The sequence below is a fragment of the Engystomops pustulosus genome, chromosome 10 (assembly GCF_040894005.1).
Source record: "Engystomops pustulosus chromosome 10, aEngPut4.maternal, whole genome shotgun sequence".
Classification (NCBI taxonomy): domain Eukaryota; kingdom Metazoa; phylum Chordata; class Amphibia; order Anura; family Leptodactylidae; genus Engystomops; species Engystomops pustulosus.
The window spans coordinates 70,524,562-70,585,509 of record NC_092420.1 but is presented as its reverse complement, the minus strand read 5'-3'; the positions used below and the strand labels follow the sequence as shown (position 1 = coordinate 70,585,509).

The window sequence follows — 60,948 nt, the reverse complement described above, 5'->3', positions numbered from 1 at the left end:
GCTCGGCACGCGCTTACCTTCATCCAGGATGGCTCGGTGAACTTCAGTGCGTTCCGATGCTCTTCAGTGCAGCAGCGACACCTGGTGGACGTTGGAGGAACTGCCTTAGTGAATCCTGGCTGGACCCGAATCCACCACAGAGAACGCGCCGCTGGATCGCGAATGAACCGGGTAAGTAAATCTGCCCCATTGTGTGAACGCACCCATACACCCTGTGTGCTACTACAAGCTCCCTGTCCCTTCCTGCACCCATCGTTTTTGGTTGTGGCTTCACACTACAGCAATATAAGAAACCATAACGCTCAGTTAAAAGGACGATAAGAGTAAAAGAACATGAAACATAGAACCCGGACAACCAATTTATTCCGAACATTGACTTATTCTTCCAAACCAGCTTTACAACATTTTCTTGTGCGTTCATTTCTATATTACTGTAAAAAAAAATTAAAAAATAAAAGAAATTTTTAAGCAAGACTTAAAACATTGAATTTGCTAAATGTTAAATTGATAGCGATGTAGAGCGACAGCTGAAGCGATTACCTTCCCACACATCACAGTTGACCTCATTAGCTTTTCCCTGGTAAATGAGTCAGAATAACTGGGATGAACAGACCTCCTACATCACATTTCCTAGAAGGCGGGAAACCATCAAGTCACATTTATGTGGAGACGTGAGAGCTGTGTAACCGGCGGGAGGGAAGAGCGAGGATGAGAGTATTAATAAAAGCAAAGAGAAAATAAACTTTCCCGATAATTTTGCATTTCTGTATTATATTTCGGAAATACACAAACGTAAAAAAAAAATAAAAAATTATTATTATTATTTCTTCACCCCTTCTATCAGTTGCAAATGTGAAATGTGTGAAAGCGAATTCATTTCTAAGTGAAATAAATATATTTAATCACAGTCATTGCCCTGTGTCAGTATTAGACCCTTGTCTATCTGGAGACTGGACACTCTGCTAGACTCTACCTTCTAAATTTGGTGGCACACGTGGCGTTTTGAACCCGTTTTTAAGCAGTCCATTAAAAAACGCATTTTGAAAACGCATCTATTTTTTGAGCGTTTTTGTCCGTTTTCCAATTATCTTAATTAAGCTAATTGGAGAAAACGGTCAAAAATGGATGCGTTTTCAAAAATGCACACATTTTAAAAACGGATCGCTTAAAAACGGGTTCAAAACGACACGTATGCCACCACCCTTTTTGGTCCGTTTTTAAGCATGCCTTTTCAGTCCATCTACATTGGCATCCGTTTTTGACCGTTTACCATGCGTTTGGCTGCTTACGACCTGTTTATCTGTTAACAGAACAACACAACAACGATTAACAGTACTCACAGTAACAGAGGTCACTTAAGACCTAATCATAAAGGTAACTCCACTATGCCAGAGTGGTCAGAGGTGGCGCCTCACAATTATTGAATAAATACCAAAAACTAGACAAAAAGAGGGAAATCCATGCCAATAATAATCTTAAAAAATAGAGAAACTTTATTGATAACAAATTAATTCTTTAAAATGTACAAAAAAATTCCAGGAGAGACAATGCATGAACAACCCAGGTAAGGCTACACAGCTGTATATAGAGTAGTGCAAAGGGAGCGCAGCTCCTAATGGCAGTAATGTGTACTGCACCACATGGATTTCCCTCTTTTCGTCTAGTTTTTGGTATTTGTTTATCTATTAAGGTAATTGGGAAAAACGGTCAAAAACCGATGCGTTTTAAAAAGCGGATGTGTTTTAAAAATGCATGCGCTTTTAGACCGAAAACACCATGTGTGGCATCACCCTAAGTGGCTTAAAGGGGTGTTCCCATTTTAGCATATTAATGTTATTGTTTGTATATTGCATTTGAAAAATTATACATTTTTCCAATATACTTTGTTTCAATTCCTCACAGTTTTCTAGATCTCTGCTTGCTGTCAATGTATAGAAAGCTTCTATATTTAGTTCCAGTGGACAGAAATCTGACCATGGTCACACAGGTGCACAGCTCGTTTTAACAGACAGCTCTGATTACTCTCTGTGTTATAACGAGCCGTGCACCTGTGTGACATCACATGACCAGGTATATAATGAACCGTGCATGTGTGTAACCATGGTCAGATTTCTATCCACTGGAAGTAATATAGAAGCTTTCTATAGCAAGCAGAGATCTAGAAAACCTTATGGAATTGATACAGAAAGTACATCGGAAAAATGTATAATTTTTCATCATGCAAACAATAACCTCATCAATTTTAAGAGAGAACTAATATGGCAATATGTGAGCTGTCATGTTTAGTCTGTAAGGGGCAGACCCACGATTTCACTATACGTACAGTAACATGAATGAGAGGAGGAGCAGCAAGATGTAACATGTATCCCCCAGGGGTGCTGAGCCCTATTCTCCCTGTCACGCTGTTTGTCCCAATTTGACACCCAGAGACAACTACTTAAAGGGGTTTTCCCATAAAAAACTGTGGGAAAGGGCCTAACTTGCTGATCAGTGCTTATCTCAGTGATGAGACCCCCACAGATCAGGAGTTCAGGGAGTCCAATGTGCCTACGTCGAACCTCAAGTCTCTCACCAAGATGAGTGGAGCAGCCGGTCGTGTATGGCAGGGTTGCCCGGTCATCTCTGTGGAGCTGATGGAGATTGCCAAGTGTCTGCATAGAGATGAACATGACAGCCCGGCCATGCGTTTCCTGCTGCTCCACTCATTTAGGGAAACGAGGAGGGGTCCGACGGCGGTACATCGTACCCCGTTCTCCTGATCTGTGGAGGCCTCATCACTGAGACCCTTACTGATCAGCAAGTTAGGGCCTATCCACAGGAAAGGGCCTACTTGTTTCCTGGGAAAACCACTTTAGGCTACATTTACATGCGCTGGAGAGGAGGAGGTGACCCCTCCATTGAGAACAGCAGCGCAAGGCCGCACACAAGGGGAAAGATATCCACCCTTAAAGTTGTACTTAATATCTCTGGTTCGACTAAGCATCCATGCCCTATCCATATATCTCATTAAAGGGGGGACTCTCCAGTTTGATATGACACCAGAATTGTGCAAGGGCTCAGGAGATCTAGGCATTTGCAGTAAGCCCCCCTCTAGACTGTCAGAATATAGAAGATGCTGCAGGAGACTTTTACTTTGCAGAAGTACAGTACATGCGCCCCCTGCATCTGTAGCTCAACCTGAGAAAGGGTGACGGAGTAATGCTTTGAATATTTGGTAAAAGTTACTACTTATTAAAAAAAACTTTAATTGAAAAATGACAAAAAGTTAATTTTTTCACATTTGTAGTCAGTTATTGGCAAATTTTATAAAGAAAAACATCTGCCATAAAGATAAATTTCTTCAATTGCTTGTTAGAAAATGTCCTGTGTGAAGATAATTTCCCATAAATGTAGCCATGTTCCCCAGGGGACTGACCTTGGATACGACCACTTCCGCACTTTTCGAACAGTGGCCAGGTATGCACTATTGAGACGCCTGACCACCTGAATTCAGCAATAATTACCACAGGATGGGTGTGGGACATGTAGTAACTCCCGAACATTGAACTCCCTGAATTCAGCAATAATTACCACAGGATGGGTGTGGGACATGTAGTAACTCCCGAATTTGAAAAAACTATTTCTATCTTACAAAATAACGCTAGTAGCTGTGGTCGCATCTAAAGTACATTTGTTTTTACTAACATCCAATTCAGATTAATTAAATCAAAAGTGAGTTTTAAAATCAGGACATTGCTTTCAGGACATTGTCCCTGGACATCTTTGGTTTTTAACTCTCTCACCGCTATACAAGGATATGGTCTTTATTGTGTACAGAGTGCTTGTCCACTTCCTCTTGTGGTAGTTCCAGTGTGGACAGTATATGGCCCAACGGGCACCAGAGAAACTGGTGCGGGACACCAAGGGATCATGCAAGTAAATGGTCAGGGATAGTCTAAAGTCAGGGAAGACTATGTATAAGTAATGTCAGATAATAGACAGAGCCCAGTATTAGAAAGAAGCTGTGATCCTAGAGATTAGCAACATAGTCATAAAACGAGCCAAGGATAAAACAAAAGTAATTAGTATAATCTTTAGTACTGTATAGCAGGACTAGGAACCTTTGCTCAGACACTGGGGAGTGTTGGTCTGTGTAGCCCCAGGTGAGTATTGATAGGCTAGGAACATAAATGCTGTTGCCAAAAAGCAGAAAGAGTCGGCATCCACAACCTACGGGAGCAGGAGAATAAGGAGCCAGGGATCCTCATTGCTGACACAGAGTAGTGTAACTAAGTGTGGAGTAGAAGTGGGCATTGCAGAGTAAGGCAGCTGTAAGTGACCTTGGGGCGGGGTTCGGTTAGGTTACAGGATTAGGGCAGAGGGGACTGATAGTAGATTCCTCATGGTAGGTTTCCTTTAAGTCAAATGTTTCACCAGAACAGGAGGATCACTACAATGACAGTCAAGATATGTCATAGACTGAACTCTACGATGGAAGATAAAAAAGTTGGGGATCATTGTTACAGAATGTGGGTTCAGGGTTAAGCATTTTCTGCTTATCCTTATAACCGAGAGACATCGGATGCCATCCAATCTGGCCATTTATGTTCCTCCCTATTAACAAGAGTTGCCTCCTCTCAGTAGGATACTGTTTGTGACAGATTGGTGGATCCTGCTTGGCAGAGTCTCAAACAGTTTCCTGTAATATGATTCTATCTTTATAGTGGAGATGTTTTATGGAGTATACTCGGAGGAGGTTGTCAGCCAGACAGGCCGGTGAGTTTTCTTTAATCAATTTGTGAGTGTCTGATATCATAGCCGCTTTAATCTCTCATATTTCTTAACTGGTATCCACCTACATTGTTTTTGTAACTGAATGACTGTCAGCTTGTTTAAGAAAAGCCATCTCGACAATTTTTCTGAAATGGGAAAGTTCTGTGCGGGTGACAGCTACAGCTCCAGGACTGACTATAGATTTTCTGCTTAATCTGGCATACTTTAATAACCTTATACTCTGGCAGGTGATGTGAGTACAGCTTGTCGGCTGTTGAAAAAGAACATAAAAGTGAATGTCCTTCTTTTATGCTATCAAAGATAGTGTTTTAACCTTCCAGTCAATCATCTGCGGATGACGGGAATGAAGAAGCAATCTTGTGTGAAGGTGGCAAACGAATATCCTATTATTTTATTAAATGGCACATTGGAATACAGAGACATCCAAAGAGTGAGTGACATCAGGGAATCAGTCATATTCCTTGTCCTGATGCATTTCGGCTTGTATATATACACTTATATCTGACACAGCGATCACAATGCTTTTTACCAATGCAACTAGAGCTCACCTTACACATCAGATGGTTGTCGGCCAAAATGCTTGTTTAGCTGATCTGACTTGTTCCCCAGACCTGGCCAAGCAGAGGTGTACAACATGGAAGATGAAAGAACATCATGCCCAACACCTACATTGTCTTATCTCACTTAGAACAAAAGGATTGTCCAGTCACAGGCTGCCATACTTGTTCTAAGGCATCTGCAAGGTTGGAGAGCTTTGGAGAATACGTACAGATACAGATATTGGGGACCATGATAGAAGACATAATGGAAAGTCCTCCATATACATCAATTGGTGTTCTTTACAATTAATACACCAATTTGAAACACCTTTGTCTCATAAGTTAATAAGTTGCTCAGATTTGAAGCCCGGGATACTAAAGGTGTTAGCACTAAGTCTCACCTGTTTGATGGAGGAACCCTTAACTATTTGCCCAACTCCAACTGGAATATGAGAAGGCCCCTTGTGTGTCCTTACTGGATATTGTAGATCAAGCAGGTGACAGTAAGGCTGCATTCACACACATTCAGAAATACAAGTCAACCAGAACGGTAAGGTATTTCTCCCCATGTACCCAAACAGACTGGTTCCAAATAGAACAGGACTTGTATAGATTTTTTTCGTAATATTAGATTCAAACACTGGTTGTATAATAATTCTGTACAAAGAACCACTAGAGATAGAGCATTAGATTCTAAATGTTTTGGGTTACACAAAAAGAGCAATTTTGTCCCAAACTCAGAGATGATATGACCTTAAAACATGCCAATATGACTACTAGAAATGGCTGCTCTGGGGGGATTAGTCCATGATGGTGATATTACCATCAACCCAGACAAAGCCATAGCAATTGTCATCATGGATGATTTATATTGCAGAGATTTGTCGGCAATGAAATGATTCCACAGTTTATAAATTAATATCAGGTGATCCTAAATTTGACATTGCACGAAAAATTAAATATATTTTAGACATTGCATTATCTGACGGTACAATCACGGAGAGTATACACAAATACCTGACGGTTTTTCACCCTATTACACCAGTTATTTATATTTTCCCTAACATTCATAAATGCCTTCAGAATCCTCCAGGCAGACCCATAGAGGGATATTTATCATACGCTGGCGCTCGTATGATAGCCCCTCCGCTGCGAATTCGCAGCCCGATACATCAAGAGGCTTCTGCCTCTTGATGTATCGGGGCGGGAGGCTGCGAAGCGTCTATCCTACGAGAGGCAGTGCTTGGCGTAGAAAAAAACGCAGCCGGCGACTTTTCACGTATGAAAAGTCGCCGGCAGCAGCAAGTGCGCAGGCGCGGGGACAGTAATGCCCCGTGCCGGCCCACTCCCCTCCGGCCGCACCCCCCTCTGCGCCCCGGTGGCGGATCGGGGAAAATAATCACAAAAGCTAGCAATAAGCTAGCATTTGCGATTATTTCAGGGCCTCTGCGCCACTGGCGGTGCGCAGAGGTCCTGATAAATATCCCCCATAGAGTCTAGCAGTGATTCTGTGTTTTCGCACAATGCTATCTTTCTTTATGTAATTTTGAAAGAATTTGTTCTAAAGAGTAAATCCTATGTCCGTGACATGTCAGATTTCCTGTGTAAATGACAAAATATCAATGTTTCAAATTGTGATCAATTATTATTGGTTTCATTCGACGTGGTCTCTTTATATACTTTTATAGATCATACCAGAGGTCTGAAGGCGGTTAGAAAATGTCTCCAACATTCTGAATATTCTCTGCAGACTATTACATTCATTCTGGATATGCTGCATTTGATTTTGCAAAACAACTATTTCCTATTTGGTAATGAGTTTTACACCCAACTTTGACCCCTTCGTGTCTAAGCCATTTTAGACCTCTAGGACCAGGCCTGATTTTTAAAATTTGCCTTGTGTCATTATAGGAGGTTATAACTTATTTATTTAACATATCCAGGAGATTTTGAGATTATTTTACCGTCACACATTGTACTTCAAAGTAATATTAAAATTTTGATGATATCTTTTGTGTTTAGTTAAGAAAAAAATTTTAATTTGGCAAAAATTTCTAAAAATTCTTCATTTTCATAGCTCAAAATGTTCTGCTTTTCAGGCAGATAGTCATAGCACCCAAGTAACTTTATAACTAGCATTTCCGCAATGTCTGCTTTATATCGGCATAGGGTTTTATGCATCCTCTCTCTTTTCTAGGTTGTTAGGAGGTTCAGAATTTTGGGAGCAATTTTTCTCATTTTTATGAAAAATGCCAAAACCCTTATTTAGAGGCACATGCTCAGGTCTAACTGACTTTGAGAGGCCTAAACAGCAGTAAACCCCCATAAATCACGCCATTTTAGAAACTACACCTCTCAATGTGTAAAAAATCAGCTTTAAGAAGTGTGTTAACCCTTTAGATGCTTCACAGTGGTTAAAACAAAATGGAGGTCTAATTTACAAGCTGTAATTTTTTTTAGGCAATATATTACTTTTGGCCAAAAATTAAACCGTCACAAAGTATTAAATGACAAAAAACTCCACAAAGTTTGATACCCAATGTCTTCCGAGTCAGAGGATGCCCCATATGTGGTGGTGACTGTTGTATGGGCACACGGCCGGGCATAGAATGGAAGCAGCGCCATTCAGAGCAGATCTGCATTGTCACATTGTCATCTTACAGGCTATAAAATGTTTATTTTTTTGTACTTTGGACATATGGGAGATTATTTTTTTGTGGATGAGATCCACTTTTCAGGTACATCATTTACAGGGGGGCTCAATAGCCAATAATCAGATTTTATTAACTCTTTCTTGGTGGTGGTTAAAAAAATCATTAATTCTTGTTTATGGTTTTTAGCATTTTTTTCCTCGGACGTTCACCGTACCATAAAAATAACGTGTTCTCTTTATTCCATGGGTCATCATGATTACGGCGATACCCCATTTATATGGCTTTTTTATGGTTAACTTGTTTTGCAGAATATAGAACTCATTTTGTGAGAAATTTGTTTGTTTTTGTAACAATGGGCAGAACATTTATATTTTTTTGTTTACAGAGCTGGTTTAGAGCTTATTTTTTGCGGGACAAGCTGTATTTTTTCTTGGTATCATGTTGGGGCACATTTTACTTTTTGATCACTTTTTATGCGGTCAGATGTGAAAATTGAATAATTTTTTAAGGTTTTTTTGTGTTTTTTTTTTTTTACGGCGTTCACCATACGGGTTCTGTGACCATTTTATTTTATTGGACGGGTTGTTACGGACATTGTGATACCCAATATGTTGTGTTTTTTTGGTGATTTTCACTTTTTTATGTTTTATATGATTACTGCATCAGAACTCAGGGTTGCCATGGTAACGATCGGCACCTCAGTGCCCTGCACGGAGGGTGCCGATCGTCGCGCCGATGCACCATAGACGCCGCGGTCACTATGACTGCGGCGTCTATAGGGTTAAACAGTCGGGATCGCGATAGTCGCGATTTCGGCTGTTACTGCGGGATCCCAGCTACCGTGTACCGCTGGGATCCCGCAGCGATCGCAAGGGCTCAGCTTCTGAGCCCGGGCGATCGCCATGACGTGATTCTATGTCAAGGTGCGGGAACGACCCGCATCATATGACGTAGAATCACGTCAAGGTGCGGAAAGGGGTTAAATTGTTGCCATGGGGGCAAATATGGACCCTAATTATGGTGACATCAATGGAGGAGGACTTTGTCTATGTATCTCACCACTTCCGGCGTGTCATGGAGTGGTGGAGGTACATAGACGATGTCTTCCTCCTGTGGACAGGTACCATTGATCAACTTACTTTGTTTCATATATTTCTCAAATCAATTGACGATGATATAACATTTACGGTTGATTATTGTAAAAATGTCATTAAATTTTTGGATATTTCCCTACTTTATGATGGTGTTGCACTCTCGACAGACTTGTTTGTCAAGCCCACTGACAGAAACACTCTACTGAAATATGACAGTGCACATCCCCGTACTATGCTGAATTTGGATAGGGGTTACCCAAAAAAATTGTTGATAAAAACTAGCTGAAGGGCATGACTTACTCAGTCCAAAAATGAGAACACTAAGCTCTAACAGAATTCCATTTATTTCCACCTTCTCTGATAAAAGTGATCGCTTATATAATAAAGAAACACTGGAATGCATTCTCAATGGAACCCAAGGGCGTTCCTGAATTCCGGAATCCCCCTTTATGCTAATATAGATGCGCTAGAAACGCCTTGTCAAATCAGATGTGGGACCACTGAGAGCATCTATGCAAAGAGGTATACTAGGTACTACACACACCGGCAGTTTCCCATGCAGATCATGCGTCAACTGTACATTAATGCAAAAGGGAGAAACATTCTCCCATTATGGTCAGAATTATAAAATATACCATTACCTCACTTGCAACAGTGACTGTGTAATTGTGAAGTATTGTTATATGTTTAATGAAAATATTTTTATTTTTCATATGCTTGCTGACTGCTGAAAACTAAGAGGACATTTGACTCTCCATTCTTCTCCACCATGGGAACGCAAGACCCCTTTAGCCAATGTTTACAGATATCCTGAGGGATTTACGATACTATATCCACTTCAGGGAAAGCAGAGCCTTTGTGTCTGCGATGCCCATGTAATAATTTAACAACCAATGGACTATGGACATTACTTCCTTTTCCCTAAGTAACCAAGCCCAGGTCCTGCCCCACTGAAGGTTTCTGTATAATACTTTGTGACACAAATAAAGAATCTCACATCACTTCACAGAGATTGACATACTATACCATTCTTCTGTCTTGGAGTGATTTCTTTGAGCTAACTCTGTGAATTTTATCATTAGAGAACCCGAGGTTGTGTGAACAGGGGCAGAACTTGACATAATTTACATGCTCAGTTGTCCGTGTGGATTAAAATACATTGGTGAAACCACCAACAAATTTAAAATTAGGATCACACATCATAGATACACCATCCGTGAGAAAAAACGAGACCTACCAGTCAGCTGACACTTTTTTTGAAAAGGGACACAATGAATCCCAATTATGTTTCACCCTCTTTGATCACACCCCCCCCTTGAGAAAAGAAGGGGACAGGGCACATTTACTAAGAAAATGTGAACTAAAATGGAAACATCGCCTCCACACTTTGCGACTGCATGGATTGAATATAATGTTATGAGTATCATCTAGAACAGTGGTGGCCAGGGCCGGCGCTATGGGTAGGCAAAGGTGGCAATTGCCCAGGGCCCCCAGGGAGAAAGGGAAGAATCTCTTCTTTCAAATGAATCTTGAATTTTGTTTCTAGGTGCTATGGATCCAGAGATATTCAGGTTTAAAGTGAGAATATCAGGTGCCATTTTTATATATAAATATCACTTCCGACGGCAGTTTAACAGTTAATATCTCCGTTTTTCTACATTTTAGAAACACAAATTTAGATTCATATAAAAGAGGAGACTCTCTTCTTTCATAGGAAAAAAGAAGTGAGGTTCTATGTGTCACAGAGCCAGAGATACAGCCCCCTGAAATTACCCCCCCTCCCCCCCCAATCCAGATTCTTAACCATCAGGCTTCAGGGAGTATTAGCTGCACACAGGAGCTGCTGCACCTCACAGATAATGGAAATATTCACTTTATATGTTACTAGTACTACATTTTGAGAAGGGATAATATCAACTAATATTCATGTTTTTAACCCTTCTCTATGCAAATCTAAGAACACACTTTGGGCCACATGTATCAATCGGTTTTTTCAGTTGTTTTTGCGCCTTTTCATTCAGGCGCATTTTTGCTACTAAATGCGACTAAATGCTAGCTGCGCAGCAAAAAATAAGCAGCTTTCCCTCATTTATCCTAGCAATCCAGATGTTTTGATGCGCCTAATCATATTCATCACTTGCAACTTTTCATTTAGGCGCAAAAACGGGCGCAAGAAAGCACTGAGCCCCTTTGCAGAACAGCTCATTTCTAGCAGAAAAGCTCATCTAGACACTGCAGACACTAGAACAGATCATACAGACATGAGATACTCTGCAGACACTAGAACAGATCATACAGACATGAGATACTCTGCAGACAGGAGCTGCAGACTCTATTTACAGTTCATCACCTTCTATTTACAAAACATTCTGCAGAATCCTGAGCTCAAAGCAAGAGAGAAGAGAACGTAACAGAATGTTGCACATAGTACTGACAAGTGTCCCCCATGTAATTCTGCACAGTATCACCAGTGTGTCTGAGGGGGATACTGTGCAGAATTACAGGGGTGCAGCAGGAGACCAGCACTGGGGGATCCCCTCCAGGAGAAGCCTCTGCTGAGGAGGTAACTGGGTGCAGGGTGTCACACACCTGGGTGCTGCTGTGGGGGTCATCCTCATGCTGGGATGTGGGAGAAGCAGAGAGGAGCTTGTACCAGGATCACATGTAAGTGCCTGAATCTAACATTGCGCCTAAACTGTGCCAAAATTGCGCCTAAACTGTGTTAAAGTAAAGTGATTAATAAGAGGCAGGAAATTACCTTATCACAGATGGTTGTAGCTTGTAATAATTCTGGAAAACAGTGCGCCAGAATTTAGGCGCAGCTACTACACTTAGGCGCACAAAAGTGATAAATGTGGCCCTTTCTCTCTTATTCCCTTTTATTTTATGATAGTTTTTTTTGTTGGGAAAATTGACTGATACGATGAACATTCGATCCTCTTCGCCTAATGTGACTACACCGCGACCAGAACATGTCCATAAAGTTATATGTAACACCAAAAACACTCACATGTTCTGGAATAAAGTTTTTATTTCCCATCATCCTCCATTATTTACACCGATGTTATGACGTTCTCACTCTCATTCTTATGAAGCGCGGAGGGTTCTGCTATTGTGCAGCTAATACACTGGCGCACATCTAAAAGTTACTTTTATTATCTCATTAGAGAGGTTTATGGATACAGGCAGTCCCCGGGTTACGTACAAGATAGGGTCTGGAGGTTTGTTCTTAAGTTGAATTTGTATGCAAGTCGAAACTGTATATTTTATAATTGTACATCCAGAAAAAACAAAATTTGGCCCCAGTGACAATTGGAGATTAAACATTTTTTGCTGTAATGGGACCAAGGATTATCAATGAAGCTTCATTACAGACACCTTACAGCTGATTATTGCAATCTAGTATTATAGTAAAGCATTCAGAAAGCTTCACCAGAGGTCAAAGGGGTCTGTCTGTAACTATGGGTTGTCTGTAAGTCGGGTGTCCTTAAGTAGGGGACCGCCTGTATATAGTTATTTCTTTGGGTGACCATTGTGTAAGGAACAGACAATGATACATCTGTGTGAATTTTCTGCAGTTCCCTTTGCTGCATATTTTGATGAATATATTGGTGTGGGGTATGTATACTCTCCTCACATCTTACTGTTTTAGGAAAGTAGATTTTCTTTATATAAGTATCTGGATTTGTACATATTTTAGAGGAAATTTTGAATGTTAATTGCCAAATGCATCGCCTGGTTGTCTGCTTTCAAAATTCTATAGGTTTTATGGCGCCTTTACTTTTTATTCTGTTTTATTGATATATTTTGCAGGTTGTGACTGTCTAAAAATGTCTAGCTGAAAAGCAGATATCTAGTTATTACAGTTTTAGTGATATTATGTGGATTTATTTATGTGAACATATCAATAGGGCACGTTTGTGAACTCTACACATGTCCATGTATTACATTTAGGAGATGTGAAGGTAAACATTTTCTGTTTGGATCAAATTTTTTGCCATCAAAGTCAAATTTTAAGTATTTTTAATAAAACGTTTCAATTTGAATCAAAATTGCATGAAGGCGCCTATGTCTATAAAATCTTTGATGCAATTTTGAAAATGGGGCAAGTGTCTGCTTTCAGAAAATATCGGTCCCTGTCCCCAATGCGCCTCACAGTCTAATCAACCTACCAGTAATTTTTTGGAGTGTGGGAGGAAACCGGAGGACCCGGAGGAAACCCACGCAGACACAGAGAGAACATACAAAATCTTTGCAGATGTTGACCAGCGCTGCAAGGCTGTAGTGCTAATCACGGAGCCACCATGCTGCCCATAAATCTCCCTATCATCTATCTATCTCCTATAAAATTCTCCCATATTACAGTTTGTTTTACCATACTAAAGGAGCCTCTTGCTGACTGTGACAGGTCATAAAATAGTTTTATTTTGGGGCCCCACTTTTAGTTTTGCCCAGGGCCCCACTTTGTCTAGAACCGGCCCTGGTGGTGGCGAACCTATGGCACGCGTGCCAGACAGGGCATGCAGAGCTCTCTCTGCTGGCACGCACGCCATCATCCTCCACTGTGTGCAGTGGCATAACAATCACGGTCGCAGGGAGAGAGAGAGGGGCCCGCAGGTCCTCAGTTTAGAAGAACAGCATCTGCCCCTTGCACTCAGATACAGAGCAGACAGGTCACACTGCACGGGGTAGATGCAGTTCTTCTAAACTGAGGACCTGCGGGCCCCTCTGACGCAGCACACAGCCGGGTGCAGGATAATGCCTGTGCTCCTGTCTGTGCTCTAAATGTTTATAAGAAGTTCCTAGTGCTGGGGGCAGGAAGCAGCGTGTGGAAGCTTGTACCTCCCCCTCCTACTAGGAGACCTAAAGTGGAGCCGGGACAGAGAGAGAGGGGGAGGGGGATGCTGTGACCCGAACATCCAGAGGCTGCTGTGTGCCTTCCTCATAAATAACTGTAAGTTGTACAGTGTCTAAAATTTGTTTATACAGTCCACATACATATATACCTGTGCAATGCATAATGTGTGTGTATATGTGACATTTACACACATATGCATAACACAGATATATAATATGTCTTTGTTATGCACATGTGTGTGTGTGTTTCTGTCTGTGTTATGTGTTAATAAGTAAATGCGTGTGTCTGTATCTGTGCTGTGCATATTTGTGTGTATATGTGTATATATATGTGCCATGCATACTGTATATATGTGTGAACTGTATATGTCTGTGTTATGCATACTGTGTATATGTGTGCACTGTATGTCTGTGTTATGCATACTGTATATATGTGTGCACTGTATATGTCTGTGTTATGCATACTGTATATATGTGTGCACTGTATATGTCTGTTATTCATACTGTATATATGGGTGTACTATATATGTCTGTGTTATGCATACTGTATATATATGTGCACTGTATATGACTGTGTTATGCATACTGTATATATATGTGCACTGTATATGTCTGTGTTATGCATACTGTATATATATGTGCACTGTATATGTCTGTGTTATGCATACTGTATATATATGTGCACTGTATATGACTGTGTTATGCATACTGTATATGTGTGCACTGTATATGTCTGTGTTATGCATACTGTATATGTGTGCACTGTATATGTCTGTGTTATGCATACTGTATATATGTGTGCACTGTATATGTCTGTTATTCATACTGTATATATGGGTGTACTATATATGTCTGTGTTATGCATACTGTATATATATGTGCACTGTATATGACTGTGTTATGCATACTGTATATATATGTGCACTGTATATGTCTGTGTTATGCATACTGTATATGTGTGCACTGTATATGTCTGTGTTATGCATACTGTATATGTGTGCACTGTATATGTCTGTGTTATGCATACTGTATATATATGTGCACTGTATATGACTGTGTTATGCATACTGTATATGTGTGCACTGTATATGACTGTGTTATGCATACTGTATATATGTGTGCACTGTATATGTCTGTGTCATGCATACTGTATATATGTGTGCACTGTATATGTCTGTGTTATTCATACTGTATATATGTGTGTACTATATATTTCTGTGCCATGCATACTGTATATATATGTGCACTGTATATGACTGTGTTATGCATACTGTGTATATGTGTGTACTGTATATGTCTGTGTTATGCATACTGTATATATGTGTGCACTGTATATGTCTGTGTTATGCATACTGTATATGTGTGCACTGTATATGTCTGTGTTATGCATACTGTATATGTGTGCACTGTATATGTCTGTGTTATGCATACTGTATATATGTGTGCACTGTATATGTCTGTTATTCATACTGTATATATGGGTGCACTATATATGTCTGTGTTATGCATACTGTATATATATGTGCACTGTATATGACTGTGTTATGCATACTGTATATATATGTGCACTGTATATGTCTGTGTTATGCATACTGTATATGTGTGCACTGTATATGTCTGTGTTATGCATACTGTATATGTGTGCACTGTATATGTCTGTGTTATGCATACTGTATATATATGTGCACTGTATATGACTGTGTTATGCATACTGTATATATGTGTGCACTGTATATGTCTGTGTCATGCATACTGTATATATGTGTGCACTGTATATGTCTGTGTTATTCATACTGTATATATGTGTGTACTATATATTTCTGTGCCATGCATACTGTATATATATGTGCACTGTATATGACTGTGTTATGCATACTGTGTATATGTGTGTACTGTATATGTCTGTGTTATGCATACTGTATATATGTGTGCACTGTATATGTCTGTGTTATGTATACTGTATATATGTGTGTACTGTATATGTCTGTGTTATGTATACTGTATATATGTGTGCACTGTATATGTCTGTGTCATGCATACTGTATATATATGTGTACTGTATACGTCTGTGTTATGCATACTGTATATATGTGTGCACTGTATATGTTTGTGTTGTGCATACTGTATATATATGTGTACTGTATATGTCTGTGTATGCATACTGTATATATGTGTGCACTGTATATGTCTGTGTCATGCATAATGTATATATATGTGTACTGTATATGTCTGTGTATGCATACTGTATATATATGTGTACTGTATATGTCTGTGTTATGCATACTGTGTATATGTGTGCACTGTATGTCTGTGTTATGCATACTGTATATATGTGTGCACTGTATATGTCTGTGTTATGCATACTGTATATATGTGTGCACTGTATATGTCTGTGTTATGCATACTGTATATATATGTGCACTGTATATGTCTGTGTTATGCATACTGTATATATATGTGTACTGTATACGTCTGTGTTATGCATACTGTATATATGTGTGCACTGTATATGTCTGTGTCATGCATACTGTATATATGTGTGCACTGTATATGTCTGTGTTATGCATACTGTATATATGTGTGCACTGTATATGTCTGTGTCATGCATACTGTATATATGTGTGCACTGTATATGTCTGTGTCATGCATACTGTATATATATGTGTACTGTATATGTCTGTGTTATGCATACTGTATATATGTGTGTACTGTATATGTCTGTGTTATGCATACTGTATATATGTGTGCACTGTATATGTCTGTGTTATGCATACTGTATATATGTGTGTACTGTATATGTCTGTGTCATGCATACTGTATATATGTGTGCACTGTATATGTCTGTGTTATGCATATTGTATATATGTGCACTGTATATGTCTGTTATGCATACTGTATATATGTGTGCACTGTATATGTCTGTGTTATGCATACTGTATATATATGTGTGCACTGTATATGTCTGTGTCATGCATACTGTATATATGTGTGCACTGTATATGTCTGTGTTATGCATACTGTATATGTGTGCACTGTATATGTCTGTGTCATGCATACTGTATATGTGTGTGCACTGTATATGTCTGTCATGCATACTGTATATATGTGTGCACTGTATATGTCTGTGTCATGCATACTGTATATATGTGTGCACTGTATATGTCTGTGTCATGCATACTGTATATGTGTGCACTGTATATGTCTGTGTCATGCATACTGTATATATATGTGTACTGTATATGTCTGTGTTATGCATACTGTATATATGTGTGCACTGTATATGTCTGTGTTATGCATATTGTATATATGTGTGCACTGTATATGACTGTGTTATGCATACTGTATATATATATGTGTACTGTATATGTCTGTGTTATGCATATTGTATATATGTGCACTGTATATGTCTGTGTTATGCATACTGTATATATGTGTGCACTGTATATGTCTGTGTTATGCATACTGTATATATGTGTGCACTGTATATGTCTGTGTCATGCATACTGTATATGTGTGTGCACTGTATATGTCTGTCATGCATACTGTATATATGTGTGCACTGTATATGTCTGTGTCATGCATACTGTATATATGTGTGCACTGTATATGTCTGTGTCATGCATACTGTATATATATGTGTACTGTATATGTCTGTGTTATGCATACTGTATATGTGTGCACTGTATATGTCTGTGTCATGCATACTGTATATATGTGTGTACTGTATATGTCTGTGTTATGCATACTGTATATATGTGTGCACTGTATATGTCTGTGTTATGCATATTGTATATATGTGTGCACTGTATATGACTGTGTTATGCATACTGTATATATATATGTGCACTGTATATGTCTGTGTTATGCATACTGTATATGTGTGCACTGTATATGTCTGTGTCATGCATACTGTATATATGTGTGCACTGTATATGTCTGTGTTATGCATACTGTATATATGTGTGCACTGTATATGTCTGTGCCATGCATACTGTATATATGTGTGCACTGTATATGTCTGTGTCATGCATACTGTATATATATGTGTACTGTATATGTCTGTGTTATGCATACTGTATATGTGTGCACTGTATATGTCTGTGTTATGCATACTGTATATATATGTGTGTACTGTATATGTCTGTGTTATGCATACTGTATATATGTGTGCACTGTATATGTCTGTGTCATGCATACTGTATATATGTGTGCACTGTATATGTCTGTGTTATGCATACTGTGTATATGTGTGCACTGTATATGTCTGTGTTATGATACTGTATATATATGTGTACTGTATATGTCTGTGTTATGCATACTGTATATATGTCTGCACTGTATATGTCTGTGTTATGCATACTGTATATATGTGTGCACTGTATATGTCTGTGTTATGCATACTGTATATATGTGTGCACTGTATATGTCTGTGTCATGCATACTGTATATATATGTGTACTGTATATGTCTGTGTTATGCATACTGTATATGTGTGCACTGTATATGTCTGTGTCATGCATACTGTATATGTGTGCACTGTATATGTCTGTGTTATGCATACTGTATATATGTGTGCACTGTATATGTCTGTGTCATGCATACTGTATATGTGTGTGCACTGTATATGTCTGTGTTATGATACTGTATATATATGTGTACTGTATATGTCTGTGTTATGCATACTGTATATATGTGTGCACTGTATATGTCTGTGTTATGCATACTGTATATATGTGTGCACTGTATATGTCTGTGTTATGCATACTGTATATATGTGTGCACTGTATATGTCTGTGTCATGCATACTGTATATATATGTGTACTGTATATGTCTGGGTTATGCATACTGTATATGTGTGCACTGTATATGTCTGTGTCATGCATACTGTATATATGTGTGCACTGTATATGTCTGTGTCATGCATACTGTATATGTGTGTGCACTGTATATGTCTGTGTCATGCATACTGTATATATGTGTGCACTGTATATGTCTGTGTTATGTATACTGTATATATATGTGCACTGTATATGTCTGTGTCATGCATACTGTATATATGTGTGCACTGTATATGTCTGTGTCATACATACTAATAGTGGTGGTAAACATGTGGCAGTATTATTTGTCCCTTATGTAGTTAATATTGCTCTAAATTACCATGTTGGCACTTTGCGGTAGATAAGTGTGTTTTGGCTTGCGGTTTGGGCACTCGATCGCTAAAAGGTTCGCCATCACTGATCTAGAATATTAGTGAACATTTGAATGAGACTTCCTGCATTATTCTTCTGGTTTCTCCTTGTACTGTAACTTATATGGAGAATCCCCTTATCCCAGCTAACATCTCATGTCTTCAATTTAACAGATATCAAGACATTTATTGAAACCCCCCCATCGGATGGACCGCATTACATCCACATCTCCTATCCAATAATGCTTCATCTCTAATGCAGCCCTATGCTAATTCTTTGGACCTTAACGGTTACATGTCTGTCATGGACCCTTCGGCTACATGTCTGTCATTTGATGGACTACGTGACGATCGGGAGGTACCTGGCATTAAGTGAGCGACGTGTAGACTCATATCCGGTTACTCCATGCCCTAGTGCCCACTTAAGAAAATTTACATATTAGGGTATTAAAGTTTTAACAAGATAGCGGGGACGTGAGGATTAGCTCTAAAAAGGGCTATCCTCACGTCACATACATCCACCTACCACCCGTTCTACCTTTACAGGTATATTCGTGGTGGTAGGTTCCCTTTAAATGATTAAAAAGCTTTTCATGCTTATTTCACCTGATACCTGGACTGTCTCCTATATCTCCTATCAAATGCTCCTTAAATCTCATGTCACAGAGTACCTCACCATATTACTGTTTGTAAACTGCACAGTGCTATCATTGGTCAGGGTTAAAGGGAAAACTTACTTAATATGACGGTTCATAAAATAGTTTTATTTCTGGATATCACATTTAGTTTTCCCTAGGGCCCCATTCTCTGTATTTTTTTGGGAAAACTACTTTTTCTCTAGCATGCATTACTTTCTCTAACCTGCACCTTCATGTACCTCTTTTTCCAGCCTCCTCCGCCATGAACCACTTTCTCCAGCCTTGGCTGGCTATATACTGTATAAACATACTTTACGGCTCTCACAGAATTATATTTTAACCCCTTCCCAACATTTGACGTAATAGTACTGCATGGTGGAGGTGCGTTCCCGCATTTTGCAGTACTATTATGTCATGCTTCTGGCACCGGCTTCTGAACGGAGCCGGTACCAGAAGCTTCGGGTGCCATCTGTATGTTACAGCTGGCACTGCTCTCTAGCACCCGCGATCAGCGGCGACACCGCCGCATCGTAGTGTGTGCCTGCCGAAGATCGCATGGACGCGATGCTGCCGGCGAGAGAAGAGGAGCCGCCGGGACCCGCGCCGAAGATCGGGAGCCCCGCGTTGAACATCGGGACCCGCACCAACGATCCGGACACCGGAGGGTGAGTATTAAGTTTTTTATTTTTTTTGACAGGGGGCTGCCTGCATACTACATTGGGGGGGGGGGGGGTCTGCCTGGCTGTATACTACATTGGAGTGGGGGGGGTCTGCCTGGCTGTATACTACATTGGGGGGGGGGGGCTGCCTGGCTGTATACTACATTGGGGGGGCTGCCTGGCTGTATACTACATTGGGGGGGCTGGCTGACTGTATACTACATTGGGGGGGCTGGCTGGCTGTATACTACATTGGGGGGGCTGGCTGGCTGTATGCTACATTGGGGGGGCTGGCTGGCTGTATGCTACATGGGGGGGGCTGGCTGGCTGTATGCTACATGGGGGGGCTGGCTGTATGCTACATGGGGGGGCTGGCTGGCTGTATGCTACATGGGGCTGGCTGTATACTACATGGGGGGGCCGGCTGTATACTACACCCTCGGCTTATACTCGAGTCAATAGGTTTTCCCAGTTTTTGGTGGTAAAATTAGGGGTCTCGGCTTATACTCGGGTCGGCTTATACTTGAGTATATATGGTAACTTGAAATCTGAGCAGGTCCTGTAAAAGCATAACTTGTGTTTTTTATGAAAATGTGAGAAATCGCACCTACAGTTCAAAGCCCCATAACATTTTACAAAAATGAGAGAATGCATAAAACAACATGGATACATAAAGCAGACATTTGGTTAATGTTATTCATAAAGTGTTTTTGCTGTTATGACTACGTATGGAAAAAGTAGAACATTTTCAATTTCAAAAATCAAGACTTTTTCCAAATTTTCACCAAATATCTGATTTTTTCATTCATAAAGGCAACATATACCAACAAAATTTTTCAACTAACATAAAGTACAATGTGTCACGAGAAAACTATTTCAAAATCACTTGGCTATGTTAAAGCGTTCCAAAGTTATAACCACTTATAGTGACACAGGGCAGATTTGAAAAAATGGAAGGTGAAAAGTGGCTTCGGCGTTAAGGGATTAAAATATGTGGCACTTATGGCTCTCTCAGCCAAAAAGACCCCTGGTTTAATTCAGTGTGGGGTCACTTTGTGTAATTAATTTAGAGGGGCCGTGTATAGAATATATCTACTTCACTGTCACTGTAATACATACACAACACTGTCATTGTAATACATCCACTTCACTGTCACTGTAAGGGCTCATTCACACGGCCGTTCATGGGGACGCACATGCAGCCGCAAGTTTGCGGCCACATATACGTCCCCATAGACGGCAATGGCGTCCTGGAGGCGGCACGGTGCCACACATGTGTGGCACTGATCTGCGGCGCTCACCGCAAAAAGATAGAGCATGCTCTATCTTTTGGCGAGTGTGCAGCCGTGCGCCGCTGTTTCCTATGGAGGGAGGAGGGGTCACCTCCTCCTCACCTCCAGCACATGGCGGTATGCCTGCACGGCGGGCATGCCGCGTGTGAATGAACCCTAATACATACACTTCACTGTCACTGTAATTCATATATTAATTATTATTATCAATAATTCACCAGGTTTTTTTGCTTTTCAACAACCTATAAAAGTACATGTATTAAATCATGCCACAAGGAAGTGCAATTTTAGCCACAGATAACAAGCCCTCAAGCAGCTTGTTAAAAAATGGAAAACATTAATAATTTGGGCTTTTGGAATATGTAAAGTAAAAAGCAGAAATGCAAAAACTGAAAAGGCTGTGATCCTAAAGGGGTTAAGATGCCTGTGTCCAACTTTTTTATATGTGCATTCAAACAGATGAAACATTCCCCAAACCCTGAAAGATTGTCTTCTGCAGAGAGCTGTGCAAACTTAAATTGTGATTAATGTAGTGTAATTTCCAGAGCCAGGGTCAGCACTAGGCATAGCTGGGCAAGTGCCCGGGCCCAGAGCTGTAGAGGGGCCCACATAGGCTGTACTTAAGGAATCCACGAGGGTGAGGAGCGACTGTATCTAATGAATCCATAGGGGGTTGTATAAAAATAACCCTGAGGGGGCTGTTCAGTATGATAAACTGGGGAACAGACGTTTTAGTTTCAGAATTTTTATTGCCGCCTTTTGAGTTCACTACAAAGGGTCCCACTGAGGCTCTGTCGCCCAGGGGCCTACTGAAACTTCGAACCGACCCTGCTCATATCTCTTTAAAAATGTTTCAGCCATTCTCAGTAACAGCCTTTTCCATAACAGAGAAACTTTAATATTGTTACAGCAATTGTAGCTCACGAGAAGCAAATTTTAATAAGTGCTTTTTTGTTCTGAATGAAAGCACTTAGGGTACGGAAAATAATCTATGACTCTTTGGTTTATTTGATTGTGAATCAAGTTGAAGCATAGCTATAAGTACAGATGCACATCACATTAACTAAATATTTAGCGAATTACGAAAAAAATAATGAAATGCATATATAACTGCAAGCTGAAATGTCCCCTGGAGAGAAAAACTAAAAAATTCAGGAGTCTTAGTTGTCAATTTCTCATATTTTTTTTTTCCAATTTGCGTCTTTCCTTTAGAGATCAGCTCTTAAAGATTTAAGACGGATATCAACAGGGCTTCACTGTGAATTAATGTCTGAATATTTTCTATAAAGATGGTCTTAAATTAAAAAGTTCCCAAGGGAGATTCTACTTTTAATTAAGTTAGGGATTTCAATTTTCTATTAATACTTCAGTCTTATTTGTGGTTTAATACACCTTCACATTTGTAAAATTGATATATCTTCAAATAAAGCCCGTGTTGATTTTAATACTTCGCTTTTTTTCCATGTGAAATGCAATCTTTATGTATTCGCAAGCAATCTCTGCCAACCCGAACATATGTAAAACCAAATATCTGAAGGATGGTATAAAAAGAAAATTTATGCTAAATCTGCTCCGTTTTAGAGGCTCTTACTTGAATTTATTGTCATACCTTCAGTGGAGAATCAGGAGCAGCTCCGGGATTCGTGAAAATGCTGTTTCTGGATAAATACGTTTCTGCTGATCTGCCCTTTGGCCCGTCATAGAAGTTTATGATAAAAAAAACTAGTTATGGAAATAAGTATTATTGTTAAGGGGTTTTCTCATCACTGCCAAACACATGTACTGTGGAGCCATGGAGGCAATCAGCTTATGGGTCTAAACCCCCAAACCCTGGATTTTACTGCTGCATATCAAGAGAGGAATAGAATCTCATGATAAAGACATAGGGGCAGATTTATCAAGCAGTCTGAAAGTCAGAATATTTCCAGTTGCCCATGGCAACCAATCACAGCTCAGCTTTCATTTCACCAGTGCTCATGAATATTTTAGAGGGGAGCTGTGATTGGTTGCCATGGGCAACTGGAAATATTCGGACTTTCAGACTGCTTGATAAATCTGCCCCATAGTTTTACCCTTATACAAATCCCTGGTCAGACCACACATGGAATATTGTGTACAGTTTTGGGCACCAGTGTATAAAAAGGACATAGTAGAGCTGGAACGGGTGCAGAGGAGAGCAACCAAGATTAGAGAATGAGGGGACTAGAATACTAGAAGACCTCATTACAATGTACAAATGCCTGAAAGGACAATACAAGGATCTCTCCAAAGATCCTTTTATACCTAGACCTGTGACCAGGACAAGGGGGCATCCTCTACGTCTAGAGGAGAGGCAATTCTACCATCACCATAGACACGGGTCATCCGCTGCACCTAGAGGAGAGGTGGTTCTACCATCACCATAGACAGGGAGCATCCTCTAAGCCTAGAGTAGAGGCGGTTCTACCTTCTCCATAGACAGGGGAATCCTCTACACCTAGAGTAGAGGCGGTCCATAGACAGGGGAATCCTCTACACCTACAGGAGAGGTGATTCTACCATCACCATAGACAGGGGGCATCCTCTACGCCTAGAGTAGAGGCGGTTCTACCCTCTCCATAGACAGGGGAATCCTCTACACCTAGAGGAGAGGCGATTCTTCCATCACCATAGACGGGGCATCCTCTACGCCTAGAGGAGAGGCGATTCTACCATCACCATAGACAGGGGGCATCCTCTACGCCTAGAGGAGAGGAGGTTCTACCATCACCATAGACAGGGGGCATCCTCTGCACCTAGAGTAGAGGCGGTTCTACCATCTCCATAGACAGGGGAATCCTCTACACCTAGAGGAGAGGCGATTCTACCATCACCATAGACAGGGGGCATCCTCTACGCCTAGAGGAGAGGCGATTCTACCATCACCATAGACAGGGGGCATCCTCTACGCCTAGAGGAGATGTGGTTGTACCATCACCACAGACAGGGGCATCCTCTACACCTAGATGAGAGGCGGTTCTACCATCACCATAGACAGGGGGAAACCTCTGCACTTAGAGGAGAGGAGGTTCTACCATCACCATAGACAGGGAGCATCCTCTACACCTAGAGGAGAGGTGGTTATACCATCACCACAGACAGGGGAATCCTCTACACCTAGAGTAGAGGCGGTTCTACCATCACCATAGACAGGGAACATCCTCTACACCTAGAGGAGAGGTGGTTCTACCATCACCATAGACAGGGGGCATCCTCTACACCTAGAGGAGGTTCTACTATCACCATAGACAGGGGGCATCCTATACACCTAGAGGAGAGGCGGTTCTACCATCACCATAGACAGGGGGCATCCTCTACACCTTGGTCTATTCCCATGACAGTGTGGACTAATCAGATCCTTGAGATCTATAACAGTGTAATGGTGGCACACTGTTACAGATCCAAGGCAAGTTCAACATATACTGTAATACTATAGAATTGCAGTATATGGTAGGAGTGAACAGACCCCCTAGGGCTAAAGTACCATAGGGGGCATAAAGAATAGTAAATAAAAATTTAAAAAAAATCCCTTTCCCAAGAACTGATAAAAAAATTAACAAAGAAATAAAATCCTAAACAATCCTGAGTCTTTCAATATAAAAACAATGATTTTCGGTGGTGAACCTGGTAGCACCCAAATCTCCAAAATGTCCTTTTTTCTCCATTTCACAATCCATAAAAATATAATAAAAAGTGAGCAGAAGGTTGTATAGTTCCCAAATGTCCAATAAAATTTTCAGCTTGTCTTACAAAAATGACACCTTACACAGCTTCGTACAAGTTATTGGCATGAGAGTATGGCAAAACCAAAAAGTGTTTTATTTATACAAAAGGTTTTTAAAAATATTAAAAACCTATTTTAATTCGGTATATACTGTGAACACAACCCAAATAATAATGGGAAGGTGCCATTTGGAGTGCACAGTGAAAACCGTAAAACCTGAGCCCACTAGAAAATATGGCACAAATGTCTTTTTCTTGCCAATTTCACCACATTTGGATATTTTTCCTGCTTTCCAGCCTAACCATAGTCCTTTAAAACCCCTTGCTGCCCTTCAGATCAGACATCCAAACCCATAATGGATCTGGCAGGCTTTCTGCAGCACAGATACAAGTGACCATTACCTTTGTACCTGCTATGACTATACCACTGTATAACTTAAGAATTGACGTTAAAAAAGGCTCTAGATAAATGGTTTAATAAAATCTAAAAAAAAAACCCTGTTTGGCTTTATATAAAATGTGGCACACGATGGGGAAAGAGCTTTCAGTGATAATGTTTTACACTGAACATCTGCAAAATAAAATGGTGAACTAGAACATATACGGCATAAGACAATGGCCAGTAGGCACACACTGCCTAATGTACAACATGAGACAAAAATGTACTTCTACTTTTTTGGATGTTTTCCTCACTATGAAAGGCAACATAGGTATCTTACTTTCAAAAAAAGAAAAAGAAACTCGAAACAGCTCACCCTTACACATCTTGACCATATTTGGCACTTGCTCCTCTAGTGGAAGAAACCAACATCCGTCATGAAATACAGATTCTCTGATAAGTTTCAGGAATCTTAGGGCACTTTTGATTGGCTCCTTTTAAGTAGTTTATTCCTCAATCGGCTTGCACTGTCTTTGCAGGTGTAGTGGATTACATAGCACACTCACTCAAGGTGTTGCAATCATTTTCTAAAAAATTAAATTAAAGGAGTTTTCCAGGTTCACTGGAAAAACCACCATGAGTCAGGGGATGATAAAAATTAATTTTACATACTCTGCTGCAGTGGTCCTTGGTCTCTACATGTGGCCTGAAGGTTTTGATGATCATGGAGCCAATTATTGACTTTGGTGATCATGGGAGTGATATTAGTGATTTCACTGAGGAACTTGGAGACAACGTCTGACTATTGAGGTCACAGATCACCACCCGGCAGTGTATACAGAGAGACAGGCCATATCCTAGGAAGTGGAAGCCAAAGCATCTTTTATTTTTTAGCCTCCTCTTCCCAGGCTGCCCAGGGGTTTTCCAGTGAACCCAGAAAACCTCTTTAAAGCTAGGGTTACACTGAGACACACACGATTACACTTTAATTTTGCTATACTGCAGCACAATCCAAGTGAATGGGGCCACGTTGAGGTTGCTTCTCTACATCAACCACTTTACTACAATGATAGGAAATCCGGAATATCTTATGATTGTAGATTTGTTGTCTTCAAGTTGTAAAGTTACTTAAAGGACATCTACCATAAGAATACCTGCTGGAAGATGCTTATACACACCTCCCCGTCCTGTGCCGATGTGCAGCAATCTTCCTTTACTATGCATAAGAAGTGCAACGTTTCTGAGAAATAAGGGTTTTTAAAATATGTAAATTAGCCTGCGGCACTCTGCTGAGTACCTATTGGCTCCTCTACACAAGGCTCCCGGCCTGACAAGCTCCTCCTATACTGCGCTCAGAGAACCATTGTGACGTCACTGGTTGCCCCTGGTTGTCACTGGTTGCCCCAATTCTCGCGCTATGCGCAATCATAGCGTTACATCTATACACTCTACTATGATCATAATGACGTCACACCGTCTCTCTGTCTGTTGTGGCGGAGCCAAGAGGAGCGTGGCAGAGCGCTTCAGGCTAATTTACATATTTTAAAGCCCTTATTTCTCGGAAACACTGCACTGCACAGACATACTAAAAGCAGATTACTGCACATTGCCACAGGGCAGGGAGTATAAGCATCTAACATCAGGTATTGTCCTTTAAGTGGGATCTCGGGTGTCCAACCCCATACCTCCTTGTAGCCCGAGCCTTTATCTACAGACGATGCAGAAATGAAACATTTTAATCAATGGCACAATGGGACACATTTACTTACCCGGTCCTTTCGCGATCCAACGGCGCGTTCTCCAACGAGGATTCACGTCTTCCGGCGATTCACTAAGGTTGAGCCCCGATATCCACTAGGTGTCGGTGCTGCGCCGAGGTCGGCCGAGGTCCGCCGCAGTTCACCATCCTCTTCCTCGTGCATGTAAGTGTGGGTCAAGCGACACTTTTTTAAAAAAAAAATGCGATTTTTCCAAATCCGTCGGGTTTTCTGACGGCCACGCCCCCTGGTTTTCATCGCATGCAAGCCAGCGCTGATGCGACACAATCCGATCACGTGCGCCAAAAACCCGGAGCAATTTGGCCCCATTGACTCTGTTACATCATTGTGTAATACAGTACATACATTGTGCTTACAGGTCTTTACTCCAAAATTAAAGGGCAAACAAATCGTGTAGTAAAATAACAGTCGCTGTAAACACAATTAACAAGAAGCGACAGCGACATAACTAACATATAATACTAAGGATGTATAGAGGCAAGAATAAATATGTGCCTTAGTACAAAAATAGAAGAAAATCAGTCAGCTACAAGTCCTACAAAGAAAACCGTAAAAACCAAAGATTCCCGGGCTCCCTCCTCAATTTAAGATTTCTAATTATTATAATTTTTTGAAGACTTTATAATATTCAAGACCGGATCATTTATGTTTATGCAAAAATGAAAGTGGCGTTTTCTCCAGAACATTCATTCAATTTGCTTTCAGTATTTTCTTTCAGTGTGACAGCCAAGCCATTAGGAGTCAATTAGCATAACAAAGACATACATTTATACATGGTAGAGGTTGTATTCTTATCTTGACAAACCAGTAGCAGCGGTTTGATGGCACTGCTTGCGTACCCCCATAATTTGTCCCTTTTTTCATCTCAGCGTGAATGTTCAGCCCTTACAATTCTGTTGGCACCAACGTTGCAAAATGGAGAATAAACAACGGGGGTGACCACCGGGTGGCGCTGTTGATCTTTCTATTTTAACCGTGAACAAAAAAAAAAAAAAAAAGAGAGAAATATCGACAAAAATCCCAAACAAATAACATTGTGTATTTGACGTTGAGTAAGTGTCAGTGGTGCCACAAATGAAATACCTCTTAGTACTTATCATATTCCATACATCACCAACATCAAGCAATGCTATACAGAGACAGGTGTCCGGGGATCCTATGAGATCTTTTAATTATTCTTTAAGCATATTGCGTGAAGGTTCGCAGCTTTGCTTCATACTTAGCATTGTCTGTTTGATAATTACTTGCCACCTTTGCTACAGTCATAAATTGAATAGTTCAATTGATGTAGGGACACCACCCTACCATCACTAGGACGGGCTCAGGGGCGCTACAATGGAGCAAATAACCTTATAAACCACCGGAAAGGTAGCGGCGCCTAATAATTAATCGCAGCTCGCTGACCGGATTTTGCATCCTACATGCAAATTAATCACAATTTCATGGAAGAATACAAAGTTTCATAGAAAGGATTTGATGGAAATGGTTTCATGTGTGATCATGAGATCGATGTACCTGACGCTCATAAAAATAAGCAGGATCTATTCATAACCAAATTTCACTTTTTTCTGTTCGTCTTTGTAAATGTTCATGCTTCATGATTGCCATGGTAAAACAAACACACTAAGGCGACATGCACACAATGTAGTATACTGTTGTACGACGGGCATACATCGACGCCGGGGAGAGGAGCAGGGGATGAGCGCTGCTCACCCCCGCCCCGCTCCATAGGAATACACAGCGCACGACGCCGTATTCCATAGAAAGATCGGACATGTCCGATCTTTCTAGGGGCTATGGAACAGTACATAGCGGCATGCTTGCCGCACTGTACCACTCCCGTACGGTGCCGTGAGGCCATAGAAGTGTATGTGGGACATATATACGCTGTATATACGTCCCCCCTACATTCATGTGAATGTAGCCTAAGGCTGAATTCACATGAACGTGTGACCCCTCTCCTCTCCATACAGATGCATGGTAGTGCACACCGGGAAAGATAGGACATGTTCTATATTTTCCCCATGTATGGAGCGGTACGGTGACACATGTGTGAGGCACCATATCGCTCTGTGCGCCTATTGCCGTCTGAGGGGGACGTATTTACATCCCACATACGTTTGCATGAATTCAGCCTAAGCAATACTGTGCACATGAATGGACGTATCAATTCACACTGTGCACCACATTTATGTTGGAAGTCCGACTTAATTGTGCGCATGTTTATACAAGAAAAGTGGTGCACTCAGCGCATGCACTCAGGGTGCGTCACATTCATGAAGACCGTAGTGCACATTGTACAGTTTGCCTCACTTATAATAATTGTGGGCCAAAGTTCACAAATGTGTGATATACTTCCACTGTATATAGGTATACACGCCCAGTTGCATACATTAGTGGTTGATGGTTGACAGTTTTATACTGGATTGATCTTTCTACACAGACGAGCGTCATGAGATCTCAGACTACTGGAGATGAGGAAAGGTCTACTGGACCCATGTGCATGGGGAGAACTTAGAAACTCTACCAATGTTCACCACAAAGAGGAAACAAAAACCAAAATATAGAAAGAATAAAATAACACTTTATTAGATCAATTAACACAACTCCATTAAAAAGACAAAATACACAGAAAAAGTCCCCCAATAGTCAAATAACCAACTGTACATGATAAATAGATCATAGTAGGTCGGTATAGAAGAGGTATAGAAGGTGTAATCCTCAGAACGAGTCAAAGTATTTTCTTACAAACTAGGTATAGGAATGACAGAATAACAGAGGACAAGGGACACATATACAGGGATATACAGACCAAGGGTGGACATCACCCGACACGTGTTTTTCGCCTTGCTTGTGCAAGTTGTTCTTAGAATCAATGCCAATCGCTAAACAACTGTGTTACAAGTTGTGGAAATTACAGTTTTCTGAATTAAAACTACCAAGCAGGTACCATGAGTCCAGGAGATAGAGCTGCTTTTGCACTTGATTTGACATGGTTTGCCTAGTTTCACTACAGATAGAATTTATAATCTTTTAAATTTATAACAAAAATAGGAGGGAGTACACAAAAAAGTGGTGGCCTCCGACTGTCATTGTTTGCTTAGACTTCTACAGCAATAACTGGCCTCAATGGTAATGCTGGCATGCATGTGAGACCAGTGACTGGAAGCAGTGGTAACATACAGTACAGTACATCATCACTGCAAGGCTGGTCTAATATTTATCACTGACCGTTTCACTTCAATGGGTTAATCTGGACAGAGAAAAACGGGTCATGTTTTTCTATTCATGGCTCCCAGACATGGTCATATAACACAGATGTGTGAACGGAGCCTGAGGGGTAGTGTGGGTTACCAAGTTTACAGATTAACCCATTGCTACTCTTTGTAAGTTGAATCATATCATGATGGTTTGTAGCTCCTGAATGAAAACCAAATACTTGTTTCTATTCATTGACAACAAAGATTGAAATAGGGAAGAGTTTATTCACAAAGTGAACTTGAAGAATGAAAAAAATGTATATGCTTTTATCCAAGAGAACCTTTTAGTAAATACATGCATATGCCTTCATTTTCTGTCAAGCTCCCTCATAAATATCATTAAATGAATTGACAACTGGTGGTTACAATTTGCCTTGTCAATGGGGTGTGTCCCTGGTAGATTGACACGGGCGGCACTGCAGGGGTATAATGTTACGTGCAGAAGGAATTTATCCAACTGTATAGGGACACAACTCAACCGGTAACACCAAAAAGTGGAGGAATAAAAGAACTGTGACACTATACAGTCATAGAAAAGCCACCTAGAAAAAACACATATCCACAAATTAGAAGACAGCCAATCCACTTTAGTGGACAACCCCTTTTAGCATCTGACTGCCCAACTAGACTTCTAGAGGATCCTCTGGTAGACCCAAGATCTAACTCAAGAGTTCGAGCCAAAGACAACCCAACTCTGAGGAAAATCCTGACTCTAGATGGAGGTTGGTCTACAAAATTAAAAATATTTTTTGAGCCCAATGAACCCTGCTTCAACACTGACCCCTTGCCATTCTAATTTTCAGTGGAAGAGTATTTTCATGATATCGTAGATAGCACCATGTTATCTGATTAAAGGGAAGTGATGCCCTTTGAGATGACAACGCAAAATTACATTGGAAAGTGGTCTTTGAGGTGGGTAGAAGAAGTCAATCAAGGATAGGACGTGTCTATGTAGGATTGCCATGAAGTACTTTTTATATCTTTATACCCTCATTCCAGGATCGGTAACTCTTAACTAAACTTTTTGCCTAGGATTTCACTTTATTCAGCTTCATTATTGTAGAATATGTTTTCTTCAATAGAAGGAAATCTCTAAGAAGATGATGAAAAGGCTCCATCCATCAGTTTGAGTTTTCATACACCCAGATCAGCCTGCTCTCCTGCCGTGTATTGAGCGGCATCATAGATTCTTTCCTAGATCTATTCTTCTTTTCTAAAGATTTCTCATTGGTTCTTGAAGTCATTGGCTTCTATCTGCTGGGATGAATTTAACTTTATCTCCTTCTGTCTTAACTGGGCACAATCAATGTAGAATAATACTAGGGCTATTACACTGCTAGATGAGCTAACATTACAGATTCATTAGGAACCTTTAACAAATGATGGAGAACCATCACTTCAGGCCGCCGTCATACACATTCATTAAATGACTATTAGCCAGATTAAAATTTGATATATGAACTTTAATTCAAACAAAGGTGAAGTTGATGTGGAAATTTTCTTGCATTAATGAAATGGAAAAGGAGCCGAGTGAAAGCTGCTTGGCCCAATGCAAAATCTACACTACGCATCATTTATTGTGTATGTTCTAAGTTTCTTCAGGCTCATGGGCCAAGATTGAACCTATATGTTACCACACCTTCTTTTACCCTTCAAGTGACTTGGGGTATAGCTGTGGGCAAGGCCGGTGCCAGCACTCGGCATACCCAGGCAAGTCCCGGGACCAAAGCTCCTGGGGGGGGGCCCACATAAGGCTGAACATACAAAAGCCATGGGTTTAGGGGGTGTATATAATGAATCCATAGGATTTTAGGGGATTTATATAAAATAACCACGAGAGGGCTGTTTGGGATGATAAACTGGGTAATATTTTAGGGAACAGGAGACTGTTTTAGTTTCTGAATTTCGAATGCCACCATGTAAGTGTACTGCCAAGATGCCCACTGAGGCTCTGTCGCCCAGGGGCCTACTGAAACCTGGAGCCGGCCCTGGCTGTGGGAGAAGGAGGTCAATTGTGCTTTGTGTACCTGTGGCCTTGAGGTTGGGGCATAAATAATCTATGTTTATGGGTAAAGAGAGAGATTAAAGGCAGTGAGCCTTTCAAGGTTTAATTTTTGTAGCCAGAAAATCTAATTAATAGTTCTTGAAAATGGGACAGTAATTTAATAATTGCAGGAACCTTGAGAGGTACATAGATAGGTAAATCCAATTTTTTTTTGTAAGTAAACATAGTTATTATCATGGTTAGGTCCCCTTAGGTAAATCAATGCGCTCTAATGAGAAGGTTCCCAACGGTAAATCAATGTGTTACCTTGGTTGGATTTCCATAGACAAATCAATGTGTTCCCATGAGTAGGTTCCCCTAAATGAAATGCATTCCCTTGGGAAAGTTCCAATAGGTAAATCAATGTGTTCCAAAGGGAAAAATAAAGCTATTAGATTTATTGTTATACAATAAAGTCTGGGATACTGTCACCACATTTTACCCCATTAAACTACTAGCCCCTCAGGTAGGTCCTTTCTAGTACTCCCTCATTTATGTGGAATCTCCTGCATTTACATATAAAAAAAACCTTCCTCCCTAGTGTAAAAACGAAGAGACATGTATTCCCTGAGATGTGTACATTTTTGGAGGTTAGAGGGGGAATGTGTCACTTCAGATGCTTCAGGCTCTTATATTATATTAAAGAGAAGAATCCAAATGTGGTCTGCTTTCTGCCTTTTCCTGCAATTGACTGTATCTCCAGAACCACAATACTAATGTGATCTGAAAGATGAGATTCTCATCTTTAATATGACAACAGCATGTTTCTAGGGGCTACAGAACCGAAGAACGGTTAAACTTGACTCATCTCAGGCAAATAAAACTCTTTTCTGCTCATTTTTACATGAACTTACATAAAAGAGGAAATTCTAGAAAATATATTTCATAACCTACCTTAGGTGGCTGCTAGTTTAGTGGGGGGGTAAAAGCTGTTGACAGGTTCTCTTTAGGTCTTTTAGCTTTATAAACCTAATAGAAAATATATGAAGTAAGCATTGATTTTAGTTACAGCTGGTGTCCATATAATCCATCCTTTCTGTTCCAGTACCAGAAGCTTGGTTCCAGTTCCTTTTAGTTGAACTAAGGTATTCCCTAAAAACTGGCTTCTCATTTTTTGGGTGTTTCTCTGGATCAACATTGTAGTATTATAGGCTTAACTAGATGGAAATCTGTCTTTTTTGTCTTTTTTCAGACTTACATTGAATGTTACTAATATATAAAGCTCCAGCAGAAGCTTCATTCCCGGATGGCTGCCCTACACATTGTGCATTCAGACACCACAGCTTCTATCTTTTTATCAGACATTCCATATTTACTTTGCCCTTAGAAGCAGAAATTGTGAATTGTATATCAATATGTGAAGATCTCTAGTGAGGTTAGTGGAGGTCAATATGTTCAGATTCGGCAGAAATTACTTGCACTGGTTGAGGTAAAAGGTGTGTTTTGCGGAGGTGTCATGATCCCTTTAAGTCAAACAATACGACGGATGCTCCAGTATCACACAGTAACAAGCCTGCGGGTACAATGGTCTATTGTCTGCAGTATTCAGCACAGTTAAAGTGAGTAATGTTCTGTGGAGGATACAATGAGACTCACTAACAAAATAAAGGTAGATACTTTTGCTTTAAGTATCAAGGAATCTTTTTTTTTTCATCTTGAACACTCTTTGAAGAAACCTTTTAAGCTGCTGGAGTATATTCATATCGTTGAGTATAGTATTCTGTCAAAGCTTCTCTTCTTCTGCCTGTAGAAATAAAGTTTTTACAGTGCATGTAAACGAAGTGGAAAAAGAACCACCTTTCATCATTGTCTGGGCTTATACTCCCTTAGGCACATGATTTTGTGTAAGAAACAAACAGAACTTATACATTTCTGCTGGCAGAGTATTCCAGGTTGAACCGTCTCCTATTGTGTGCTTTAGGACTAAAACTTCCTCTGGATAAAAGTTTTCCACACATTCAACTAATAAAATATAAGTTTTAAAGTTCTATTTTCATACAGGAATGTGGCAGGTTAGGATACAAACTGTGCCGGATGTTCACTCCTAAGATATATATTTATATACATAGCAAAAAGTAGACAGCACAATAAAGTGGTTTATTCATATAATGCAGCTACGGTTCAGCTGCTCCATGCAACCTAGTGTATATATGTATATATATATATATTTATGAAAAAAAGGATTTACTCAGCCACCAATTGTGCATATTCTGCCACTAAACTATGAGACACAAAATGAGAAAGCAAATCCAGAAAATCACATTGTGGCTCATTTACTAAAGGCTCCGTGGCCGCACTTTCATTGGGTTTTTCCGACTTTTTCCGTTTTGCGCTAAATTCCTCCAAGATTTTGGCGCACACAATCAGATTTCGGCGAAAATGCACCGGCTATCACGCAACAGAAATCTGGGGGCGTGGCCGTCGGAAAACCCAACGGATTCGGAAAAACCGCAGAATTTAAATAACGAATTGTGTCAAATCAATCACTCACATGCACCAGGAATAGGTTGTTGAACTCCGGCAGACCTCGGTGGACCTCGGCGTAGCAGCAACACCTGGTGGAAATCGGGCGCACGACCTTAGTGAATCGCTGGAAGACCCGAATCCTCATTGGAGAACGCGCCGCTGGATCGCGACAGGACCAGGTAAGTAAATGTGCCCTATTGTCTGATTCTTAAAGAATTTTTTTTGAAAATTTTGATGGAAAATAAGTATTTGGTCGATAACAAAAGCTCATCTTAATACTTTATTATATATCCTTTTTGGCAATGACCAAGTCTTCACAAGGTTGGCACACCGTTGCTGGTATGTTGGCCCATCCCTCCATGCAGATCTCTTCTACAACAGTGATATTTTGGGGCTTTTGCTGGGCAACACAGACTTTCAACTCCCTCCAAAGGTTTTCTATGGGGTTGGGATCTGGAGACTAGCTACGCCACTCTAGGACCTTGAAATTTTTCTAATGCAGCCACTCCTTAGCTGCCCTGGCGGTGTGCTTGGTATCATTGTCATGCTGAAAGACCCAGCCACATTTCATCTTCAATGTCCTTGCTTATGGAAGGAGGTTTGCGTTCAAAATCTCACAATATATGGCCGCATTCAGTCTTTCATGTACACAGTTCAATTGATCTGGTCCCTTTGAATAGAAACAGCCCCTCGTCATGATGTTGTCACCCCCATAATTCACAGAAGTTATGTGTTCTTAGGGTGCAACTCAGAATTGACTTTCCTCTAAACATTACGAGTTGTGTTTCTAGCAAACAGTTCTACTTTGGTTTCATCTGACCATATGACCATATAACACTTCATTTAACCCAAAATTTTGGTGCTACAAGCAGCTCTATGAAGCAACTAAAGAAATTTGCCTCAGGCAGCAACCCCTACTGGATATCAGGGGGCAGCATTTTGGAGGCAGAGCTGCCCCCCCCCACCAGTATCATAGTGTTTTTACCATGATTTGTGGTAAATGTAAAAATGCTATGAAATATGTGTAGTAAGTATACTGTATTTCCCAACAAGACCTGGAATGACATAATTCAGGTCCTGCAGCCCTGGAAACTCCAGGGTAAAAGGCCTGCAATGATGTCATGATCACATGACCAGCAAGGCAATGCAGTGTACAGGTGACATTCTGTAGAAGATGTGAGGGCTACTGATTGGGGTGAGGGAGGGGAGGGCTATACAGTCAGTTAGAGTGTCACGCTGAATGAAGAGGGGGAGAACATAGGGCTAAATAAATGAGTATGGGGATTTTGGGACTTTAATAAATGTTCTTATGGTCTGTTTCCTGTCTCTGATTTTTTTCAAAAAGTCCCAAAAAAGTCTCAAAATGCATAAAAAGTCTCAGCACATAGACCAGCGGGGTACCGAAGTGAATATGAGATTTTATGAGAATTTTTGCAAAAGTCTATAGACATGAATGTGGCTTTGCACAGTGTTGCATTGCACTAGCAGTAGTTCTATGTAAGCCAGATTAATGAAGAGGTGTATGTAGTCCTGTGAGACTTTTTAGCAGTGAAAAGTCTCAAAAACCCTTAATGTGGCTACTTTGAGACTTTTTTACGCCAAAAAAGCCCAGGAAAACCCCCATTATTTTGATGTTACTTTGTGTTATTATGTTACTTTGCATAAATGCTCTAACACCACATGAATATTAAAATATTTAAATAACTATTCCATTGGTTGAACATCACAGTGGAAAAAAATTGCCTCATTTTCACCATTTTACCAAAAGTGATCAAAAGGTTGTACAGTCAGCTTGTCTTGCAAAAAATGACACCAAATCCGTACATGGAAGTATAAAAAAAGATATGGATGTTAGAATATGGGGTTAAAAAAAATTTTGTCAAAAGATTATTATTTTGTTTTATATAAAAAATTATATAAATTTATGTGACAGAACTAACCCAAAGAATAAAGCAGAGGTGAAGTGAAAGCTGTACAAACAAAATGCATGAGAAAATGGCAGAAATGGAGCGGCAGGGTGGGCTTGCACATGGCTGCCCATTTACTGTCTATGGCCCTCATACACGTCACATACGGCTCACAGCTAGTGTATCCTGTATGCATCCCGTATTTTTTATGTTTCCAAAAACTTCTATGGGGCTGAACAGGTCCAGATCTGGAAAATAATAGGACATGTTTTATATTTTGCAGACTGGGTACACAGACACCATACGGATATATGGGAATTCAGAGAACCATATCTTACATTAAGGTCTATAGGGCAGTGTTCTAGCTGCCATATTTGCATCTAGAACTCGGCCCAAACATGCGGACGTGTGCAAGATGGCTGCTCCAGAAGAAAGGGAGCTGCTATGGCAAACAGAGTGAGTTAGTCCCGAAACCAAGCTTCAGAGAGCCGGCATGGTAGGCAGCCCAGCCCTACAATAAGGAAAAACCACGTAACAGAGAAATCAAGAGGTTGTGACACGGCCATTAGTATAAAATTTGGTGGTTGTTCGTTTCTGGCACACCGACCAATCAGCTGCTTGAATTGGCTTCAGTGATTGGGCAGGATCTCTGAAGCTTTTATTATTAGTGGTCCTATTGGTCCTATTCACATCCCAAGAGAAAGGTCCTCACTGTTATTAATGGTCTATACTTAGGAACCAATTTTATAGAAGCTGCAAAAGTTGCTATGGAAAAACTGACAGCCCCTAGAGCAGTGGTGGCAAAGCTATGGCACGCAGAGACCTCTCTGTGGGCACGTGCAGCATCTCCCCTGCCTTCTCTTTATTGATCAGTGAAGCTTTGGCCAGGCAGGAAAAGCTGCCGCTTGCCGAGAGCTCCAGTGATCTATCTCCCTTTAGCAGGGGCGTCGCTCGTGCCCCGGATCTTTTGGCCTGTGCCCCGGATCAGCGGCACTCTTGTCCCACTGTCCGGGTCCTCACCCCTCTCTCACTTCTATCTGCGTCCCTTCCGGACACAGATAGAGGCGAGCGCTGCAGTGAAGAATGGAGCTATAAGCTCCGTCCTTCACTACACATAGCAGTAGACACGGTCACGTCATTAAACCGCGTCTCCTGCTTCTACCAGCTGACTAAAGCGATGGGAGCCGGAGACACGGTGTGATGACGTCACCGCGACTCATTCCCGCACAGCGAGAAGAGGAAAGAGGCAAGAAGAAGACAGGTGAGCATTAAGTTGTTTTTTTTTAATTCACAGTGTAGGAATTTTCTAGGGGGTGCCCAATTTGCTCGGGGGACAGGGGCTGGGGGACATTAAATGACCGGCGTCATAATTTCTGGAATGCTATAGGGACATTAATTTAATTTATGTGGGTGTATGGGCCATTTCTCAAGGGGGGGTATATTAATTTATGTGGGGGATATTATCCATTGTCGGGGCGAATCCATTACTGGGGAGCTAATGGAAACATTAATTTCTTGTGGGGGGGGAGCTTGTGGGGGATATCAATAGCTGGCTGAGGGGGCCATCAATTGCTGAGAGGGGCTGGTTGGGGAAAATTCCATTGCTGGGGGGGCATCCGTGCTTGGAGGCTGGCATGGAATATTAATTTTGTGAGGCAGGGGAGGCTGTGGATGACATCCATTGCTTGGGAGGTAATGGTAACATTAATTTCTGGGGGGTTTGTGGGACACATCATTTGCTGAGTGGGGGGCGTATCAATTGCTGAGGATCTATGGGGCACATCCATTGCTTGCTGGGGGTGGGGCTGAAGACAACATCAAATGCTGAGAGGGGCTAATGAGGGTACATCCATTGCTGAGGGGATGGGGGGAACATCTGTTTCTCGGGGGTGGGGTGGAATATTAATTTCTGGGGGGGCTATATATGACATACATTGATGGGGAGCTAATGGGAACTTTCATTTCAGGGGGGATTTATGGGAGACATCAATTGCTTGGAGGGGGGAAACGTCAATTGCTGGGTGTCTATGGGGCACATGCATTGCTGAGGGTGGGGACAACCATTTCTGAGGGGCTGGGGGGTATTCATTGTTGGGGTTTTGGGGGGATAGCCCTTTTTGAAGGAGTACATCAATTGCAGGGCGGCTTTGGGGGACACCAATTACTGGGATGTGATGGGATGGCATCAATAAGTGTGAGGGGCAGGAGGGACATCCATTGTTGTGGGGGCTGCAGAGAATATGAATTTCTTTGGGGATTGTTAATTGCCCATTATATATATATAACATTATATACTGGAGGGCTGTGGGGACATCCCTTATTGGTGAGACTTATTTCATGAGGGAGAATTATTCAGTGGGTGGGGGTATTATTTAGTGTGGGGATTTTTCGGCGGCTCCTAATTAGATAATTAGAAAGGGTCACATGGCAGGGGCGTTATCAAGGTGAGAGGTATTAAGTGCATTATTACATGTTAGGCCATGTTGAGGCAACATTATCAGGTAGGTGGCACAATGAGGGTGTAATGTAAAGTATGGGGCCAATGTATTGTGGAGAGTCAGTTATTGTGGGGGCCACAATGGGGACAATGTAGGGGTAGCAGAATGATAACTATGTTAGGGGACCAAGATATAGGAACAATGAAGAAAATAAGATGCCTGTGTGGTAAACTTTACAGGGAGGAGACTTGGTGATGCTGGGGCTAATGGAGAAGGTAGAGAACAACTACAGTCCGAGGACACATCACCTGCAGGCAATGGAATTGGTTTTGGCGGGAAACTCATTTGAGGGGGTCATATACAAAAATGGTCACTACTGTCAATTTAATACAAATGCATTGGGGCCCGTGCCCCAGATCTTTTGCCATCCTAGCAACGCCCTGGCTGCTCTGTACTCACTAGTGCTGCCTTAGAGACACAGCAGCAGGTCTGTATGACAGCTGTCCCTGGCCACAAACGTACATACTGCCGGCATCTTTAGTCACTGTGCTATGCTGCCAGTGACACCGGGGTGCACTACACTGCCCTCACTGACAGCATGGCACAGGTGCCCAGAGCCCCGGACCAAGGGAAGCGGCCACAGACAGCTATAATATAGTGTGTTCCACACCCTACAACACACACTTTTTCCTACACATCCCCTGCCAAATTGGATTCCCCAATCCATCATATTGCCCCTGCTACTAGCAATATTTGATCCATCAACAGCTAATGCATCATAGTCCCCCCACCCCTGCTCAGGACTACTGTCACTGTATTGGTGTAATATTCCTCACTACATGTCGGTAATATTCATAACTGTATGATGGTAATAATCCTCAGTGTATGGAGGTAGTATTACTCACTGTAATTGCTTCTACCTAGTGATATAATTGGTGATGTTGGTCTTTCTATAGTGGTCTATTTATTATCAGTGATATTTATCTTGTTGTACTGTACATCATGCGGCAATATTATATGTACCTTAAAGAGCGGTATTGTTGGTAATATTAGGATAAATGGCCATGTTGGCACTTTGCGATAATTACATGGACTTTGGTTTGCATTTTGGGCACTTGGTCTCTAAAAGGTTCGCCATCACTGCCCTACAACAGTTTGTGACAGATTCTTAATCTTTCCTTAATCGGGCCCCATTGGGTCCATATCAGTCCTATAGTCTACTATGGTATATATATATATAAAACAAGGCTTCTTGATTTTCCCGACCAATAATGAAAACTTTTTCTCTCCAAACTTTTATGGTATTCTTTTTATACATTTCTTTTCTTTAGTGGATTTGATCAAATAGCTTAAACTATTTTGTTTCAGAAGGGGTGTTTTAGGAAAATTGCTTCCATTCAACTGTTTAAAAACAGCAGACAATTTCATATATATTACAGGTTCTGTCAGGGTAAGGGCTCTTATAAGCATTTTTCTAAATGTTAGAAATCCTCACTTGAACGAGAATGTTGGCATTTAAAGTTGCCACTGCCTCTTTACAGTGAAAATCAAGTAGAAAAGTAGAAATAACCTATAAGCAGGATCATGCGGTGTCTCCGTGTATGCTAAATGACTTAATAAGTGCCTTAAATGCAGATGGAGCGCAGTTCATTTTGATGAATGACAGACTCAGGAGGCAAGCATATGGCACGTCATGTGTAATCTTTGGCTATAGGATTGTGCTATGTCATCTTTGAAACATATTGGGGTCAGAAAAGCTGGTGCAGGAGAATTTGATGTTTTCAGTATAAAAAGCCTTGCATAGTGATTTACTACATAAATAATATAGACAATGCAGATAAGAAAACTGTTACAAATCTCTGCTTTTAAAGGAGCAGCAGTCAAGGCCACAAACTGCTCAATCTCTGTCTGCTGAACAACGTGTACTTTTAAAGAGACTCATCAGCTTTTACCCCACTAAACTAACATCCCCATCTGGTAAGGTATGAAATTTCCTTTCTAGCATATCTTCTTTTATATTAAATCTTGCCTGTTTACTTATAAAGAAATCTTCTCCAATGTCATATTCAAACTAGCTGCAAAGAGTCATTTATTGCCTGAGATGAGTCACTTTTAAAGGCTGGGGGTGGAGCATCACTACAGATGCATGTATCTTGAGCTCTTTAGCACCTAGAAACATGGCATGGTGTCATATGAAAAGTAAGAATCTTGTCTTTTAAATCACATAACTCTTTTGGCTCTGTAAGCTACAGACACAATACAGACTGTTATAGACAGATATATGTGTTTTCAGATTGGTTTTGGACATTCGATTTTTGTGTTTCTATTTGGGGTGGGAGTGTTATGAACTTTATCAACTTCCAATGCCCTCTAGATGTAGGTGAAGTATGTCCAGCGAATCCTGCAATCTGTGTAGTTCCATAGGAAGTTGTCTGTAAGAACATGTCCTTTGCCCTCAACATAATGGGGGTCATTTACTAAGGGCCCGAATCGCGTTTTTCTGTCGGGTTACCCAAATTTTACCAATTTGCGGTGATTTCCCCTGAATTGCCCTGGGTTTTTGGCGTACGCGATCGGATTGTGTTGCATCGGGTTGTGTGGCCGTAAGAAAACGAGACGGATTCGGAAAAACCGCCGTATTTTAAAAAAAAAAGTGTCGCTTGACATGCACTTACCTGCACCCAGGATAGCTTGGTGAACTCCAGTAAACTCCGACGGACTTCAGCGCAGCAGCGACACCTAGTGGACATCGGGCACACTACCTTAGTGAATCGCCGGAAGACCCGAATCCTCCACAGAGAACGCGCCGCTGGATTGTGAATGGACCGGGTAAGTAAATCTGCCCCAATATATCCATTCCTTCGTAATGTCTGCCTGGAATGGAAATGTTTACATTCTGACCATTAGGTAATGTTTATTAATTCTAATTCCATATTGTAAGAAGGTCTCCTTCGGGTGTCCCCTCTACTACCTACCTGGGGATTCTCACACATACACTCATCGGGAGTGCCCCAGGGAGAACTGTTTCCATCAATCTGCGGTATCTCCCGCTTTCTTGCAATACACCTGTCAGGCACCTGCCCGACAAGGACAACACCTGTTCCACCTGTACCAAGCAACCATGACCCAGTTGAGTGCTAGGTCACGCTCAACCCAGCCCCTCCTGTACCAGGGGAATTTATCTTGATTGAAATTAGTTTTTATCTTAGTTTTTATGGTTTGAGTTTTTTGTGCACAATTTGGCCACATAGTTGTTTGGGAAAGGAAAGTGTTTTGGGTGATGAGCCCAATAAAGTTAATAGGCTGAATGAATTGTTGGTAAACATGGTGTGACAGTATCTGGAGGTGGCGCAACTCTCCTGCTTAGAGCACGTCTCAAAGCTCTTCACTAACTAAGGTGCAACTCTCTTGCTAACGGTGGCCATCTTACCTGCAATAATGAAGGCATTCAGTTAGCTTCCACCCACATTAACTTTATTGCGGACCTGCATCTGGAAAATCTAGGACTGTGTCCCACAATTGCCCTGTCAGGGACAGCAGGCAGTTGAACCGAGGTCCATTCCGGGGACTATAGTTGGGATAGGAAAGTCATTTCAGAGGTGCCTGCTCCTTCCATCCCAGCCATTATCTTAAAGCAGCTTCCAACATCTCACCCAGGTGCCAGTGTACCCACCACAGTTACCACGCAATACCGGGGGAAGAGAACATTTTGTTATTAGAGCTACAAAAATCACACAATTACAGATGTTTCTAGAAGTGACACACCACCTGAGTTATACTTTTTTTTTTTGCGATAGAACATGGAAAAACAATAATTTTGTAGAAAAAAGTTATAACTTGAAATATGTGATACTATTTGAAAGCACACAAGCGACCCACACGATATCTTCGAAACAGAAAGGGAGATTGAAGCGGTGAGAATTTTGGAGGAGCTTCAAGTTGAACATAACGCCGACACAGAAATTCCACACTGTGTCAAAAGAAAATCAAACAGATTCCCCAACTTGTCAACATGTTCAGCAGTTGACTCCTTTGTTAAGACTGTTACAAATGAATTGACTAATCTGAACAAAAAGGTGAGTCATGACAACTTAACCAATATTCAGCGGCAAGCTATCAACACCTTAAAAAGTGATAAAACATTGGTTATAAAACAATCCGATAAGGGGGGTAACGTAGTATTGTGGCCCCGAAATATGTATGAAGCAGAAGCACATCGCCAATTAGGGGACAAACAATGCTACAAACGTTTGACGTACAACCCCCTGTCTAAATTCTCTAACGAACTCAACACTTTACTTCTACAGGCTGTCAGAAACAAAGTGATCAATCAGGAACTCCATGAATGTCTCAGAAATTCGGATCCAGTGATTCCAACTTTGTACCTATTACCTAAGGTACACAAACATCCCACGGTACCCCCAGGCCGGCCAATTATTTCGGGGAGAGGAAGCTTAACGGAGAACATAAGCAAATTCGTTGATCACTATCTCAAGGTAATGGTAGAGACACTACCTTCCTATACACGAGACACTATGGATCTCCTGCGCAAGATCGATGGACTCCACATCGACAATGACACCTACTTGGTGACTTGCGATGTGGAGTCCCTCTACACCTGCATAAAACACCAAGACGGCCTTAAGGCGGTACAGTTTTTCCTCTCAATGGAAAATATAACGCAAGATTTCGCCATATTTATTTTACAACTACTGGAATTTATACTCTACCATAAATTTTTTTGTTTTCGGGGGGTCCTTCTACCTGCAGCTCCAGGGCACAGCTATGGGGGCGTCATGTGCACCCTCATACGCTAACTTGTTCCTGGGGCTGTGGGAGAGGGACCTCCTGGATGGTGGTGGGGATGTCTCTATGGACCGGGTCCTATTTTGGGCCCGGTACATAGATGACATCCTGATCATCTGGAAGGGGGATCTAACGGAACTACAACAATTTTTTACAAAGTTAAACAACAACCCATACAATATCAAGTTAACCTACACTGCTGATCAAACCTGTGTCTCATTCCTAGATGTCTCCATCAGAAGAGACATGAATGGATATCTACAAACCAATGTCTTCAGAAAAGAAACGGCTGTTAACTCATTATTACACGCCACCTCATCTCATCCACACCAAACCATCAGAGCTATACCCACGGGTCAATTTCTCCGGATTAGGAGAATTTGTTCCACTGAAGAGGATTTTGAACTACAAGCACTGGATCTGAACAACAGATTTCTCCAAAGAGGCTACAGCAAAAGATCTTTGAAACAAGCCTACAGACGGGCAAAACATACCCCTCGTCAAACACTCCTGATACCCAAGGAGAAAATAAAAGCGCCGGATCTGGTAAGATTCATAACTAATTACAATTCCCAATGGCAGGAAATGCGGGAAATCTTGGCACGGTTTTGGCCGATCCTCTCTGGGGATCCAATTATAGGGAAATATATTACCCCGTACCCCACTATAACTGCCCGCAGATCCAAAAACCTACGTGACATTCTTGTTAGAAGCCATTATATCTCAGGGAAGCCAGGTACCATTTTTGGAATCGATCGTCCAACAGGTAAATGCAAACCCTGTGGAAAATGTATAGCATGCCCCAACATAGAACATGCCTCAACCTTTTCAGACTCATCAGGCACAAAGACCTATAACATTCAACACAACATCACATGCACAACTATGGCGGTTATATATTACGCCACGTGCCCGTGCAATCTAATTTACATTGGATTGACAAGTCGTGCCCTAAAAGTGAGAGTCCGAGAACATATGCGGGACATTAAGGCTACACTTGACAGTGATGCCGACGTTGAGGGCAAACCAGTCGCAGCCCATTTCAAAGATAAACACAAATCCGATCCGAGCCTTCTTAGGGTCCGCGGCATCGAGAAAGTAGACCTCGGCATCAGAGGAGGGCCAATCCAGAAAATTCTGGCTCAACATGAAACCAGATGGATCTGGACTCTGAAAACTTTGAAACCAAGTGGCCTCAACGAGACCCTTAGCTTTGCTCCCTTCCTATAATAAGCATTTGTCCGGTGATTCCCCTATCCACCATATTCCCCCCATCCACCCCCACTACTCCGCTTTGGTCATGCCTGCTTTTTCACAAACTGGTGTCTTAATACTCCAGAGTTTTAATTTGTTTTTAACTGTTTGCCATACCTAATTCCTGTTAATTTCTCATTGCAGTGAATTTTCCTTTCACAAGTGTTGATATATATATATCATTAACGACAACGTAACGATTAGGATCACGCCGCCACGCGACGTAAGAAAACAACAGGACTAAATTTTAGGACACAACCAATGAGTTTAAATATGCTAATTCATTTTGTCATTTATATTACGGTCTTCATATTGTTCTGGCATAAGGATTCTATAAATTCCCTTTGGGCAAAATTGATTTTTATAAATATGATAATAAAATGGACTATATATTATAATGGACTATATATTATCAGGACTATATATTATTGCTATACCATATATTATTGATTTAATGCACCTCCCCTTTGTTCCTCACCTTGACTTTCCTCACTTCACTCCCCGCTTTCCTCCATATCCTTCCCCTCACCACCTCACCTCACTGATTTTCACTGTACACTTTGCATCAACTTAAAATTTGGTTATAATGTTCAACGAGGTCCTCAACAATAAGCACTATGACTCAATGTGAATAGGTACTGTATAGCAATCAATGCACCAGTATGAATATTACTTGTAACTTCTTGTCTTATTTTTAGATGTAATATTTAAATACTTCCATAGTACATGCATACCAACGGTATGTACGTTACATGTTAGGTCTATAAGTGCATTGCACATATGTTATAAGTTTTGATGCACCAGCTTTGTATGCATTATAATTAGTGTACCCAGTAGTACCTTCCATTTTCAGTATATATACAATGCACTTTTGCACTTTAATTGTATTTTAGGATATGAATTGTTTTTACATAATCAATAGTACATCAAGATTTACTGCACTACTTTAATATATGTTACCCCCACTTTTGATTCATTCGCTTATCCATTTATATGTTTATATGTATCGTATCATTATTCATATGTATCGTATTACCATTCTTTATCTGTAGCCTTTCGCCCACTGTCTCTATATGTGGGGCGTTTTATACGCATGCGCCCCTACAGTTACAAAAAATCCTTTCCCGCACCATATCACACATATGGTGCTGCCAGACTATGTTTCCGAAATCCCGCGAGAGCGGGACATGTGACCCGAGTTCTTGCAGCCCGCGTCACATGACCCGCGCTCTCGCGCGAACACATCCTGCGTCACGTGACCCGCGCTTTCGCGCGAACGTTAGCCTTTGGACACGTGATCGCCTACTCGGTTTACCATTGGTTGAGTTTTTCCTTATATGTTCTCTGTCACCAATTGGACGCCACCCCCCAGACGAAGGCTCCCTTAGAGCCGAAACGCGCGTCGGGGACGCGGTTCAAACTCGGCAGCGGAGTTCGGCACCATCTTTTACTGGTAAGAACCTCTAAACGTACATATACACCAGTACTAACCCTTTGAGAGATATTTTAAGGATTTGTCCTGGGTCTCTCACAGTGAACCATCCTGTGGAGACAGTATAAAAACAATACCCTTGTGGTTAGCCCTACACTTATTTATTTAAATAGACTTCCTCTCTGCTTGCCGTTTTTGTCCGCTTCTGCATCTGTGCCAAACCACTGTTTCTTTATGTACTTATGACAACATTGCATTGTACATTATTACATCGTTATACCGGAGCCATTTCCAGTGGCCCGGCCTCTTATATTTACAATTTTTGTCTTTTTGTATCAATAAAATTCTCAATTTTTAATGTATACTTTGAATTTCGTTTGTGTCCATCTCCCCTTCAAGTAAGGGGTACCCATTTATACTATTTGAAAGAGTCAAGGTTCTTTCTAACCACCCGCGATGTGTGGGTTGATGGAAAAAGTAAACTAATATGTAAAATATTTAATCAAGTTTCTGTTTAAAGCGAGCTGATGAACATGCTCGGAGGTTAATGAAGACCTTTGTGTGCGCCGTACACCTGGATTTTCTTCTTCATGTGCAGCGAAATAGGTAGCGACACTTTTAATTGATATGCTTCACAAGATGTAGTATATTTAATGTATTTTTAGAACAAGAAGAGTTACTTTACATAATGAGACGATACTTACGTTCCATGCTGTTCCTTAGATGAAATAATTGTTTCTACCTGTGATCTTGTTGAAGAGTAAGTATGGATGATATGGTTTCCTAGATACTGCATTCCTGTGGCCCGTACTTTGCTATTTCAGTCACATGTAAATTAAATTACAGGGTCAAATATGAAGTCTGCTCTGTGAATGTGGGCAGGAGAATATAAGGGGATGTAGAAAAAGCCTGGTTTGGGTCAAGTGGTTTACACCTGCCTCTGATAATCACATCATGTGAGAATATTCAGCCTGTGGTGAGAAATATTAAAACTGCTAATAAACTTTAGTCTCAAAAGAGCTGTACAACAGAGAAAACACGTGGAAAATTAGAAATTGAATGAAGGACTTTTATCTGGAAGAGTAAGACAAGCTAATATAACTCATATGTATGGCCCCCGCAATTTCCAACTCCTACGACCCATGCTAACTGCTGTTATCTGATGATCTACCAGATCAACAATTTACTTACTTTTTAATACTGGTGGTGGTGAAGTTTTTATCAGGAAAGTTTCCAGCCAACAATAAAAGAACCTTTTGGGCCTTCAAAACAACATTTCAGCAATTTAGAACATTATTTAAGTATGGGAAGGCTCCTGGCCCCTTTTCTGAGTAAAAATCTTTCTTTTGCAAGGAAATTTCCTTTAATTATATGTATACTGTTAAGATTACTGACAGAACAAAAAAATTAAAAACAAAGTCTAAACTGATGCTTTGGAAATGGGAAAAATGGACAAGTATTAAGGTCTGAGCTATTTGATGCGTTGTCCATGGTGCTGAACACAGAGCTGAAGGTTCTATGTACAATTGTTAAAGAAAACCTACCATCAGAAATCTACCTAGATCTGATGGTGGGTGGCTAGTAACATGCTAAGCCCTAATCTATTCTTAGTGCTTAAAATACTTATTAAACTAAACTACACTTTATTAAACTAATATGCAAATCATCGGCAGAAGACAATGGGGTGTGTAGTGACCTCTCGAGATAGAGGGAGCAGTGGCTAATCCACGCCCCAGTAGCCTCTGCTGAGTAATAGCATTTTAGTTAGATAAAGTGTAGTTTAGTTTAGAAAATATGTTATAAGTAGGTAAAATGATATAAGGGCTTAGCATGTTACTAGCCACCTAATATCAGATCTAGCTTAATAGGTAGATTTCTGATGGTAGGTTTCCTTTAAGAACTTGCATGAGAATCTCTGGGATAATTCTGAGCCACATGAGATATTACAAATCTGGCTGCAACAATCGATTTCGGAGTCTTCTATGATCTGCTACCTGACCATCCCATTGGATAAACCTGCCCTTGATCCAATATGATGGCCATGCTCTGGACATAGCATGAGAGCTAGGTCCCCTCACCAATTACTTTGTGGCTATTCAAATATATAATTTTCCCTTTAGTTTCTGAAATATGAGGACTTTTGACTCTCATATGGACTATTTTTCTTCCATAGGGACATATGATGGACCAACTAAAACGTCTTTAGATGTCTTGCCTGATGTATCAGAACTGAGTTGGGCAATTGTCTGAGTTGGACAATTTTACGGTCATGGCCAATCTACATATACAGGCAGTCCCCGGGTTACGTACAAGATAGGGTCCGAACGTTTGTTCTTAACCCCTTATCACCGACACTAGTTTTCAGCTCAATGACCAGACTCGATTTTTCAAATCTGACATGTCTCACGATAATTGGTTATAACTTCGGAACGCTTTAACATATCCTGGTGATTTTGAGAATGTTTTCTCGTGACACATTATACTTCATGTTAGTTATAAAATTTAAGTGATAAGTTTTGCGTTTCGTTCTGAAAAAAAGGGAAAATTTGGCAAAAGTTTGTAAAAATTCTTCATTTTCCAAGTTTGAAATGTTCTGTTTTCCAGACAGGAAGTAAAACTACCCAAAAAGTTTGATAATTAACATTTACAGAATATCTGCTTTATGTTGGGATGATATTTTATGCTTCCGGTCATTTTTCTAGGATGTTATGAGGTGCAGAACTTTATGTGCGATTTTTCTTATTTTCATGAAAATTGCCATAACTCACATTTTGAGGGACAACTCAGCTTTCAAGTGACTTTGAGAGGCCTAAATAATAGTAAAACCCCATAAATTACCCCACTATAGAAAGTTCACCCCTCAACATATGTAAAACAACTTCTATTAAGTCCATTAACCCTTTAAGTGTTTCACATGGGTTAAAAAATATGGACCTGCGATTTAGAAACTATGGAATTTTTTTGGAAATACATTCATTTAGGCCAAAACTGACATTTTCAGAATAAATTAAATGATGAAACGCACTGCAACGCTTGATGCCCAATTCCTCCCGAGTGTACTGATACCCCATATGTGGTGGTAAACTGCTGTACGGGCGCACGGCCAAGCATAGAATGAATGGAGGCGCCGTCCACAGCAGATTTGTATTGTCACATTGTACGACCTATAAATTTTTATTTTTTTTGGTAATGCGATCATATGAGGGCTTATTTTTTATGGGATGAGATACAATGTATAAATAATTTATTTTGGGAGTCTAAAGCTTATTCATGAGATTTTATTAACTATTTCAAGGGGGACACAAACAAAATCATCAATTTTTATTTTGGATTGTGAGCATTCCCCCCCCCCCCACTCACCGTAACGTAAAAATAATATTTTATCTTTATTCTCTGGTTCACTACGATTGCGGTGATACCTCATTTATATAGTTTTTCTTATTTTGCTCAATTTTCCTGAGCAAAACCAATATTGGAGAAAATCGCATTGTTTTTACTATTGACAACTTTTCAGGGCCATAACTTCTGTATTTTTCTGTTGTCAGATCTGGTTGAGGGCTTATTTTTTGCGAAAACAGTTGTTCTTTTCAGTCGTATCATATTAGGTACCGTAACTTTTTTTGATCACTTTTTAGAACATTTTTTGTGATGGTGTTTGATGAAAAATTGTATATTATGGGAAGTTTTTCGAGTTTTTTTTTTACGTAGTTCACCGAGCGGGTTCAATATTGATTTAGATTTATTGTACAGATTAATACGGACGCGGTGAAACCTCATTTATATAGTTTTTCTTATTTTGCTCAATTTTCCTGAGCAAAACCAATATTGGAGAAAATCGCATTGTTTTTACTATTGACAACTTTTCAGGGCCATAAATTCTGTATTTTTCTGTTGTCAGATCTGGTTGAGGGCTTATTTTTTGCGAAAACAGTTGTTCTTTTCAGTCGTATCATATTAGGTACCGTAACTTTTTTTGATCACTTTTTAGAACATTTTTTGTGATGGTGTTTGATGAAAAATTGTATATTATGGGAAGTTTTTCGAGTTTTTTTTTTACGTAGTTCACCGAGCGGGTTCAATATTGATTTAGATTTATTGTACAGATTAATACGGACGCGGTGATACCAAATATGTACGTGTTTTATATACTTTATTTGCATTTTATGTGTTACTGGGGAGATTATGGGACTTTTATTTTATTTATTTATTTAATTATATTATAAAAAGATTTAATTTTTTTTTTTTTACTTTTTTACATTTTCTACTTCTTGGCTTGAATAAGCGATCATCCGATCGCTTATTCAAGCCTTTACACTGCAATACACTTGTATTGCAGTGTATAGTGAAAGTAACTGAGCATGCTGCGCATGCTCAGTTACTTACAGCCGGGTCCTGCCAGGAAGGCAGGACCCGGTGAGAAGAGGAGCCGACAGCCCCGGGTCACTCGTCGGAACCCGGGGCAGCGGCAGGAGGGATCGGATCCCCCGGTAAGCACACCGGGGGGGTCCGATCCACGGGGGACACACTTGCACGCCGCGGTCATGCTTGACCGCGGCGTGCAAGGGGTTAAACACCCGGGATCGGAGTTTTTCCGATCCCGGGTGTTAGTGCCGGGTCTGGGCTGTGATATCACAGCCCGACACCGGCACCAGCGAGACCCGGTGTCCCGAAAACTTCTTCTGATGCGCCGCCGTAGAAAGGCGTCGCATCAGAAGAAGTACCCTTAATGACCGCCGTAAAAACCCGATAGGGCGGTCATTAAGGGGTTAAGTTGAATTTGTATGTAAGTCAAAACTGTATATTTTATAATTGTAGACCAAACAAAAAAAGTTTTGGCCCCAGTGACAATTGGAGTTTAAACTTTTTTTGCTTTAATGGGACCAAGGATTATCAATAAAGCTTCATTACAGACACCTTACAGCTGACTATTGCAATCTGGGACTATAGTAAAGCATTCAGATACTTCACCAGAGATCAGAGGAGTCTGTCTGTAACTATGGGTTGTCTGTAAGTTGGGTGTCCTTAAGTAGGGGACCGCCTGTATGTGTATCCAAGTCTGTCAATGTTATCCTGATAATTAGTGATTTGCATAGCATAGTGAAGAAAATAAGCAGGAATTTTCACTGACTCCCATTACCTTAATTAGATGCTATTACTTTTAAACTTATTAAAATCAATTAAAATAAGCGATCATGATACCAAAGCAATGGAAATGAGTCAATGATGAATATTTTAGTCGGCTTCTCCAGCCTTACATACCTGTTTGCAGTATTGCATTTAAAGAATCTGAAAAACCGAGCCAATTATCATAATATGTGGAAGCTGAACAGAAACATGTTCTACATCAGACAGTTAAAAGGTTTTTTATGCCATTAGGAGCATGTTAATGCTCTTAATAATGTCTCTGCTTGCTTTGTAAAGTCTCTCGCCGAAGTAAAAAAAAAAATTCTTTTATCTCCTTATTACATTATGCAAAAAAAAAAAAAGTAAAAAAAAAACCTCGAATTGAAAAGTTATTTGTAGGAGCATTTAAAAGAGAGCATCAATCAGTTCACCAAAAAATGAGCGAATGTTCACGGAATAGTTTATAAAAGGATAAATGCTGGTTTCATTTTATGGGAACAAAGACGCCAACATAAAAGCCGTGTTATTCTACAGACACACTGAGCAATTCAATAAATAAATTGTATACATGTAATGAGGAAAGCTTAATAATTATCACCCGGCCTTTGTGTCGCTATCAGTAGTTTTATAAGACAGGATTACCTAGTAGGGCGCCAACCTGTTCTTTTCAATACACGTATAGTCTCATCTGTCTCCATAATACAGAGCCGGCTCCGTGTTCATATTTCTTTAGGAAACTTTCTATGAATATTCTAATAGGCGCTATTAAGGCGGCTTCTTAGAGATTATTATGTCACTGGACTTTTTTTTGCGTTATTATCGTTTATGGAAAATGGAATAATGTAATTCATTATGATGGGCCATAGGAAGACAAGGCAAGGAGATAACACAAGATTATTGGGTTCTGTTTATTTTCTCGAACATGAACATCTATTGAAAATAAAAGTGTCAAAGAATAAAATATATCTAGAATATATGGTGCTACAGGTTCATCCTTCACTTTCCTGTTATTTAGAGATATCATAAAATGCAATGATAGGAGTCCAGGATCTAAATTCGGAGATTCCGCTTGGATTGTCTGAGATGTAAAAAAGTTTGGGTATTTTTGTCAAAAACATAGCCATGAACATAGCTTGTGGTTGGTGTTCAAGTAAATGAGGAGCAATACCAGGCACAGCCTATCATTAACAGTGGCGCTGTTTCTGGGGTAAAAGATTCCGTTGTTTGGAGCCTAACAGCTCTGATTGGAATTTTAGTAGAGGTAAAACAAGAAAATCCCTTGAACACAGAAATACTTCTATTGAAGGTGTTATGCAGCCACCGTATCTTTATGTTGCACATTTAAAATACTATATACTAATATAATGAGTAATATTTAGCTTAGCAATCCCCTTCTGCTACCATTCCAGTGTTGATGTCACCTATTCTGGAGTTGAAAGGTCGGCATGGATGCGTCACGCTGTTGCTCATCATTGGACCTATTGCCATTACTTGGATAGAGAAGAGAAAACTGAAAAGACTTAGCTGTCACCTGTAAGAATCAGAAGACTAGAAATGGGGCATTACCGAGGGTATGTTATTGTATTGTAGCATTCTTAGCTATTTTAAAGGAAATCAACCACATGGATTTAGTGGTTTTAAGCCAAACATACTTAGACACTGGTGTGTGACCCCTGTAGCAGGATGCATTCTTCATTTAGCTGTAAATGGCTTATTTTTTGTGTGAAAAGGGTACTTTTAAGAATATGCAAATAAGCCTCAGGGGCTCCTATGTGTGTCACAGAAGCCCGTCCTGGCTTCCTCAACTGCTAATTATTAATTAGCAGTTGAGGATTCGCATTCGACCCAGGTGTTTTTAAATTAGCAGGAGACTGCATATATGGGGCCGCCTACTTCCTCTCAGCTAGTGCCTGGGACTACATGGAACAGTGAGTACTCAACACCTGTTCACACATGGTGAGCCTTTTTTCCTGTTCACATGGTGTGGTATTGCATGGCGTCCGCCGCTTCTGTGGTGCGGTGCTGGTGGGGACCCAGGGCCCGGAACCATGGGGGCTATGCCTGACAGTATGGGTGCTGGGGGGCAACCAGGGTCTTGGTCCCTGCTGGGGCTGTGCTGCAGCGGTGGTGAACGCCATGTGATGCCGCACACAATAGCGTAGGGACCCACCATAAAGAGGTCACCATGAAGTGGTTGGTGGGCTTATACAATTTGATCAAAATGTAAGTAAGAACCTCGAGTTCATTATATAATGTAGCCTAGCGGCAGTAGATCATTGTGTGATGTGTGGATGTGCGGTCCAGTTCTTTTTCTCTCCCCATGTTGCTAATTATTAATGTTTTACTTTGCGGCTTAGGCACTCTTCCTTCCTCCATTCTCCTGCAGGGAGCCGGTGACAGCCAACAGAACCAGAAAGGGCTTCTCTGATGTACAAAAGAGCCCCTGAAGTACATTTGCATATTTTCAAGAGTCCTTTTTTTAATGAAAAATAAGACATTAAGATATCATGTTTCAGGGAGCACACACCAGCGTATGCTTGGGTTAAAACCTCTAAATCCATGTGGTTGATTTCCTTTAAATAATGTAGGATGCAGAACAACCTCTTTAACTTTCCATAAGATGATATTTGTCTATCCTGGGATCATTCTTTTTTTTCTTTTTAAACTATGTTTATTGATTTTAAATTTTACAATGCAAATACAGGCGGTCCCCTACCTAAGAACACTCGGCTTACATACGACCCCTAGTTACAAACGGACCCCTGCATATTGGTAATTTATTGTACTTTAGTCCTAGGCAACAATGATCAGCCGGAACAGTTATCAAATGAGTCTGTAATGAAGCTTTAGTGTTAATATTGATTCTTATGACAACCCAACATTTTTAATATCCAATTGTCACAGAGACCAAAAAAGTTCTGGCTGGGATTACAATGATAAAATATACAGTTCCGACTTCCATACAAACTCAACTTAAGAACAAACCTACAGACCCTATCTTGTATGTAACCAGGGGACTGCCTGTATAAGTACACCAATGAGCATTCAAATATCAATAATCATTCATTTCACAAAAGAGAGCATTTTGCTCCAGAAGTTTCCTTAGATGGAGGAAAAAAGGGTGGGGGTATGGGTTGGACAGGGTATTGGGAGTGGTGGGGTGAATTGGTTCTGGGGAGGGAGGGGGGAAGGGGAGGGTTGATGGGGTGTATGTTATCCTTCCCTCTTTTCCACCACAGTGACTCCAACCTGGTTGGCTACACAGGGCTTTTATAAATGTGGTGCATCCCGTTGTTTGACGTGTAAATTTGTGATCCATAAAAAGAAACATTTCTTTTCCAGCGACGGTGAGAGAGTTTCCTATTAGGAAACTTTTGAACTGTAATTCAATAAATGTCGTGTATATCATACAATGCAACACATGCAACCTGATGTATGTGGGACATACTACCCGCAAATTTAAGGTTAGATTTTCAGAACACTTACATGACATCTTGAACCCCATGGGACGTAATCTATCCGGAGCATCACAGCATTTTGTCAGGGTACATAATGGTGATACCCACACACTGAGTACATATGCTATAGAGAAGGTTCATAATAATATCATCGGGGGGAACATTGGGGCCCGTCTGGCCAACAGAGAGGCGTATTGGATTTTTACCTTGAGTATGTCCTCTCCTCAGGGTTTGAATATCAAAAGGGAACTAATGTACCATTATTAGCCCTGGTTTCCCCTTGCTATCTTTTGACAGCCGGTTACATTCCTTTATTAATATCAATGTTTAATAATGCTATGCATGTTGTTGTCTCAAGCCACATTTTAAATACTTTGTATACGCATTGTTTTTATCTCATTTACAGACCTGTAACATGATGTGGGGGAGTCTCCTCGGCCATGTCGCGCGGTCTCCCATGGTGGCCGCCAAGGCCTTCGTCCTTATGCGGTTGTCTGTGGGCCTCCGCTGCGATGCCGATAGAAGACCTTCCAAGCCCCATTGAGTTATAACTTCTGCAGGATATGCCATCCTGATACCCGGCACTTGACGCAATTGTCCGTTGCTACGCGACCGTCGGCTGGTCATGTGATCGGAGACCATGTGATTTGGATGTGTCAGCTGACACGCATCACATGATCCAGCCGTACGGCAACTATTGAAGATCGCATGAAATAATGGGGCAAATTTTTGTTCTATTAATATCACTAATGCCGGTGTAAGGAGGTATTTCATTTTTATTGTTTACACCATGTTATACAGGTTCCGGTACATTTGCTGTCTGCTCTAAGGGCGGCACCGGATGTAACGGAGCTCCACCTGTGGGGCGTTACTTTTGAATATTTGAGTGTTTGTAACACTATATATATGTGGGTTTTAAACAATGTGTGTTAGCCATGATTAAGGGCAGGTTGCCTGCCTGAAACGCGTAGGCCTTGTGACCATCTGTCTGAGTGGATTTACTTTTATGATGGAATTTGAATAAAGATACCTGGTGTTTGAAGACTGGCTGGACCGTGTACTTCTTCCGTTCCATGTATGTTATCTACATACAAATGGGTATTTACTAAGTTTTCCAAACATTTATTATGGGATCATTCTTTACAAAGGTTTCCATGCCAGAGGCACATGTGTCGTAGAAGAATTGAGAACAATGAAGGTTTTCTTGCTCATGAGCTGTGCTTTGCATGCTATTACAACACCAAAAAGGACATACAAATAAAAGCGGATGTGACATATATAGATGTAGGGAAACCCTCAGAATTATCTACTCTGGTTGACCGACAAAACCCTGGCCTTTTCTACAGGTGTTGGAGGTGTATTATATGGAGGGAATAAGGATGACTATGTAGCCAAGAGAGAACCACAAAGGGCTACTGGGCGGGTCTACATGAAGACACCAAAAGTAGGGACAGGGATCACATGACCATATCATGGATCCCGAATGTAGACATTTTGGGTAAGTACAATAATTTGGACACTAGTTCAGTTCTCCATGACCATTATATAAATGGATAACATTGGGTCTCAGGGTCTTTTAGGGTTTACATACAATAATTATTATATTTCTATCAATCCTGATCATCTTATTTTTCCACAATTCATTGTATCTGACTTTAGTATCTAAGAATGTGTTGCTCAATATTGTAGGCAATAAAACTTTGAATCAATTATAAGCTGGGAAGGAACACATCTTACTGCACTCCAGAGAAAGCATTAGTTTTCTACAGGAACCTTAATGGGGAGACACATCTGTGCACATAGCTACTGAATAGGAAGGAAAAGGATGTTGCCATGGAGACAGGCCTGTCGTACAGAACATATACTACCTGTGAGATACTGTGGAAAGTCACTGGGATGGCTCAAAATACACTCCATGTAAATGGAGCGCAGATAAGGAAATACATAATGAGAAAAATTCTATCTCAGTCTGCTCACACTCCTATAGATTTCATGTTAGCTGCTTTTCTATGACGAAAGATGCATCAAATATAAAACCAGTAAACAAAACAATCAATTTAGTGGTGCCTAAATAATAGTAATAAAGGGGTGCACTAAAATACAGACAACAACCCATGTAAATAACAAGAGGTGAGGTTATGGGTTCAACATCATCGTTCAAGAAATTCAGGAAAAAATCTAAATAAAAAATACTGTACTACCTCCTCATATGGTATTATTCAGAAGCCACAAATTATCCCTGGTGAGATAGTGAAGTATAAATGTGAGATAATGAAGTATAAATGTAAGGATGAGTCCACATTCATATCACACATTTTAAGCAAAGGGCACAAGCAGGCTCCACAGACTTATAATGTGCTTTTTTGAGCTTTCGGTCAGGTCGGTGTCATGCATTTTGTTGTGTGCTATGTTATTCTTGCTGTCATAATTGATGATGCACAAGTAGGGGAACAGAGTGGTAGTGTGAACAATGGCTAAGACAGTGAGGTCAGGTAAGTAGCGATAGTAAGTGTATAAAAAACAAATATTCCTTATACAGGCAGTCCCCAGGTTAAGTACAAGATAGGGTCCATAGGTTTGTTTTTAAGTGACTTTTTAAGTGATTTTTTTTGTCCCAGTGACAATTGGAGTTTCAAATCTTTTTGCTGTAATGGGACCAAGGATTATCGATAAAGCTTCATTACAGACACCTTACAGCTGATCATTGCAGTCTGGGACTATAGTAAAGCATTCAGAGAGCTTCACCAGAGGTCACAGTGGGAAGAGGGGTCCATCTTTATCTAGGGGGTTATCTGTAAGTTGGGTGTCCTTAAGTAGCAGACCGCCTGTATAACAACCAAATATTCTTAGTACTTGAAGGGGCTTTCTACTTTCAGTAAAATAGATGTGTAATGTAGTGTAATGAAAAGTTAAATAAAATAAAATGTTCTTAAATACTTTCTGTATGAATTCCTCACTATTCTAGATCTCTGCTTGCTGTCATTCAATAAGAAGCTTCATTGTTTACTTTCTGTGAATAAGAACCGGTCTCTGGCGATGTGATGTCACACAGGCGCAAAGCCTATTTCATTATGCAAAGGAATTTCATTTCACACACACAAAAAAAAATATATACATTTGGTACTGCTGTATGCATATGAACCCAGAGGAAAAAGCTTTTATTTAATTTAGATTTGAAGATAAAAGCGCAAAATTGTAATTAGAAAAAAGCATCAGATTTACTTAACCTTTGCGGCGCACTTTAGTCAGACTGTTCACGTTCTTTATGGATAAAACGGCTTGCACAGGTATCCAAGAAGTGTCCATGCGACACAAGCTAGGGGGCGATCCAACTGAATCGAACCAAATGCCGTCCTTAACTTTCAAATTGTGTTGCATGCCCTATGTTAAAGGTGCACCACTAAAAAGATGGCGAACACAGTCGTCCCAGTGCGGGGAAGTGACACATTCATGATTTCAGGCGCACGATCTTAGTGAATCGCCGCACGCTGCATTATAGATGGACAATGCAGTGATCTCAGTGATCTTGAGTGACCTGGTAAGTAAATGTCCCCACAGCCTTCTTTAAATATACGCCACAGAAAGGGTTAATAAAAGTTCACTGGTAGAATATATGAAACGCAAAATTGTGCGTTCAAAACTACATTTCCCCCCAAAAAATCAAGACCCTATACAGCTTGTGTGACCGGGAAATAAAAAAGTTATAGCTTGTAGAAGGCATTAACTAAAAAAACTGAAAATGGCCAGGGTATTAAAAACAGGAGGTTAACACTCTATTTATGTGACACATTTCTGACAGTTTCTAACAACATACTATTTCCTGTAACTTCACACCTTACCGTGCGTATCTGTATGTCACAAATCAGCTGCGGGTGCATGGGCTCACGGGCTGAACCCTCTCCCCTCAGCCACCGGTAACCCTGCGATGGGTGCCACCACCGATCGCCGTTGTTCACCCTTTGATCACTGACACCGACTGTCAAATGGTGAGTGCCACCATCTTGACTGAGATCTGTCACCATGACAGCCTCGGGTCTTTATAAGATCAGTGGCTGTATGCTTTCACAGCATCTATTGCAATGTGCCACTGGCACATTTGATGTGTAAATTGCCATATACAGTCCTACTGTAGTATGACAGTACATTGTAAGATCAATCAGACCCCTGGGGGTCTGAAAAATGGTAAAAGCATGAAATAAAAAAAAAAGTAAAAAAAAAAATCTTAAACATGTTAGGTATCACCATGTCCAAAAATATATCATCAAAATAAAATAACAGTCATTCCCAGAATTGAACCCCATATCGGAAAATAGTGTCTGAATGTCCGAAATAAGAAGCCCACAAGAAAATAGAAAAGGTTCCGCAAATACTCAAGTTTAAGGCGAGTTTTTCAGCACATAAAATGTGCTTTAAAACTCACACTCGGCTTATACTCGAGTAAAAAAAATAAATATTAAATAATAAAGTTAAAACTCACCTTTCCAGCGCCTCCCGCAGGTCTTCTGTTTGATTTGTCCAGCAGCGGCGGCTGGTCTGTGCAATGTCACAGGCTCTGACGTCAGCTGCAATAGTGATGTGTGGGCCGGCAGCCGGACGGATCAAACAGAAGACCTGCGGGGGCGCCGGAAAGGTGAGTTTTCATTTTATTTTTTGTTAAACGGGACAGAGGGCTGCTGACTGCTATATATTGGGGAAGGGGGGTGCTGGCTCCTATATACTGTGGGGAATGCTGGCTGCTATATACTGTGGGGGATGCTGGCTGCTACATACTGTGGGGGATGCTGGCTGCTATGTACTGTGGGGGCTGTTGGCTGCTATATACTGTGGGGGATGCTGGCTGCTAAATACTGTGGGGGATGCTGGCTGCTATATACTGTGGGGGATGCTGGCTGCTACATACTGTGGGGGCTGCGGCCTGCTATATATTGGGGGGCGGGGGGCGCTGGCTGTGATATATTGTGGGGGATGCTGGCTGCTATATACTGTGGTGGCTGCTGGTGGCTATATACTGTGGGTGATGGCTGCTATATACTGTGGGGGATGCTGGCTGCTATGTACTGTGGGGGATGCTGGCTGCTAAATACTGTGGGGGCTGCTGCCTGCTATATATTGGGGGGGGGGGGGCGCTGGCTGTGATATATTGGGGGGGATGCTGGCTGCTATATA

At 40.8% G+C, this 60,948-nt stretch overlaps 1 long non-coding RNA gene across 1 annotated transcript; it reads right to left on the bottom strand.

Moving 5' to 3' along the window:
* Positions 1 to 352: 352 nt before the first annotated feature.
* On the bottom strand, positions 353 to 56,394 carry LOC140104739 (uncharacterized). Its single transcript, XR_011850400.1, has 3 exons — positions 56,191 to 56,394; positions 541 to 678; positions 353 to 431 (listed from the first exon to the last, which is right to left on the bottom strand). It is a non-coding gene; the product is annotated as an uncharacterized lncRNA (long non-coding RNA).
* Positions 56,395 to 60,948: the final 4,554 nt, after the last annotated feature.